The sequence below is a fragment of the Haliotis rufescens genome, unplaced genomic scaffold, assembly GCF_023055435.1.
Source record: "Haliotis rufescens isolate VD_foot unplaced genomic scaffold, xgHalRufe1.0.p SCAF_17, whole genome shotgun sequence".
Classification (NCBI taxonomy): domain Eukaryota; kingdom Metazoa; phylum Mollusca; class Gastropoda; order Lepetellida; family Haliotidae; genus Haliotis; species Haliotis rufescens.
In genome coordinates this window covers 28,980,167-29,047,145 of record NW_025963857.1, presented here as the reverse complement: position 1 = coordinate 29,047,145, position 66,979 = coordinate 28,980,167, and the positions used below count along the sequence as shown (strand labels likewise).

The 66,979-nt window shown below is 39.5% G+C and overlaps 5 protein-coding genes across 7 annotated transcripts; 4 read left to right on the top strand and 1 right to left on the bottom strand.

Annotated features, from left to right (window-relative positions):
* Nucleotides 1-4,844: 4,844 nt before the first annotated feature.
* Nucleotides 4,845-7,328, top strand: LOC124119670. Its single transcript, XM_046482261.2, has 2 exons — nucleotides 4,845-4,934; nucleotides 5,164-7,328. Exon 2 carries the CDS (start codon nucleotides 5,742-5,744, stop codon nucleotides 6,777-6,779), a length of 1,038 nt encoding a protein of 345 aa, XP_046338217.2. The 5' UTR covers nucleotides 4,845-4,934; nucleotides 5,164-5,741; the 3' UTR covers nucleotides 6,780-7,328.
* Nucleotides 7,329-19,575: 12,247 nt separating this feature from the next.
* LOC124119653 lies at nucleotides 19,576-21,752 on the top strand. Its single transcript, XM_046482247.2, has 2 exons — nucleotides 19,576-19,864; nucleotides 20,086-21,752. Exons 1-2 carry the CDS (start codon nucleotides 19,576-19,578, stop codon nucleotides 21,750-21,752), a joined length of 1,956 nt encoding a protein of 651 aa, XP_046338203.2.
* A 5,159-nt stretch (nucleotides 21,753-26,911) lies between these two features.
* Nucleotides 26,912-27,898, bottom strand: LOC125381070 (histone-lysine N-methyltransferase SETMAR-like). Its single transcript, XM_048397259.1, has one exon. The coding sequence runs from the start codon at nucleotides 27,896-27,898 to the stop codon at nucleotides 26,912-26,914; it is 987 nt and encodes a 328-aa protein (XP_048253216.1).
* A 2,697-nt stretch (nucleotides 27,899-30,595) lies between these two features.
* LOC124119661 (transcription intermediary factor 1-beta-like) lies at nucleotides 30,596-33,577 on the top strand. 3 transcript variants are annotated; one of them, XR_007221763.1, is made up of 3 exons: nucleotides 30,596-30,679; nucleotides 31,883-32,081; nucleotides 32,270-32,402. XR_007221763.1 is itself a non-coding variant. In XM_048397849.1 (2 exons), exons 1-2 carry the CDS (start codon nucleotides 32,018-32,020, stop codon nucleotides 32,647-32,649), a joined length of 444 nt encoding a protein of 147 aa, XP_048253806.1. In that variant the 5' UTR covers nucleotides 31,713-32,017; the 3' UTR covers nucleotides 32,650-33,577. The 3 variants fall into 3 exon arrangements, 1 of the variants encoding a protein (XP_048253806.1); XR_007221762.1 differs by lacking the exon at nucleotides 30,596-30,679 and adding an exon at nucleotides 31,423-31,598; XM_048397849.1 differs by lacking the exon at nucleotides 30,596-30,679 and having other exon boundaries at nucleotides 31,713-32,081; nucleotides 32,270-33,577.
* An 11,988-nt stretch (nucleotides 33,578-45,565) lies between these two features.
* Nucleotides 45,566-47,609, top strand: LOC125381209 (transcription intermediary factor 1-beta-like). Its single transcript, XM_048397848.1, has one exon. The coding sequence runs from the start codon at nucleotides 45,719-45,721 to the stop codon at nucleotides 46,550-46,552; it is 834 nt and encodes a 277-aa protein (XP_048253805.1). The 5' UTR covers nucleotides 45,566-45,718; the 3' UTR covers nucleotides 46,553-47,609.
* Nucleotides 47,610-66,979: the final 19,370 nt, after the last annotated feature.

Genomic DNA, 66,979 nt, shown 5'->3' with positions numbered 1-66,979 from the left:
CATGTAAAGAACTGTTGTTAATTTTGATCATTTCTATTTAACCATCACTCATTCCTGCAAAAGTATGTGAAACGTCATCTGTGTCTGGGTCAATGTGTGTAAATAAATTCAGTGAAGAGTTCTCTAAGAAATGAATTTGCAACCACCTGGCCCCATGTTTGAAATGTTGTAAACAAATTTGTTGTTTTTCAAAGATGAGATGTCCGAGATACTCATTACCTCTTGTGTATTATGCGATTTCATTTTTATTTTTTTTATTTCATTTTAAAAGTTTTAAATCAAATTATATTTAACACCAAAAAAACATGTAGAATTATATACTAGGTTTCTATTGCTCCTCAGTTCAGATGGCTTCTGCATGTATCGCACCCACTATAAGTTGTAAGAAGCTTCCTTTAATGCCAGTGCTAAAAGTTAAAATAGAAATTTATCAACATTTACATGAATTTCGAATGGCATGGCCATGACTTATAATACATGAACTATGTTGTTTGCATTTGTAACTTTCGGTATTAATGACAATTAATCAATCAATTTAGAGACATATGAGTATGATGGGACTACTTGTAAATAAACAAACCATTTATAAGTATTTTAAAATGATTAAAATGAATTTTTTCAATCCTGTCTTTCCTTGTTATTTAAAATGTCTGAGATATAAGTTTATCAATTTATTGCGACGCCTGTGTTTATTTAGGTGGACTCAGAAAGATATATTTCTGCATTTGATTAACAACATCCACGTATTTGTCCTTTTCGTGTGTTTAGTTTACTCATGTAACACTTGATCTATTCCCGTGTGGTTACTAGTTACCACTGAAAACAGGAAGACGTCGTTTGTGGTGGTCATTGGACGAAATATGAAAATCAATTCAATAAAAAATGCAATAAGCATCTTCAAATGAATCCATTATCTGTCATCAGTAGTGTTCTGTTGAGCAACAGAGTTAGTGAGTGAATTGATTTTAACGCCTCTTTGAACATTATGTCAGTTATATCATGGTGAGTCAGCTTGATGTGGGAGGAAAGCACGAGGTTAATATAGCGACGCGCATGCACGTGTGTGTGTGTTTGTGTGTGTGTGTGCGTGCGTGCGTGCGTGCGTGCGTGCGTGCGTGCGTGTGGGTGTGTGTGTTTTCTTGTACTAGTCCGGACTTATGCCGATTTATAGTCCTAGCTCACTGAGATGCAATGCCACAGTGAGGAAATCACGAAATGAGACTGGAGCACAGATATCGTGCTGACAAACCAAGACAAGATATCAGGGCGAACCGGGATTAGGGATGTGGCCTGTATAAGGGACGTAACTATGGAAGAACTAGTAAATGTGTTGGTGTTGACTTGAGAAATATGGTTGAGTTTAAAAATGATTATTCCATATAACAGCGTAGTTTCTTTGTTCTATAATTCCAAGCTGTCTTCCTTCTTTCTAAGCAAATTTTACGCATACACATTCATGATGTAACCATAACGGCACTGTGTTTGTCTGGTCAGTATTAATTCAACGTCCGTGCATTAACAGCTGATATGTCGGTGTCGGTGTCATTCAGTGTGAAAGTGTTTATGAGTTGCGGTCAGGTGAAATGGGGTTCAACGTCGAGTTCAAGATTATTGCACGTGCATGCAACTCTCTCTCCCCTGCCCCCTCTCTCCATCTCTCTCTCTGTCTCACACAGTATACCGACTCCGAGCCAACCAGTCCTAATTGTAGCCTCTCAATGCAGAGCGCCAGGCAGGGCAACAAGTAGTACCATCTTTTGACGTCTTTTAGTATGACACATCCGGAGGTCGTATCCCTACCTCTCTCCGGGCGGACACTCTACCACTAGACCATGGAGGCGTTCGAAAGTGTTTCCGAACAGTGGACTGATCATTACGATTATGAATTGGTTTTGTCGCTTTCATTTACAGAGGGTTAATGCAGTGTTTACAAATGATGCCTAAACGCTATGTCTATTTCTACACACTACTTTGATCTGTAACAGACGTCGCTGCTTAAGGTGTAGCGTCTTCATTCATGCCGGATACCTACACAGGTATATTGTGTGGGGAGAAACTATGTGCTGAAGGAGTATAATGGACGTTTACCTTGATCACTGAATATATTTGTTCCTTGTCATTCTGGAAACAAATAATTAGCTTTGATTCTTTTGGTATCATGTGGGTATGTACATTATATACTTGTTGGCAGATTGTAACAGAAAATGGTATAACCTCTCTGGCCAATATACATATGGTCACGATAAAACTGATTTCGTGTAACAATGCATCTTCATTATATTGAACAGTTATGCATTTGTAATTTGCATCCGTTTACATAATGTCAAGGTAAGGCGTAATATTAGGTAGAAACCGTTGGCATGGTTACAGAACACAAAAATTGCCCGCCCACTGGGTGATAGTAATCTAAATTAGAAAGACATGTTTGTTAAATGATATTCAATATATTGAATGCCGATTCTTGGCCAGATTTAATTAACAAAACGGTATATATATTGGGGAATTTAATGGTTTTCAAGAAAAGTTCATTGTTCCCTTCCATTTAATGTATCTCTGTTATCAAAGAGTGAGCGTGGTTTTACGGCGTTTTTAGCAATATTCCAGCAATGTCACGGCTGGGGACAACAGAAATGGGCTAAACACAGTGTACCAATGTGGGGAATCGAACCCGGGAACCACTACATATATAAGATGACGAACCAAAGAAACACTGTGACTGGCCAATCACAAATGAAGTATTTATGCAATCGAAAGGTGACCATGAAAAAATATGTTTCAATGTCAGTTGGCACTTGATGATTTCTCAATTTTCCTGTGTGAATGTCGGAATGCTATACAAAGTGTGCATTATGTCAGAGTACTTCTCTGAGAATATTAACAGAATAGTTGGAAAACTACCCTCCCAGTTAATATCAGAAGTTCAAGGGTCTTATGCAAAACTTGGGGGAGAGGGAGACAGCTGTGAATTTTGACAGTCTACTTGACTTTGTGGAGAAAGAGACCAGAAAAGCGCATGCCCCCATGTTTGGACAAGAAGCTCTCAGAAAAGAGGAGAACACGGGAAAGTGCACTATCTGCGAACAAGACTAAGTTTACCTTTGCTGCTTATTGGTTAATACACTTGAAACAGAGGATCAGACAGAGTGGCAGGTTGGAGTTCTTACCTCTATTATACCAGATCATTGCGAACACCTTGTTTGTATTTGTGATCCCATGTGCATAATGACAAATGTCTTCTGACTTGGAGCAATATGTGAAGGTATAATTTCTACAGTTTTCTTGTTGTTAGAATTGACATTTTCTCTGCTAAGAACAACACAACAGCTTGTTTATTTTGTTTATTTCAACATAAAACGAATATATTTATAAAATGATTCATTGCAAATATAATTTGAATGATTCATGATTTACTGTACTGTGTACTGTGTATTTTATATATTATAGTATTTGAACATGGCGCACGGTACTTCACATATGATGTTGAATTGGGAGCATTGTATTTATTATTCCAATAATCATTCGTCACGATAAACTCTCACAACATGATACATCTGCCGACTGCCACAATAGATCTGAGAAACTGTGTCACAGTGTACGAGAATCGCGTGTAACGTGATCACATACATTCTCCCCGATGGCTTGAACATGTCACGTGATCATCAGTGTAGCTGAGGCAACAACCAGGAAGTGAAAAACAGTCTACTGCGGGTGCTCGTCGAAGTTGCGGTATCTGTGAAGATAACACGATAGATGTCTGTTAAAATGTAACTGGAATATGTTGCTTTCGGATTCAATGCACACAGACTCGTGTTAAAACCACTCATATATTTTAATACAGTGGACATCAAGGTAAATTGAAGTTCAATAACGAAAGTAGCTTGAAAATTCCTCGAGTTGAAATAAGTGTAACATGTTAACATATGTTGAATGTACTGTTAGGTCTCTTCAAAACGACGTAACCATATATCGTACGTCTTTGTTTCTAGAATCCAAGTGTGAACAGATGTATGCAGTGGTGGCAGTGTTTATACAAGCGTCGCAAATTTGTATATGAGTATTAGGGTCCCTTTATCAGTATACCATTGTTCTGGACACAGGACCAGTAGCTGAACATAGAATCAAATGGTATGTGTGTCTGTGTGTGTGTGTGTGTGTGTGTGTGTGTGTGTGTGTGTGTGTGTATCTGCGTATGAATAAGATTGTATATGTATGTATGTATGTATGTATGTATATGTATGTATGTATGTATGTATGTATGTATGTATGTATGTATGTATGTATATATGTATGTATGTGTGTGTGTGAATAAGATTGTATATGTGTGTATCTGTTTGTGTATGTATGTATGTATGTTCGTTTGTGTGTATGAGAGTATGTACGTGTGTGTGTATGTGTAATTATGCATGTATGTGTGTGTGTGTGTGTGTATGTATGTATGTATGTATGTATGTATGTATGTATGTATGTATGTATGTATGTATGTATGTATGTATGTATGTATGCGTGTGTGTGTTTGTGTGTGTGTGTGTGTTTTATTATGATCACTGCAAGAATAGATCATTGGAGATACTTAGCACCATGAAATATATTTTCATAAACTCGTACTGAAGACATAGCTAAGTCGGACTATTTCTTTTCATCAGAAATGGCCACCGCAAAGAAATTGACGGACAACCATCTGACCTGTGTCATCTGTACAGAAGTGTTCACAGACCCTGCCACACTTCAGTGTAATCACACTTTCTGTAAGTCCTGTTTGCTGAAATACACCAAAACACAGCCTAGAGCAATTCAAGCCAAGTCTATTCCATGTCCCTCCTTTAGACATCTGACGAAGGTGGCCAACCCTGACAGTCCAGTAGAGAAGTGGGTCAGTCAACTGAAACCAAGTCACGTGATACAGGGGCTGATGGACGATTTGGGGGAATCGTCAGGTAGGGAAATTTGAAACGTTTTCATGTCTTGCACACAAAGGTATTGGAAATGCAGTTTTTAAATTTATTAAAGTGAGAAGGATTGAGTTCGAAGTGAGCTGGTTTATATTGACATTTATACACCTAACACGTATGGCCCTTAAATATACAGTATGTATTAAAAGTTGTGGTATGTAAGTGTGTTTTCTAGAAATTGTATTTTTTGTAACATGCTGTGCTTTATGTTTAGATACATGTAGCGTGTGCAAAGAAGATGGGGAGACAACTCCAGGTAAAACGTGGTGCACCATTTGTGACGATGTCTTTTGTGATGGGTGTCTCCAGTTACACAAGAAGATGCCACGGTTACGTGAAGTGATTGACTTACGTATCCATAGTAACGAGAAACCAAAGGTACAGCGCTTTATGTGCAGAATGCACAAGGATGAGAAGATAAAACTGTTTTGTAAAGATTGCAGGATGGCAATTTGTACTGTATACTGCAGTATCAAACACAGGAAGTGTGATGATGTTGAAACCATAGATGCCATGAAGCCTCTTGTAACAGAAACATTGATCAATGAAACTAGAAACCAAGAGAAGAAGATTAAAACTTACAATGATAACATTTCATCAACAAACTCGGAAATTAAAAACCTATTGATAAACGCACAAGTGATGAAAGACCAAGTTCAGAAAGAACGTATGGTAGCTGTAGACGTTCTCCTGAGAAAAAAAAGAAACTGCTGAGATCGTATCGACCAACTCACTGAGACACGTGTACAAGAATTGAAAGCCCACAGAAAGTCCCAGGAGATTGACCTCCAGATGCATCAGCAGCGGCATGGGTTCATACACAAAGCCGTGACGTCACACTGTGTAGCAGACATGTATGATATATATGAGACTGTGGCTGTAGCATCCAGAGATAAGGACACAAGTGAGGACAAGAGACCAATACCATCCACTATCGTCTTCACACATGACACAGATAAACTGAGGAGATCTGTGGATGAGGTGCAGCTGGGGGAGGTCAATACTGTTGGAGGTCTAAGTGACCGGACGTCTTCTCCTGTTCTCATGCACGAAATTGACTGTAGATCTGGAGACATGTTTTATGATTTGCGTGATGTTGTTGTGTTGACAGTTCATGGTATCAAGGTAATTACTGTGATAGATTATTTACATTGTCAACTCAGCACATGTTACGTTCCAAACAAAACATCCTTCAATACATGTCTCCAGCTTCCTTCTCAGCCAATGCGAATAGCTAAGGTGGGTGGAGCTCGGGCAGCTGTTACTCTGCCAGACACACAACAAATAGCTTTCATCAACTTTGACCCAGAACCTACATTACACTCAACTGTTAGAACAAGGAGGAAATATGGTGGTTTAGCCTTCCTGAACCCTTCACAACTCCTGGCAGGTGGTTACGATGGTCGTGCCTCTGTTGACGTGCTGGATATGAAAGGGAATATACTTAAATCTATCTCGACAGGTGTGATAAGGAACCCACATGAAATACATGTTTCTGGAGAAAACAAGTTAGTAGTTAGTGAAGCAACAGTAAAATCAATTGTATCAGTGACCAGTGAAGGCAAAACTGTTTTCACCTACACTCCCACAGGAGACAGAGCTCTAACATGCCCGCAAGGTATCACAACAATCAGGACAGGAGACATCCTTCCTGTGGACAGAGACACGCACAGGTTGATTCAACTGACAAAGTCGGGGCAGTTTGTCAGAGATGTCCTCACACAAAAGGATGGCATGCATTATCCCCACAGTATCTGTCTGGATGATGACAGTGTGTTGTATGTAAATAACAGTCGCTACGTAAGAGTATACGGTTTTGAAAAACATTGAATTCATCAATATGAAAATTACTTTGATGAACAGTCTGTGTGTGGATCATGTGTACAAGACTGAAATAATGAGAACTGATCTCATAACCGCTACATGTGAAATGTAACGAGAATAGGGTCTTCATAACTATTCAGCTTAATTTTCCCATTAGCAACGATGGAAATGCACATATGTTATACACAGTTTCCTGAAATTACGATCATCAAGTTAGCACAAAGCGCTTAATAATCCATCATTGCATTTGTAAAATTAGTCTGTTGTGAATCATAGTTTATGTCTTTCGTCTGATCAGTCAACAATTATTTTCACAACAAAATGGTATTATCGATGACTTTAGCCTGGCTTTGTTGTGAACTATAGTGTGTGATTGTCAGCATATCTATTTGCACATGGAGTCAAGTATGTTTCTACAATTTCTACATTGTTGTGTAATGTACATGTAATAAAAATAGTAATGCGCGGCGCAAAGGGTCACAACATGAGATACAATTGTTATTCGTTATATTATATAGTCTTATCGTCCTTAGTCTGCAGGCAGACTAAAATGTAGTTTCGGCATAAAGTGTTATTTAACTCAAATGAAACATAGATTTCACTAGATATATAACAAATATATGAATTAATATGACAATATAATTGTCAGGCCATTTACTAGGCGACTGTATCTGTTGGGTACACAACCTTACATAACAACATCTCATCGAGTTTCTGTATGTTGTATACCCTATATCTTTTGTATGAATAGTGTATGTGTAACCTTTTCAGTTGGTACCACTGAATGCGAATCATATCTGATCACACATGGTTAAACAGTAATGTAACAAATGTGTGTACAAAATCATTTCACGTAGCTGGAGGACCCGTGCAGATCCGGGTAAGAATAAGTCTTCAGCAGCCCATGCTTGCCATAAAATTCGACTATGCTTGTCGTAACTGGCCACTAACGGGATCGGGTGGTCAGGCTCGCTGACTTGGTTGATTCATGTCATCAAATCCCAATTGCGTGTATCGATGCTCATGATGTCAATCACTGGATTGTCTGGTCCTGAATCGATTATTTAGAGACCGCCTCCGCTATAACGTACATGTAGTTGGCGTGGATGGTGTAAAGACACTTGGAAAAGTATTTCAGTTACATGTGTATCATGTATCTACTATCTAACTGAAACAAAAATGCGAAGAGGTGATGACACGTTGTTGCTGCATTATGTGATTTAGTGTCCCCTATGACATTACATTGTCCGGACATGGACATCAAACGGCACATTTTACTTTCTAAAACCGGCGTTTCGTCCAAGTCACTCAGTCACAGACAATTAAAAAAAGGTTACTTCTCTCAGGCATTAGACAATGTTTTTTATCCGTAATAAATGATGAACGTTTCATCCCCTTTCTTGTTCATTAACTGAGCTTATGGTATAAAGCTTTGATATCGAAGATTCATTCTGATGTTATTTGAAACGAAACAAATATTCTACATCCATTCACTGGACCAGTTTGATATTCGCAATATCAAATACAGAAATGGCAAGTGCTACTTGTTATACAACTACAAAGATAATTTCGATTTGAGTTGCAAAAACTGAGAAATCAATAAAGTGCTGATTGCATGTAACAATATATACAATGTCATACATAGAATCGTACCAAACTCGGACACACATTTGCATGCTATTGAGCTTTTTCCTTCTCTCATACTAACGAATAATCTCATTGCATTTATAGCATAAACCATTCCATTATGAGTCGTCAATAGCAAGAGTCGCATTGAATGAATGGTAGATATATACAAGAACATTGCAGTGTGACGTCATGTGTTGTGACGATGACTTAAGAGTACCCTGGAGCCTTCTGGTTAGCCACACACAGTGATACCATAAACTACGCAATCATGCATGTGTACATGTAGCTGCAATGATGGTAATCCAAATGCTGGACATCTTGATGTTGCTAACACACTGGATCAGTCAGTGATGGTTTTGTCGTTCAGTTTCTGTATTTTGTAAACAATTTGTCGGATGCCTCTGGTGGAGCAGGATTTGCTGTACTTTTCGCGGACACCTAGGATCATCACTATTTGATGGAGATTCATAAACGTATGGTTATGGTATAGTGGATATGATACCAGCTGTCTGTCACGATAATGACAGACAGGGCCGACAGACCAAGGACAGACCGACCACGTGTCACTACACCAAATGACCTAGCCCTGTTAGCCTATGTTTCATTTGAGGAATCAACGTTTGGCTGTGACGTCATCAGCATGAACTGCCCGACGACATATCAGCTGTTTCACGGTATCCAGGCGTCCGCGTCACTGTGGCTTATCGACTTTAATGGTGGTCATTGTTGACACGTAATAATCGACGTCAAAGACGTGTGTGCGCTCTGCACAACGATGACAGAGCAGGAAGTAATTTTGTGTCTGGGCAGAGCTGGTTCCAGATTTTCAGAGCAGAATGGTAGAGCACATCTGTATCTTCATCGGGAAGAATTCATGGCTCAGTGTAGTGGCAGCGGCAAGATTTTTAGCTTGGATTTGTGTGAAAAAGTCTCAATTTGCTGTGTTCAATGCTAATCTCACAGCACAACATTACATGAAGCGTGAGACATTGGGTCCCTTCCTACAACTAATATAAACACACGGATATTGTTCAACATGGCAGCACAAGATCACAAACACCACCATCTGCTATTCAATAACGTCAATTCAACGTTTTGCCTTGGTCAGCTCGCGTCCTTGACGTGTCGCCACTTGAACACCGCTGGGACTACCTTGACCATTAGATTAGAACACGACCTATCCTCCTGCAAACTGACGAAGCTTAACACGGATGAAGTACTGGTAACCGACGTCTGAAGAGCTCTGCATGACGTCGTGTGCGGACGTGTCTTGAAGCCAACGGAGACACACGATATTGATAAATACAGATAACGAATTACTGTTAGGTGAGTAACTACAATTATATCTCATATGATTGTCATTGTTATACGACTGTCACTAATGAGGAGGCATTATCTAGTCCTTCTGCTTGCTATTTTAATATATAGGTCATATAGTAGAACGTAAGTAAAAGGTAGTTAGAATCATGTATATTCCACACCAACTGAATAAATAGGTACAAAAGCCAGGATTCACAGTAGGTTTGTAGCCATTTTTGTTTAATTTGTTTGTTGTTTAACGCCGCACGCAAAATTCCAGCTATATATGACGTCGGTCTGTACATAATCGAACCCGGACCAGAAAATCCAGTGATTAACATCATGAGCATCACTCTACGCAGTTCGGATACGATGATATGCATCAAACAAGTCAGCGAGCCTGACGTCGTCGCCTTTAACAGCAAGCACGGCTTGCTGAAGACATATTCTCTACCCGGGTGGATTGCAGACAGTACTCCTACTATCTCACTCAGAGCAGGACAGTAGACTTATCACTTTAGGGTGGCTTTAAAACATGTATGATATTTGATGTAAGTTTTATCATGGGCTTAAAATTCGCCTTTCGCCTTTCTGGACATTAATTATTTTCATTTTGCTGCATTAACATGAACGTAACATGTATCCCAGTATATGTATAGTTATTATTAATCACATCCATTGTGTTAAACAAAGACCAGCAACACATATACTTGAATCTCAATTACCTGCATTGTCAGCTAGCACAGGGTCATCAGCGTCAAGTAAATATCCTCTACTTGAGCAAAAGGAGTATTCTGAAAATTCCATCTAAAAAAATATTTTCAGCAAAATGTCATGTAAGTCAATTCCATTATCGAATCCCTTCACTGTTATGGAACTTAGTTTGAACATAAAGGTGTGATCGAGTTTCACAAAGCAACTATAACAAAGTCTGTAGAAATTCGAATCTGAACCAAGCAAACGTGGGGTTAATATCATGAGCTACGATATACGTAGTCGGTGAAACGTTGCACAAAATTATCAACAACCAATCACCATTTAATCAGTTACGAGTACACCTGGGACCTATTTTACGTTGGAATTTCCACGGGTGTGTCAGACATGATTATCACTAACACGGGTCTCCCCGTAAACCCCCATGTATGTATCAATTTTAGTTCACGGCTATTGTTGCAGTGCTTGTGTGATTACTTTTCAAAATAACTTTATGAAACGTCAACCTAACTAAGGCATAAAAAAGTCATTCAAATGATCCTCTGTCTCTGTCGATGTTGATATCCACATGACAGTTGACAGTAGACAGGCGGCATTATAATCAGGCGTTGTAATAAGAACGGCAAAATTGTATCCATTGTACGATAAGTATGTGTTTATTAATCACTATTAAATAGTGCTGATACCAGGTGTTTGTGAAAAGGTGAGCGTATCCTGCCCCACCGGTGTCACCCGTCACAAACACATACGAAGACATGTCAATTATTCACCTGATAACATATGTCAAAATCGGGAATTGCATCAGGCATTTTTTTGTCACTGAAATAGCATCCACATGTCGATAGTGAAACATTTTGAAACTTTACTAAGGCCTTGAATGTTGCGTCATTCGATCAGTGACAGTTCAACAACATGCCAATATTAACAAGAAGTGCAAAAAACAACGTCATCGGCCGCTTTCAGGCAGGGGAATCCCGATCAACGACTGCAGTGGAGTCGTCAACACAGGGTATGTCCTCACCTGCGATGGGGAGATGTCTGGTTCAGGGACGAATCAAGATTTCTCCTCCATCGAAGGTATGGAAGAGCACTGGTCTACAGACGTCGGGGAGAACGTTACACTGGAAATTGCGTACAGGAATTGGACAGGTTTTGTGGGGTTAGCGTTATGATGTGGGCGGATATCTCTCATCATCGCCGGACAGGTTTGATCCATATTACGGTTCAACGATACATCAACGAATTTCTCCTACCACACGTCTTCCCAAAGGCAACGGTGTATTCCAGAAGGACAACGCTCGATCGCATACAGCACGGACTACAAGAGCTTGTCTACACATCAAGAACCTTGATGTTCTCCCTTGGACACCCAGATCCCCGGATTTGAACCCGACAGAGCACCTGTGGGATAAATTGGATAGACGGCTACGCCGACGTCAGCCACAACCCCTAGACGTTGCAGCAGTTGGCTTTTGCGTTGCAGGCCGAGTGGGCTACCATTCCAAAGGACGTGATTCGCATACTCGTCTCTTCCATGGGCAGGAGATGTCAGGCCGCTATCGATTCCAACGGGGAACATACGCTTTATTGATGGGAGCTGACCTTCACCTTTCACTTTTCCTATGTACCGATAACTGTGATGACTACATTCACCAAGTGTTCCACGGTTCCTCGTATAAATGTATTTTCCTACCTAACACAAATCTGCCAAGCGACAGACAAGTACCATATTTTGACATGTTTTAGTATGACGCGGCCGTGGATCGAACCCCCGACCATCCGCTCTCAGAGCGGACGCTCTACCACTAGACTGCTAGACTACGGAGACGGTCCCATACATTTTGTCAATGATTCACATGCTTATGTAAAGGGTTTCAAATATATGAAAAAGACCAACTTAACCTCGATGCACAAGCTTATGGGTCAAGTTTGAATTAGGCATCATGCACCGTTGTTTGCAATGGAATCTACTTTTCGTTATATTATTGGTATGTGAACTAAGCGGCAAAAGAAAGTATAGGTTGGCAATTTGTAATTTTCCTAAAAACAGCGATAACTAGTGAAAAGTGGGTATTGGGAAAATGACTGCCAAGGAACAGGTACCCAAAAACACCTCACCCGAACGCGCCACCTTTGACGGGGCTCGTGCGCTGACACAAAAATGGTGAAACAGGTTTCTCGCCTATGGCATAAACTGCACGTGCATGTTAGCTGTATAAATGCGTGGGTATAACCACACGTGGTGAAAGCACACAAAAGAAATGTCACGACTGTCAGAGAGAGAGAGCGAGAGAGAGAGAGAGAGAGAGAGAGAGAGAGAGAGAGAGAGAGAGAGAGAGAGAGAGAGCCATGGCCGAAATGGGGTCAACACACGTCCAATTTGCCAGAAGGTTTGGTTGTACACCATTGACAGTAGCCAGGTTAATTCAACGGTACAGGCAGACAGAAAAGAACATAGGACAGGCCTAGAACCGAACGACCCCGAGTGACAACACCACTGGAAGACGGTCAGATACGGCTCATTCACCTGCGAAACAGATTCGTAACGGCGACGGCGATGGCAGCAACAGTGTTGGGACATCCCATCAGCCAACGTACAGTACTACGACGACTTCGTGCTGCTGGAATGGTACTGACTGCTCAACATCGACGCCTGAGACTGCGATGGGCGAGGCAGGTTCGACGCTGGTAATTGAGAAATTGGCGTCGAGTGCTGTTTAGTGATGAAAGTCGGTTTAAGACAGAGAACGAGTTTATCGACGAAGAGGGGAACGTTTGGCTTCGGCGTGTATTCGAGAGGTCCATCCATTCGGCGGGGGAGGTGTCATGGTGTGGGGCGGTATTTGTGGAGACCAGAAGACTGATTTTTGTGATTATACAGGGAAACCTGAACGCTGTGCAGTGTAGAGAGACCAAATGTTGCAGCCTGTTGTGCATTTCGTTCTGACAAAACCAACAGCAGGGTGCATTGTTTCAACACGACAATGCCAGGCCCAATACTGCAAAGACTGACTCGGAACTCCCCAAACCAACAGAACGTTGACGTTTTGCCCTGGCCTGCCCATTCACCCGATATGAATCCCATTGAACAACTGTGGGACCATCTTGACAGACAGAGTTGAGCACGCCATCAGCCTCCCGTCAACAGACAAGAATTGGAGCAGGCCCTGAGAGACGAGTGTCAACGGATTCCAGTCCACGTCATCAGAAGACTGACGTCATCGATGAGGCGGCGTATCACAGCATGCCTTGAGGCAGCTGGAGGTCATACACGCTATTGAAGGCAACTGTGTCGAAAATGAACTTGTAGTGTGTCTGACAATTTTTTTGTGATATTTCAGACAACTTTGGAAAATGAAATTTCTTACCCCACCATTGTTTACCTTGAGCTTACATTACCTTTGATTGCACAATTTCATTCAAACTGTGGTTGATCAATCATTTGTTACCCCTCCCTAGGTTACATTATAATTAACAAAAAAAACCTCTTCTTGTTATTTTTGTTATCGATCATGGAACTCGACCTATATTTCCTTTTGCAGCCCAGTTTATTTAAATTTACAATAACTTTAATTATAATTGTTCCTTTGTTCGCGGTTTAGCTTAGATTTCCATGTATCGCGAGTCGATCGTGATTTTTTATTGGTCTTGCTCATAACAATATGGTTTAGAATTGACCTTTGCATAACATTTACCACCACCAACACACTATATCACTCGTGGCTATGGAGAATCAGCTTCTACAGATGTAATCTGAAGTGCGCCAGTCCATAATATCCAGCTGTGTTCATATCATGTGAACTGTAATCTTTGAGTCTTGATTGTCCGACTGTTGTGGTGAAGGTGGCCTTCTCTAGATCTAAGTAAGTAGAACATAGTTTGAATCATGCGTATGCCCCATCCAAATTCACAGATAGTTCAACATGTAGGACTCACAGTGAGGATGGAGTTAGTTCCTGACTGAGCGATACTCCCATGGTCTCTCTTCAACATCAACACTGGCGTTTAAAACATGTATAGTATTTATATGATTGTATAATTTTAAATAACATCAACTGATATATTGGTCATATAAACAGCCTGTTTTAGCTGTGGTATGGGCCATCTGGTGAAAAGGAATTGGGGGTTGTAGCCTGACGAGTCGTTTGGATGAAATTTTGATGACAATGCCCTTATTTGATTTAGTGCGACAATACCTACATTGTGATATGAATGATAACTGATCTCCCTTCATGTCTTGTTGTTATGCATAGAGGCAACATGACGAAACCTGTGCACAATCTAACTATTTTTATCCATAAAAAATGCTGACTGCTTATCAGTAACATTTATACAGACTCTTGTATCTATGTATATATACATGCTGCTAGCGCTTTGAGCATATATCTAAGTTCTATGAGTTTCAGTGCTGTAAAAATGTCATTGTTATTGTTATTATTATTTACAGATTAAAATAAAAAATGCAGCAAAAAGTTTTTGGGTGATGTTGGCACAGTCAGACTGGTTAGGCTCAACATCAGCCCAGGGCCCTTGCCCCCTCTACACGCAGCCCAGACAGCGAATGGGACTTCTCCCAGGAAGACTCCCTAACACTGCAGCCTTCTGCATTACCCAGATTATCAGAAGGGCTGTATTCCTGGTAGCGAATCCGTGTACTCTCCCAATGTCAGTCAACAGATTGGGAGGTACCAAACCTAACTCACCGAGAACAATGGGGAGTCGGACAACATGGTACTTGGGAAGCGTGACATTTCGAAAGCATATTTGCCATGTTTTTCCTCAATCTTGTCAATCACATTAGTGTCAAAGGGGACAGAAAATTCAAAGATATAAATGATTTCATTGGATTTATTTAAAAAAAAGACAAGATCAGGTTTTTTGTTGGCCTGGATACGTCTGAGGCTATATACAGGCATATTCCAAAGAATTTTGTATTTATCATTTTCCATGACGCCCTCTACATATTCCGGATCGTACCATGGGTGGACCTCAATACCCTGAATTCCTTGTTTCGTCCAATCAACAACACCAAAAGAATACGAAAGGACGGGCACAGCAGTCTGCATTTGTACTCTGCCCGAAGTTTTTCCTTGACATGGGCATTCTGGAGTTTTTCCCTAATCTGGATCCCTAACTACGTATAGGTCTCACCTTCCACGAGATGGTCAATAACTCCTTCCCCAAGTAAACTGACTGCAATAATAATAGTAATAATAATAATCATAATAGTAATAATAATATTATAATTATTATTATTAGTAGTAGTAGTAGCAGTAGTAGTAGTAGTAGTAGCACTAGTAGTAGTACAAGTAGTAGTTGTTGTAATAACCACCTGTACCGAAATACCAACTGGAATATGGGGTATTAAAATAGTAATGGTAATTGTGGTCAACATAATATGGTCTTTTATTATGCTCACATATGGAATGGAATATGAATAGTTTGACTGTCAGAGTTACAGTTAACAGATCCTTTACATTAAAAGTAACAGAAATACATAATCGGCATACCATGTCCGAATAAAGGTTCCTTTGGAGAATATCGTATTGAACCGATAATTTAATCAGACGATTTGCCATCACAAATGGACACCACTAAGAAGTTAACAGACAACCATCTGACTTAAGAAACGTGTGAACGTTAAGAAATATCCCATGTATTGTTTGTGATTGTTGGCACAATTGTATTTCAAGTTCGATTTGTATTTTTCATGTTCAGATATTTTTACCATAACGTTATTCCAAAGACATACATCGGAGTATATGGTTAATGTTAACAGTCGTCTAAATTAACACTTATAACTGAAAAGGTAGTTTTCAGGGAAGCGCGCGCGTGTTGTGTTCATATGAGAAGTTTTAAAAGCTAAAAGTTTTGTTTGCCAATTATTGTGTTCTTTGACACATGTTTGAATTGCAGATGTTTGGTCACAAGTCCTTTCAAAGTTGTACAGTAGTATATATATTTCAGCAGGAAATGAATATCTGGTGGTAAAAAACGGGACATTGCTAATGTGTCTGATGACATCTCACAGCTTATCTGAATATCGTGTCACGTGATCATCAGTGTGGGAGGCGTCAACCAGACAGACAGACGTTGTTTGACCCGGTGGTCGTGCATGAAGCTGTATGTAAAGGTAAAACGCTAATTCTCTGTTGAAAAATAACCTGAATCTTTTGTTTTCGTAATCATTCTTCCAAACACCGAATCATTCTTGAAAAACACTCATAGATTTGCGAGATTGAAATGATAGTCGACATGACGTCAATTGTACTTCATGTTCAAGTCGTGGCTTTGTTGAAATACATGTAAATGTTGAAATAAGTGTGAATGTTGAAATAAGTGTGCTGTGTGAAATGTACAAGTTTCTCTTTGGAAAACATCGTAACGCTACTGTTGAATATCTTCCGTGCTAGTGACGCCTTAAATCCGCATGTGAACAGTGTCTGCAGTGGTGCTGGTGTTTATATTGGGGTTGTAGAGTATTTAATCTGTATCTTAGTATTTAGTCTGTATTTTACATGGTTTTCTCAGCTGTTTGATGCATTCAAAATTCGCTCGCTTTGCGCGAGGTCTAAAAGCAGATGTCGCAACACGTTCTTTGTGAGGGCTTTTCAAACTTATTTACTTAACAATTAAAGGTTTTTTAATCGAAATCTTAGTTATGTGAGTTGATTGACATGTTTCAGGTCGATTGTATCTAACAAAGGTAGGCTTTGTCAAAAAATGTATATTTTTGGTGAAGTTTAATACATTAATATTGTGATAGTATTACATCATAATATAATTTACTGCAGTCAATCTATAACAAGTATGACTCTTACAACTGTAACATAGACTCTGAACTGAACTTTGATCTCATGTGCATAATGACAAATGTATGATGATTTAGGGTATGATGAGAAGATACAATTACAGTCTACAGTTTGCTTGTTGATGGAGCTGGCTATTTTATCTGCTAAGAAGAACACATATAGCAATTGTACCCAAACATGAGTAATGATGAAAGAAAACCTAGGAGAGATGATGATGATTTCACGAGTACTGATGGTCGAGCAGAGGCTAGGATAAGAAAGGGGGCAGAGAAAGGCCTTCAGTACGGCACGGATGCGAAAGAAGACAATCTATATGTACATGGTTGTAGTTCAAGCTGGTAGAAGAACATAAAGATTCTCTGTGTGGTGAAGATGATTACACTTAGGTAGAAAGTTTACACAGAGTCTGGCCATTCACAAATGAAGTATTTATGCAATCGAAAGGTGACCATGAAGACATATGTTTCAGTGTGAGTTGGCACTTGATGATTTCTCAATTTTCCTGTGTGAATGTCGGAATGCTATACAAAGAATGCCTTAAGTTAGAGAACTTCTCTGAGAATATTAACAGAATAGTTGGAAAACTACCCTCCAAGTCAATATCAGAAGTTCAGGGGTCTTATACAGACCTTGGGGGAGAGGGAGACAGGTGTGAATTTTGACAGTCTAGTGGACGTTGTGAATAAAGAGACCAGAAAAGCGCGTGCCCCCTTGTTTGGACAAGAAGCTCTCAGAAAAGACGAGAACACAGGAAAGTGCACTATCTGCAAACAAGACTAATTTTACCTTTGCTGCTAATTAGGTTAATACACTTGAAACAGGGGATCAAACAGAGTGGCAGGTTGGAGTTTTTACCTCTATTATACCAGATCATTGCCAAAATCTTGTTTGTATTTGTGATCCCATGTGCATTATGACAAATGTCTTCTGACTTGGAGCGCGCATTATAAGAAGGTATAATTTCTACAGTTTACTTGTTGTTAGAATTGACATTTTCTATGCTAAGAACAAAGCAACAGCTTGTTTATTCTTTTTATTTCAACAGAAAACAATTATTTATAAAGTGATTCATTGCAAATATAATTTGAATGATTGATTGTACTGTGTATTTTATATATTATAGTATTTGAACATGGCGCACAGTACTTCACATATGACATTGTATTGGGACCATTGTATTTGTTATTCCAAAATGTGTCGTCACAATAAACACTCACAACATGATATATCTGCTGACTGCTCACAACAGATCTGAGAAACCGTATCACAGTTTACGGGTATCGCGTGTAACGTGATCACATACATTCTCCCCGATGGCTTGAACTTGTCACGTGATCATCAGTGTGGTCTGAGGCAACAACCAGGAAGTGAAAAACAGTCTAACCCGGGTGCTCGTCCAAGTTGCGTATCTGTGAAGATAACACGATAGATGTCTGTTAAAATGTAACTGGAATATGTTGCTTTCGGATTCATTGCACACAGGCTCCTGTTAAAACCACCCATATATTTGAAATATAGTCGACATCATGGTAAATTGAAGTTCAATAACGAAAGTAGCCTGACTTGCAGGTTGAAATAAGTGTAACATGTTAACAGATGTTGAATGTACAGTTAGGTCTCTTCAAAACGACGTAACCATATGTCGCACGTGTTTGTTTCTAGAATCCAAATGTGAACAGATTAATGCAGTGGTGGCTGTGTTTATACAAGCGTCGCAAATTTGTATATGAATATAAGAGTTATGTCCCTTTATCAATATACCATTGTACTGGACACAGGACCTGCAGCTGAACATGGAATCAAAATGATGTGTATGTGTGTGTCTGTGTGTGTCTGTGTGTGTCTGTGTGTGTGTATGTATGTATGTATGTATGTATGTATGTATGTATGTATGTATGTATGTATGTATGTATGTATGTATGTATGTATGTATGTATGTATGTGTGTGCGTGTGTGCGCATGAATAAGATTGTATATGTGTGTATGTGGGTATGTATGAATGTATGTATGTATGTATGTATGTATGTATGTATGTATGTATGTATGTATGTATGTATGTATGTATGTATGTATGTATGTGTGTGTATGAGAGTATGTACGTGTGTGTGTGTGTGTGTGTGTGTGTGTGTGTGTGTGTGTGTGTGTGTGTGTGTGTGTGTGTGTGTGTGTGTGTGTGTGTGTGTGTGTGTGTGTGTGTGTGTGTGTGTAATTATGCATGTATGTGTGTGTGTATTTGTGTGTGTGTTTTATTATGATCACTGCAAGAATAGATCATTGGAGATACTTAGCACCATGAAATATATTTTTATAAACTCATAGCTAGGTCGGACTATTTCTTTCCATCAGAAATGGCTACCGCAAAGAAATTGACGGACAACCATCTGACCTGTGTCATCTGTACAGAAGTGTTCACAGACCCTGCCACACTTCAGTGTAGTCACACTTTCTGTAAGTCCTGTTTGCTGAAATACACCAAAACACAGCCTCAAGCAATTCAAGCCAAGTCTATTCCATGTCCCTCCTGTAGACAGCTGACGAAGGTGGCCAACCCTGCTAGACCAGTAGAGGAGTGGGTCAGACAGCTGAAACCAAACCACATTATACAGAGTCTGATGGACGATTTGGAGGAATCGTCAGGTAGAGAATTTTGAAACGTTTTCATGTCTTGCACCCCAAGGTATTGGAAATGCAGTTTTTATATTTATTAAAGTGAGAAGGATTGAGTTCGAAGTTTATATTGACATTTATACACCTAACAACTATGGCCCGTAAACATACAGTATGTATTAAAAGTTGTAGTATGTGAGTATGTTTTCTAGAAATTGCATTATTTGTAACACGCTGTGCTTTATGTTTAGGTACCTGTAGCATGTGCAAAGATGATGGGGAGACAACTCAAGGTACAATGTGGTGCACCATTTGTGACGATGTCTTCTGTGATGGGTGTCTCCAGTTACACAAGAAGATACCACGGTTACGTGACCATAAAGTGATTGACTTACGTATCCATAGAAACGAGAAACCAATGGCATCAAGCTTTATGTGCAGAATTCACAAGGATGAGAAGATAAAACTGTTTTGTAAAGATTGCAGGATGGCAATTTGTACTGTATGTTGCAGTATCAAACACAGGAAGTGTGATGATGTTGAAACCATAGATACAATAACGCCTCTTGTAAAAGAAAGTCTGATAACTGAAACTAGAAACCAAGAGAAAAAAATTGACACTTACACTGATAATATTTCTTCAACAAATTCGAAAATTGAAAGGCTATCGACGAACGCACGGGAGATGAAAGACCAAGTTCAGAAAGTACGTATGGCAGCTGTAGACGTTCTTCTGAAAAAAGAAAAGAAACTGCTGGATCGTATCGACCAACTCACTAAGATACGTATTGAAGAATGGAAAGCCCACCGAAAGTTCCAGGAGATTGAGCTCCAGATGCATCAGCAGCGGTATGAGTTCATAGACAAAGCCGTGACGTCACACTGTGTAGCAGACATGTATGATATATATGAGACTGTGGCTGTAGCATCCAGAGATGAGGACACAAGTGAGGACAAGAGACCAATACCATCCACCATTTTCTTCACACATGACACAGATAAACTGAGGAGATATGTGGATGAGGTGCAGCTGGGGGAGGTCAAGGTTGTTGGAGGTCTGTGTGACCGGACGTCTTCTCCTGTTCTCCTGAAAACAATAGACTATAGCAGACAGGGGGGCATTCAGCCTTTTTCAAAGGTTTTGTTTGATGTTGCAGTATTAGTTGTTGATGGTATTAAGGTAACTGTTGTGATAGACAGTTTTTATAGGAGACTTCGTGCATATTATACTTCAAACAAAAGACTCTTCGAGAAATGTCTCGATCTTCCCACTGGTCCAAAGCAAGTAGCTAAGGTTGGTGGAGCTCGGGTAGCTGTTACTCTGCCAGACACAAAACAAATAGCTTTCATCAGCTTTAACACTAAGCCCACACAAGTGTCAACTGTGAAGACAAAGAGGAAGTATTATGGGTTAGCCTGTCTGAACTCTTCACAACTGGTAGCAGGTGGTATCGGCAGTCGTGCCTCTGTTGACGTGCTGGATATGAAAGGGAATGTTCTTAAATCTATCAACACAGGTGTGATAAAGAACCCATCCTATATTCATGTCACCAGAAATAACAACTTGATATTCAGTGATGCTGCAGTAAAATCCCTGGTATCTGCGACCTGTGATGGTGAAGTTGTTTTCACCTACACCCCTTCAGGAGACAAAGCTCTGAAATGTCCTTGGGGGGTCACAACAAGCAGCACAGGAGATATCCTGCTTGTAGACAGAGACACCAAAAGGGTGATTCAGTTGACAGAGTCGGGGCAGTTTGTCAGAGATGTTCTCACACAACATGATCGCCTTGAGTGTCCTCTTGGTATCTGTCTGGATGATGATGGCTTGCTTTACGTTACCAGCGATGATCATGTGAAAGTATTCACCTTTTGTGAAGGATTGACTGAAATAGATACACATTACTCTGTCGTGTAGAAGCTAGCTGTGAGCCATACATACGCTGTATACAAGACCTAATTGATTGCAAATAGCCAAACTGCTTGTAAAACTGTGCTGAATGAACCGGACATGGGAGGGAATTACTTTTGGGGACAACGACTGTTGTGTTTGACGTGCGTTTAGATGGGTTGAGAACACACTGTGAGTGAGGGACAGGTACACTTGCAACTGATTGTTTCAACATCACTTCACCCGATCCCTACATATGACTCCTGCGATAGGACCGCATCCGTGGTCTAGTGGTAGATTGTCCGCCCGGAGAGCGGAAGGTCCGGGGTTCGATCCTCGGCCGCGTTATACCAAACGACGTCAAAAGATAGTACTTCTTGTTACCCTGTCTGGCGCTCGACATTAAGGGGCGAATTATACAACAAGGACTGATCGGCTCTGAGTCAGTATACTGTTTGTGTGTGGAGTCTTCATGTTAAACTGCGGCATGGTATCTCAGCGAGCTATCACTATAAATCGGCATCAGTCCAGACAAGTAAAATCAGACACACACATACGTGCATGCACGTCGCTATATTGCAATAATCTTGGACGCGACGTTAAACCCGGGCGGTCGGGTAGCCTAGTGGTTAAAGCGTTAAAGCGTTCGCTCGTCACGCCGAAGACCCGGGTTCGATTCCCGACATGGGTACAATGTGTGAAGCCCATTTCTGGTGACCCCCGCCGTGATATTGCTGGAATATTGCTAAAAGCGGCGTAAAACCATACTCACTCACTCACCAAACCCAATTTCACCTCACCTTACTCCTGCGATAGTTATTCAATCAGTCCAGTGGTTCGCATTTGGAAGACAAAATCACACATGAAAGAGGTGAAATGGTTGTAATGATGGCGGAAAATATGTTATTTTGTAGAATTGAGAGCAAAAAGCGTCAACGCGGTATACTTTGTTACAGAGACGAATAGTTATATTTACACTGTGATCTCGGAAAAGTGGGTTGTCTTTTAATCTTGCATGATAAACATATATGTATGTCCAAGAGCGTGAGTATAAAGTCATTACATACACTACACAGGAAACACTTTTGGGTTTATTACTAAAAACTGAGGGGCAGTATCGTGTTCCCTTGTTTATCAGGAAAGATTACAAAAGGGGGATCGAATGGCAAAATGTCTCGATCGCGGTCAAGAATAACTCTACCCTGATTCTTTAGAGTTGAACGTTTCGTTACTCGTCGTAGAATCCAAGAGGTAAATATTCATCCACTGTGATTATCAATAACATTATGTCTCGATTTATCACCTTATTTTATAGAATGAATTAAGGGTGTATAACATTATTCGCATTGATTATCTGTCAAAAGCCCAGTTAATTGATTATAAACGGAAATACTTTACGTATAGACATTGCGCAACATAAAGTGAAATAACTTTGGTGTACGCTTAGCTGGGATGAATAATAATCAGAGGGACAAAGGAAGGTATACCGATCGGGTTTTTTTGTAATTGAAAATGTAAAGAACTGTTGTTAAGTTTGAGCATTGCTCTTCAGCCATCACTCATTCCTGCAAAAGTGTGTAAAACGTCATCTGTTGCTGGGTAAATTTGTGTAAACAAATTCAGTGAAGACTGACGCAAGAAATGAATTTGCAACCACATGGCCCCTATCATGTTTGAAATGTTGTAAACAAATTTATTGTTTTTCAAAGATGAGATGTTCGAGATACTCATAACCTCTTGTGTATTATGCGATTTCATTTTTCAATTTTTAATTTTATTTTAAAAGTTTTAAATCAAATTATATCTAACACCAAAAAAACATGTAGAAGTATATACTAGGTTTCTATTGCTCGTCAGTTCAGATGGCTTCTGCATGTATCGCTCCCACTATAAGTTGTCAGAAATTACCTTTAATGCCAGTGCTTATAGTTCAAATAGAAATTTATCAACATTTACATGAATTTCGAATGACATGGCCATGACTTGGAATACATGAACTTTGTTGTTTGCATTTGTAACTTTCGGTATTAATGACAATTAATCAATCAATTCAGTGACATGTGAGTATGATGGAACTACTTGTAAATAAACAAACCATTTATACCTAATTTAAAATGTTTAATGGTTTTTTTTCAATCCTGTCTTTCCTTGTTATTTAAAATGTCTGAGATATAAGTTTATAAATTTATTGCGACGCCTGTGTTTATTTAGGTGGACTCAGAAAGATATATTTCTGCATTTGATTAACAACATGCACGTATTTGTCCTTTTCGTGTGTTTAGTTTACTCATTTACACTTGATCAATTCCCGTGTGACTACTAACTACCACTGCAAACAGGAAGTCGTCGTTTGTGGTGGTCATTGGACGAAGCGTGAAAATCAATTCAATAAAAAATGCAATAAGCATCTTCAAATGTATACATTATCTGTAATCAGTAGTGGCAGAGATTACTGTCCAGTTGAGGAACAGAGTTAGTGAGTGAATTGATTTTAACGCCTCTTTGAACATTATATCAGTTATATCATGGTGAATCAGTTTGATGCCGGAGGAAAGCACGAGGTGAGGTGAAATTGGGTTTAGCGTCGCGTCCAAGATTATTGCACTGATAAAGCGACGTCCATATAACAGCGTAGTTTCTTTGTTCTATTATTCCAAGCTGTCTTCCTTCTTCCTAAGCATATTTTACGCACACACATTCATGATGTAACCATATCGGCACTGTGTTGGTCTAGTCAGTATTAATTCAACGTCTGTGCATTAACAGCTGATATGTCAGTATCAGTGTCAATCAGTGTGAAAGTGTTTATGAGTTGCGGCCAGGTGAAATGGGGTTCAACGTCGAGTTCAAGATTATTGCACTTAAATAGCGACGTGCATGCAACACACTCTCTCTCTCTCTCTCTCTCTCTCTCTCTCTCTCTCTCTCTCTCTCTCTCTCTCTCTCTCTCTCTCCCTCTCTCTGTGTGTCTCTCTCTGTGTGCTTGTACTAGTCTGAATTCACGCCGAGTTTATAGGTTCACATGAATGCCCCACTCAGACACAGTATGCTGACTCCGAGCCAACCAGTCCTTATTGTAGCCTCTCAATGTAGAGCGCCAGGCAGGGCAACAAGAAGTACCATCTTTTGACGTCTTTTGGTATGACACATCCGGAGGTCGTACCCCGAACCTTCCTCTCTCCGGGCGGACACTCTTCTACTAGACCACGGAGGCGGTCGAAAGTGTTTCCGAACCGTGGACTGATCATTATGAGTATGAATTAATTTTGTCGCTTTTATATACAAAGGGTTAATGAAGTGTTTACAAATGATACGTTAAACGCTGTGTCTATTTCTACACACTACTTTGATATATAACAGCTGACATCAGACATCGCTGCTTAAGGTGTAGCGTCTTCATTCATGTCGGATACATACACAGGTATATTGTGTGGGGAGAAACTATGTGCTAAAGGAGTATAATGGACGTTTACCTTGATGGCTGAATTTATTTGTTCCTTGTCATTCTGGAAACAAATAATTGGCTTTGATTCTTTTGGTATCATGTGGGTATTAACCTTGAATACTTGTTTGCATATTGTAACAGAAAATGTCATAACCTCTCTGGCCAATATACACATGGTCACGATAAAACCGATTTCGTTTTACAATCCATCTTTATTATTTGAAATTTGCACCCGTTTACATAATGTCAAAGTAGTGAGTGAGTGAGTATAGTTTTACGCCGATTTTAGCAATATTCCAGCAATATCACGGCGGGAGACACCAGAAATGGGCTTCACACATTGTACCCATGTCGGGAATCGAACCCGGGTCTTCGGCGTGGCGAGCGAACACTATAACCACGTGGCTACCCGACCGCCCAAACGTCAAAGTAAGGCGTAATACTAGGTAGAAACCGTTGTCATAATCTAGAAATATGTCAACATAATTTCATTCTCTGAACAAATTTACAAACAATATTTGGGATAAATCAAAGCTTAAAAATAGGTTACATGAAGTTGAACAAAAATATAAACATGACCTCGATGCACCGATCAACCGGATTTATATATGACGTCACATAAGTTTGTAAAGAGGTGCATTTCGAGTCGAACGGGAACATGAGGATGAAATTTATACTTTCTGCTGTTGAAAATGACGTTGATGGAGCAGTTATGGAAAACACCGCGACCAGTGAACCCTCTAATGGCACGAGCAAATTGGGAATATCCCCGATTATTAATGTGTGGCTTGTGTTTGGATAATCGCAAACCGATTCGGACGATGCGGAATGGACTGGTGGGGATTGAACCGAGTGCTCTGAAACGTGTGTTTTGTGTTAATTTTCAACGTCAGGGTGTGTTATATTTGGAGTTTGGGATTTGTCGTGTGTGATGTAACACTTTGCTTAGCTGGTGTTTCTTGTCACCTGAGATGGACCTACTGTATGACCTGATGCCAGCTTCATTACTGCGCCCCGTCACTCCTCATGTGCCGCTGCTTCTCGGCCGAGAATGCACGGAGAAGGTCGGCCAACTCAGAAACCGGAATAGTAGATTTCTAATTGCGTCTACGGATATTTTCTCATCTCCGATGACCAATCGATAAAACAGGTAGGCAAGTTTGTTTTTGTTTTAAATTTGAGTTCCTTTCCTTACCTTTTTTATGTTTTATGGTTTCTCAAAATCTTAGATCTCTTTCCGCGATACGATAGTAAATCGGATTTTAGTTTGGGATTGATCAGGAGCAATCGCGTTTGCTCTGTGTCAGCGGCCACATCTGAGCAGGGAACGACATTGTTTTCATTTGTGCTAGATTTCTGCCATTTCCGAAAACAAGGCATCAAAGTCAATATCGCTCAATAAATCAATTTCGTTCACCTCAGTAATTTTACAGAATTAATTTTCTTCACTTGCGTAATTAGTATTGAAAGATAGCCATTCCATATCCAAATCACCGCAAGGACAATCCATTTTGTTTCATCAACCAGCTAGACGACATCAATCACCAGAACCAAAGCATTTATTTATTTATAAGTCAAATGAAATGTTGCAAGACCAGGCAAAAATACTAAATTAATCATATTGCTGATAAATGCAGGTATTAAAAAGAAAATAGAAAAACGAGTTGATCGTAAACACAGATCGAGAATTCGGGGAACCCCCGGAAAGTACGAGGGCCATTCAATATATAACCAGCAAAACCTATTTGCTACTGCTCCTCACTTCTTCTTTTTCCACATAATCACCATTGAGGTCTATGCACTTTGTCCAGCGATTTGTGAGAGCTAAAAGCCCGTTGTGACAGAAACCATGGGGTTGTTCGTGTAACCACCCCTCCACTGCTGTCGTGAGTTCATCCACGGACCGGAAATGACGTCCACGCAGTTCTTTCTTCTTCTTGGCATTATCATGTTGGAGCAGCACACCTTTTGTGATCTTTCCACGACGTTTGGCAAGAATAACAGTCCGCAAACGGTCCAGGAGATCGGAGTAGTACTCTCCAGTAATAGTCTGGCCACGTGGCAAGTAGTCAATGAGCAAGACCCCTTTGGTATCCCAAAAGATGGTTGCCATGACTTTGCCAGCCGATGGTTGAGTCTTAAACTTTTTGGGACGGGGTGAAGCAAAGCCAGTCCACTGCTTACTCTGTTCTTTGGTTTCTAGGTCATAGTGGTGTACCCAGGTTTCATCACCAGTAACAATTCTCTCCATAAAGTTGTCTGCATCCCGACTGTATTGCGTCAAAAGTGCCTGACACATTGACGCACGTACAGCCTTCTGATCATCACTCAGACATTTCGGGACCCATCGGGCAGACAGCTTCCTCATACCCAGACGATCATGCAAAATGGTATGGACACTTCCCTCTGAAATGTCCAAGGCCTTGGCCATTTCTGACCCCTTCATTCGCCTGTCTTTGACAACCAGTTGTCTCACAGCTTCACTGGTTTGGTCATTGGTCACCTCTACAGGCCTGCCAGGGCGTGGCTCATCTTCCAGGTTCACCCGACTCCTCTTAAAGTCTGCAACCCAGAATTTGACCTGTGCATACGAAGGTGCACCGTCACCATAAACATCTGACAATTCATCATGTATCTCCTTTCCCGGTTTCCCTTTTAAGTAGAGGCACCTAATAACAGCCCTGTATTCAACCGTTGACGAAAATTTGGCAGAATCTACCCTTGCCATCTTTATAGATCACGTGTGTGACTTCAAATACAATTTCCTCAGTGAAACATTGTCTATGCACGTGACATACATTGGTGCACAGCACGTGACAAACATGCAACCGTTAAGATCTGATAAATAGCTTAGGCTGGTTATAGATTGAATGGCCCTCGTAGTTCCGGCAAAAGTTCACACGATCAATTTCACACAAAAATGTTCACATCGTGTGAACTTTTTTTTTGTCCTTTCACAGATGTGTGAACTCCAAATATCAGATCACGTGACTACCCCTTCAGCCAGTCAGCATGAAAGAAACAGTGTTAACGTCAAAGTATGAAATTATAATATATTGAATGCCGATTCTTGGCCAGATTTAAGTATCAAAACGGTATATATTGGGGAATTTATTTTTCAAGAAAAGTTCATTGTTCCCTTCCATTTAATGTATCTCTGTTATCAAAGAGTGAGTGTGGTTTTACGGCGTTTTTAGCAATATTCCAGCAATGTCACGGGTAGGGACAACAGAAATGGGCTAAACACAGTGTACCAATTTGGGGGATCAAACCCGGGAACCACTACATATATAAAATGACGAACAAAAGAAACCAAGTATCATCTAAAATGGTAAGAAAATGAATCAAAACACGTATGGTAACAATGTACAATATATTTGAACAATAATCTAAATATTGTGTGAGAACGTGATAAAGAAAACAACCAAGATGACGTTACATACAGAAACGTCCAAGGCATGTAAACAACTGAGGGGTCATAAAGTGAATTTACATGTGAAATAATCTAGCGAGTTCATTAATCCAAGAGTGGATAGGCAAACATCCACCGTCTCATTGCTGACATTTGTCATTTTGGATCTGGCTTCTATTTACCACTGGGACACGTTCAAGCTCAATCAGAGCTGTGGGATGCTGGAGCTATTCTCCGACCTGCCTGTCAAAGGGATCCAAGTGGTGTTCAGTTGACGATGGATCCGGCGAGTGGGCTGGCCAAGGCAAAACCGGTCAGGATCCAAGATCGTGATTACCAGGAATCTTGCGTCAGAAGGGCAGTATGGTCTTAGCATGATATTGCTGGAACAAACACCCTGAAACTGCTGGCGGAGAAGGGGGGTGAGAACAGGTTGAAGGATTTCATCCCTGTAGCTCTGGGCATTTGGGTTTCCATGGATAACAAGACATGTTTTCATATCACTGCATATCTCCCCAGACCATAATGCTTCCCCTACTAAAGGACTGTTCCTCCTGGACGTATCCTGTAGCTTATCTCTCTCCTCTTCGTCGGTTCGCCCGGATTCTTCCATCTGCATTGAACAGGTGGATCTAACTCATCATTGACGAGCATCGTCTGCCAATCACGTCGCTGCCATCGACTGGGTCGGGGTCATGCCACCGTAAGGTCTGTAGGCCCGAATCCCAGCAGCACGTTGTCTTCTTGTCACAGTGTATTGGCTGATGCTGCGACCTAAAACTCACCGTCATGAAAACGGTTGCGAAGATACAAAGGTCACAGATAGCGGTCATCTCGGGGGATCATGACACATGGTCTACCACTCCTTGGCCTGTCCCCGGTGTGTCCTCCCTGGTTGTACCGATGCATGAGTCCTGCCACTGTCATCGGATGGACGTGAAATGTTGGCCCTGCGAAGCGCCCATATTCGCCATACCAATATCTCTCGGCATTTGCGTCTCTTCGGGACCGAAATATTCCTGGGTTGATCTTACGCTATGCACTTCCTTTAAAATATTCCCTGAAAACAGTTTGTTAACACATTTAGAATGGGTGATCAGGTTTATGTATCATGTGGCTTAACATGAGTGGAAGTTGTTCAAGGATCCGGTCTATCTTGCTCTTTTTAGAAAATTAATAATTTTACTGTATCCTCTTGTCAATAAAGTGGTTCCTTGATACTACTGGTGACTTACAAGTTAATTGAACTTAGCATACCCACTCAGTACTCATTTCCCGTATCGCGAGATGCTGATCACTCCACCATTTACATCTGTTTGACAGAGAAACTCGAGCGAGTGAGTGATTGGGTTTACAATAAGGATATTAGGGCTATATCATAGCAACAACAACATACTCAAATAATAATCCATTTGTATGCAGTTTGACTACCCCCAGACCACCCCATCCAACCCACCCCTTCCTCTGGAGCATCCACATAATCTACACCTTTCGTCTGTTTTACTTTAAAGGCCCCCTATCAAAGTATCTACAATTTTTATAGCATTGATTTACTTTATATCTGGGCTCACATGAGATCATTTGTGTCAACTTTCGCATTTGTTATCCTATGTTTAACTGTCATTTAGATACAGCTTAAACGCACATTGTAGATCATAGTTTTAAACTCCTACATTCAACGTTTTAGCATCTATGCATTCACAATCGCTTAGTCGTTCTTAAGGCGGAGATGTTCATTAAAGATTTATGTTTATCTAGACACTTGTTTTAGTTTTGACATACATTTCAATTACAGGTTACAATAGTGAGTGACTGAGTTAAAGTTTAACGTCACATCGGCAATATTTCAGCCATATCAGGCCGAGGTCACAGCAATAAATCTTTGTGGAATTTCAATATAAATAATCTACCGTAGGGTGACAACGCTATTGACAGCTCTAAACTGATAACGTCAGGTTACATGTGTCACGTGATCACATACCTCTTCCCCTACAGCAACTCCGTGTTGCGTGATCATGATCAGTGTTGGGTGGGCTCAACCAGGAAGTGAGTCCCTGTATACCCCGTGTGCTCACCAAGGTTGCAGTATCTGTAAAGGTAAAACGCGAGATCACTGTCGAAAAATATCTTAAATATTTTTTATTTCGCATTCAATCTACCCTACAATGAATCGTGATGAGAATTTTATAGATTTGTGATATAGTCCACATCAAGGCAAATTGCACTTCATAAGCCGTGACTTGAATGTTGAAGTAAGTGTGACATGTGAAATATATTAAACTGCAGGGCAAGCATGCACTAATGTTTGATGACGGCTAAACGGGAAACAAACAAGAAAGAATTATTCGATGGTGATTTGTTTGATACGGGTGTCACAGTTGTGTTTTCGACCTTAAGTTTGCAGTGTTTAGTCGTCTGTTTTCAGCCTATTAACATTCTTATAATCCATTGTTTTTCATATGTAAATTTTCTTTTGCCTGGCCGTTTATCAGGTCTTGTCAAAACATATAAACAACATTGTTGTATGTTTGGCATTGCTGTGTACCCTAAAACCACTTGAACAGAGATACAATGTATGCAGTGGCGGTGCATGTAGTGTTATTACTGGGGTCGCGGACTTAGCAGATCAATATTAGAGTTATGTCCCTTTATTTGTTCCACATAACATCACATAGGACACAAGAACTCGTATATGTATTTAAATGTAAAATGCTCTACGTATAAGCATGTCTGAAAATATAATCAGGTGCTTTCTTTCAGTTGATATATTAAATCCAGCATTTCAGCAACACAATTATTTAGTACCAATGACAGCAAGAGGCAATGATATATTGCACAAAATACACTGACATATTGTAACTGACGTATTGTGTTCTGCAAGAGACAAAAATGAAACTGTGTTTTTTTATGTATTCACAGAAAGACAGATAGATAGACAGACAGACAGACGCTTTAAGCAGCATGCAAAATTAGATTGGGTTGTTAATACAGACGAGGAACGGTGTCACTCACTGAGGTAAGGTCACACGTTGACAACATGATGTGATGTTCTTTTGGTATGATCACAGCAAGCATGAAACTTTAAACATGGTGGTTCCTAAGTATCAAAAGTCAGAATTAACAGATACTTAAGTAGAGCATAGAAAAGAGAATAAATAAGGGTTTATTTTCTCATCAACAAAGTTTAATGTGACAAACTCGTATTGAAACCAAAACTTAATCATATGATGTCTTTTCATTAGAAATTACCACCACTAAGAAGTTAACAGACAACCACCTGACCTGTGTTTTTGTCCGCAGAGATGTTCAATGGTCCATCCTACCACATACATTCTGTAAGGCCTCTGGGGAGCAATTCAAACCAAGTTCGTCCCATGTCCCCCCTGTGGACATCTGACGAAGGTTACCATCCCTGACAGTCCAGTAGAGGAGTGGATGAGCCAGCTCAAACCACGCCGAGTAATACAGGGGCTGATGGACATTTTAGAGGCATCGCCAGGTAGGAAATAATGAAACGGTTTAATGTCCTGTCACTGATATAAAATGCAATTTTCTATATAAGTGTTGGATTGAATAATCTTGCAACTATACATAGTATATATACAAAATGAATGTCTAATAGTAATAGTAAGTGAGTATGTTTTCTGGCAATTGCATTATTTGTAAGACTCCGTGCTTTATGTTCAGATCTTGAGGCTTGTAGCGTTTGCAAAGAAGATGGGGAGAAAACTCCAGGAACAATGTACTGCACCATTTGTGATGATGTCTTCTGTGATGGATGTCTCAAGATGCACAAGAAGATGCCGCTGTTGCGTGATCATGAAGTGATCGATGTACGTACCCATAGTAACAGGAAACCAAAGGCATCAAGCTTTATGTGCAGAATTCACAAAGACGAAAAAGTAAAACTGTTTTGTAAAGATTGCAGGATGGCAATTTGTACTGTATGCTGCAGTATCAAACATAGGAAGTGTGATGATGTTGAAACCATAGATGTCATGACGCCTCTTGTAACAGAAACTCTGATCAATGAAGGAGTTGAGTTTAGGACAATCACCTGCAGGTGATTAAGTGGTGAAAAGTTGGCAATCGTGTTTGCAAGCTACAGGATGAAAACGTCATCGGACAGTGATTAGCATCAAGATAACTGCAGATGACAAACATTTAATGTTGCGGTCAGCAAGTGATTCCAGCTATATGATGGCTGTCCTTTGTAAATACCAGTAATCAAGTCTGAACCAGACGAGTATTCAACGATTTACATAATGTGTATTGATCCACGCAGTTCGGAACCATGAGAAGCAGTCCACCATGTCACCGAGCCTGACCACCCGATCCAATATGTCGCTTCTCACAACAATCATAGGTTGGTGGGGATTAATTCTTACCCCAAAATGCCTACGTTGAAGAACATAGTGGGTACGGCTTCATGTGCATTGGCGAATCGGGATGATTCTCGATTTTACAAATTGCTGAGTCAAACCAGCAATGTAGCATAGACAGTGAAACCTTTATGCTGGTGGATTAGTATGGATGGCACCACCTACAGCCACAGGACAGACCTCATCCGTTGTGTGGCAAGGGGTTCTTTATCGTACCTGGGTACTGCCTTAGCCAACTAAAAGTTCGGATCTCAGCTTCATGGATCATATGTAGGATGAATTTGAACGTCGTGCCCACCACAACCCCGCAGCACCTCATATACTAGATGCATAGGATTAGTCGTTGGTTTGAATTCCATCAGGCCCACGCACAGCTGGTGTACCAGTGGTTGCTTTAAGGAATGGGAGCACGCTGGTGCTGACTTGGCCAGCCGAGAATCCGGAACTCAGTGCTCAGGAATACGTAAGGGATAACATTCGTGTGCACCAACGTCCTATAGCGCCTCAAAGTCTGGTGACACCACTCATGTCACTTCCTTGTCACAAAGTCATAGCTGTTGAACATAAATCATTGCTATTATTTTGTCCTTAGGTCATGTGATCTTATGGGCTTATTATTCTACGTAAGTACGAGCTGACACGTATATATATATATATATATATATATATATATATATATATATATATATATATATATATATATATCCAGTCAGTGAGAAGGTATAGCCGGTTAGTTAGGGGACGTGGGCCTAGTCGTCAAAGGCGCCGTAATTCGTAGTTGCGTCCCTTGGGCACGCCTGAAACCTTTGATCTCGGTTTGTCTCGATTATGTTTCTTGGTTTGTCAGCACCAGGTACCCGTGCTCGTTGTTTTCAGCGAGTAAAACCCAACTCACTCACTCATTCATAATTTATTTTAATATTGTTATACAGTTATGATATTGGGCCGTTTTTGCAAGTGTTTGGGGCCGTTTTGTCTTGAGTCCGTTTGTTAGACTGAGTTTTGCGCATTCCAACAGTGTTACAAGTAAGATCTCCTCGACAAATCAGAGAGCACTTTGAACCCGCAGTTCAACGACGGCGACAGGGGACACTCTGAAGCCAGCAAATAAGAAACGGACCATCTGCAGTCGACACGTAAGACAATACAGACAAATACAGGTTTGGTTTTCCAAACTTTGCAGCACAAACATATTATGAAGTTATGGCACCACCTGTATCTACATACACATTTATTCAGGTTCTGGGGGGCACGGGTGGCCCAGTCGTTTAAGGCGCCGCGATTCGCTCTACCGAGTTGTGTCCCTTTAGGGCGCCAGAAACTTATGATTGTGGGTTCGAATCCCGGTTCGTCCCGATTATGTTTCTAGGTTTGTCAGCACCATATCCCTGCTCGTGGGTTTCTCTGAGACCTGCATCACTTCGGGCTTTCCTCCCACATTAAGCTGACACGCCGTGATATAACTGGAATACTGTTAAAAAACGGCGTTAAACCCAACTCACTCACTCACTATTCAGTTTCAAGTGACAGGAATCAGGCCTAGCTGCGAAATCGTAAACTAGGTATTCGATCGATAATGTCCGACATCACTACTGCCTCTGGGCGGTCTGGTAGCCTAGTGGTTAAAGCGTTTGCTCGTCACACCGAGGACCCGGGTTCGAATCCCGACATAGGTACAATGTGTGAAGCCCATTTCTGGTGTCCCCCGCCGTGATATCGCTGGAATATTGCTAAAAGCGGCGTAAATCCAAACTCACTCACTCACTCACTACTGCCTCTGCTTACATAGTGTATTGTCACAAATACATCGTATCGAAAAAGTAACGTTCTTATAAAGTATGATGCTAATTAGCACTGGATACTATAAGCTCAGCCGGAGCGAACACTGAAGAGGTGAAACTGGGTTTTACATCAGACCAGACCTTGTGTTATCCCCTGAATGCCGAGTGCCAGATGATCGAACCACCCTACTCGGGGCAGACGCTCCATCCTCTTGTCAACAGAGGCGGTTATTTGTACCCCACAACTTGTGAAATGAAGAAACCTAACATAAGTCATATCAAACATGGTCATCATTGTACAATGTTATCTTCACTTAGAGCTACTGCTTGTCACACAAAAGACCGACTTCCATTCCCCAAATGTGTGCTTTCTGTTATTGAAATAAACTAACAAGCAGTGAATAACATGGATAATGATGATGAATCCCAATCAGATTCCATGCGTCAAGTGATCACACCCACACCCACACCCACACCCACACCCACACCCACACCCACTCCCACTCCCACTCCCACACCCATAAATAATTTCAAATAACCTCATGTAGATCAGTTTAGTTGTACAACTATGTATAATTTCAATATAGATACGGGGCGGTCGGGTAGCCTAGTGGTTAAAAAGCGTTCGCTCGTCACGCCGAAGACCCGGGTTCGATTCCCGACATGGGTACAATGTGTGAAGCCCATTTCTGGTGTCCCCCGCCGTGATATTGCTGGAATATTGCTAAAAGCGGCGTAAAACCATACTCACTCACTCACTCAATATAGATACAGTTATGCTGGGTGAGAACACTGTTGACAGATCCCAGCTGTTAACGTCAGATTTCATGCGTTACGTGAGCACACAGACACACCCCAAACAACACCAAATAACCTCATATAGATATGTTTAGTTGTATAACTATGTATATATTCAATATAGATGCAGTATCGATGGGTGACAACACTGTTGACAGATCCCAGCTGTTAACGTCAGATTTCATGCGTCAGGTGATCACACACCACCTCCTCCTCGCATAGCAACTTTGTATCACGTGATCATCAGGGACAGGTGACCACAACCAGGAGGTCACTGTCTACCCAAGGGGTCACTGGCGGAAATAATCATCATTTGTGACATTGTCATCTACAGTTGAAGCACGTATTTAGTTATTCTTAAAAAGGCGATGTTCCTTAATTAAAGATCAGTGTTTATTTGTCAGTTATGTATTTAGTTCAACATAGGTTAAACTTATACAGAGCTATGGTCACAAGTCCTGTCTAAACCGTGTTATGTAAAGTTTGTAGTCAATCATTACTAAATGTGGAATCATATATTACTTGTTATGTCTTCTTACCACGGTAGACTTATAGCCATGTTCCGATGTAATAATTTCAGACTTGCTTTCGAACTGGGGCTTCACAACAACATCCCATATAATGAACGTGTCTGCACTTTCTGTTTTTCAAAGGGACATAACCATGTAGAAGATGAATTCCATGTTCTTATGATTTGTGACCAGTATTCTAGAGCAAGAAGAACCTCTTTTCCCTAGCGTCTCGTTACCCCTCCCTCTATTGAGAATTTTATAAGACTTATGTCAGCTGAAAACGAACAAACTAAAAAAGGCTTAGGTAAATTTCTCTCCCAAGTCATGAACATCGAAAGGAAACACAGTGTGGAACGGTAAATCATTATTAAATCTACTCAGCATGCAAATATATATACAGTATATTTCCATTGTATTATGGGCCGGTGGCCTGAAGTACCGAATACATTTGCCTGCCTGCCTGTAGTCAATGTATTTCAGCAGGAAACGAGTATTTTGCATGTGTTATAAAATTGAGCATTGCAAATAGAATTCGAATTTGGCATGATTTATTGTACTGTGTAATGTGTAGTTCATACGAAGTGGGAAATGTATTGTTTACAGTGCTGCAAACATTGGCATAGTGTTATCAGAGTTATGTCCCTTTATCGGTATTTCACCATGTCATATTGCATAACTCCAAGCAGTTACACTGCTGTTTTGTTTGTTTGTTGTCGTTGTTGTTTAACGTGGCGCCCAGCACCCAGCAATATTACGTCGGTTTATAAATAATCGCGTCTGGACCAGACAATACAGCGATTGACATCATAAGCATCGATCTACGCAATTGGGATACGATGGCATCTAATTACCCACCTCTTTCAAACAACCTTTGAGGCTGCTGGGGACCCATTTTAACTCAGAATGTCCGCGGGTTACGTGATGATTGTGAGACTCACATTCAAATGGTGATATGTATAATGTGAGGAAAAGGGGTATCAAATGTTAAAAGTTTGTTTCATATTCAGGTTAGTGTTAATATATTTTAGTGATATGAGTGAGTGAGTATGGTTTTTACGCCGCTTTTAGCAATATTCCAGCAATATCAGGGCGGGGGACACCAGAAATGGGCTTCACACATTGTACCCATGTCGGGAATCGAACCCGGGTCTTCGGCGTGACGAGCGAACGCTTTAACCACTAGGCTACCCGACCGCCCTTTAGTGATATGAGGGGCGGTCGGGTAGCCTAGTGGTTAAAGCGTTCGCTCGTCACGCCGAAGACCCGGGTTCGATTCCCGACATGGGTACAATGTGTGAAGCCATTTTCTGGTGTCCCCCGCCGTGATATTGCTGGAATATTGCTAAAAGCGGCGTAAAAAATACTCACGCACTCACTCACAATTAATATTTACTGTAACGTTTATTAACCTTTATCGGTCCATACTATCTGCAAAATGTTATCTGTTTGTATGCCATTGAAACTACAAGTCACTGTGAGGAACAATGATGATACAATGAACACAGTCTTCTACTTACACGAGTAATGACAGGCAACACCGGGCCATTAGATACAATTAAATCTCCCGTGTTGCCATTCTTACTACTTCATTATGTAGGGCGGTCGGGTAACCTAGTGGTTAAAGCGTTCGCTCCTCACGCCGAAGACCCGGGTTCGATTCCCGACATGGGTACAATGTGTGAAGCCCATTTCTTGTGTCCCCCGCCGTGATATTGCTGGAATATTGCTAAAAAAGCGGCGTAAAACCATACTCACTCACTCACTTCATTATGTAAAGGGAACAGTAGAGTTGAACACGTACATGTCCCGGAATCTTTCTTCCCTCCACGCCCCTCACTCTCTCACTGAAGCCAAAGCTTGATGTTATGATTTCTTCTCGTTAGACATGGCGGCTGCTGAGAAGTTGGAAGACATTAACCTCACCTCATTTGTACAGAGATATTCACAGACCCTGCCACACGTCAGTTTAATCACACATTCTGCAAGTCCTGTCTGGTGAAGTACACTGAAGCACAACCTGGAGCACTACAAGACAAGTCCATCCCATGTCCCTCCTGTAGACAGCTGAAAGTCCAGTAGAGAAGGTGGTCAGTCAGCTGAAACCAAGTCACGTGATATTTGGGCTGATTTGGGGGGTATTTGAAAATACACTGGGGAAAGTATGTGATTTTAATGCTTACAGTTATTTTACCACATGGTGTATCACTGGAGGTAATAGTAATTATTTGTGAGAGTGTGATCAGCTTCAGTAATAGTAAAACTCCAGGGATGATGTGTATGAGATGAGAGAGTGACAGTTACATTAGATACAGTGAATCACTTGGTAAATATATGAGATGGAGACCGTGACAGTTGCATTCTCATATTATCATAGAGCGAATCACTGTGGAGATCAGGTGATATCTGCCAGGAAATATGGCTACAGTGAAATTGCAGCTTTTGATATCTTGCAGACCACTGAGGCGTCATTGGTTACCATGACATCACACTCATATGACACTCTAATCTCTCTGTCACTATAACTGATTAGCTGTACCGTTTAACCAAACATACTAAATATTACTGTTGATCGCATGACAGCCTTTAAAAGACAAGAGGAAAGGATTGTCTAGTTTTTAGACATTGCATTCATAAGTTCTGTTTTACGAACACGGCAGTATCAGTTAATTAGTTTCAGTGTCGGCTCCACTCACAGACAGATATATCAACACCTACCGTCGGTCTCACTTTAAAGGGCCCCGTTAAAGTTTGTCTATTACTTAAATTTATGTCTTTTCTCTCAGCTCAAGTGTCAGCTTTTGCATTTGTTGTTCTGTGTTTGACTGTGATTTAGATACCACTAAAACGTAGGAGGAAGATTTGTTTCATTTACAATTAATTCAACGTTCAAGCACTATTCTTAAAAAGGCGATGTTCCTAAATATTAGAAGTTAAGTAAAGATCAGTGTCTATTTGTCAATTATATATTTAGTTCAACATAGGTTAAACATATACAGAGCTATGGTCACAAGTCCTATCTAAACCGTGTTATGTAAAGTTTGTAGTCTATGTATTTCAGCAGGGAACGAGTACTTTGCATGTGTAATGAAATGGAGCATTGCAAATAGAATTTGAATTTGACATGATTTATTGTACTGTGTAATGTGTTGTTCATACATATCATCTGAACATGGCGCATAATGTACTTTACGTGTGAGGTGCAGAGAAAGCATTGGACGTCTTATTCCAGTTTTGTTTCTTCAAAATAAACCCTAACAATTATATATATCTGCACACGTGAGTATCGTGCGTCACGTGATCGGTTACATTTACACCGAGCAACTTTGTGTCACGTGATCATCAGTGTAGGGAGGCAACAACCAGGAAGTGAATGCCTGTCTACCCCCGGTGCTCGTCCATTTGTAAAGGCAAAATACCAGATCATTGATGAAATATAACTTGACTCTTTTCTTTTCGCATATATTCTACCCAACACCGAATCGTGTTGAAACAACTCATGGGTTTAAGATATCGTCGACATCAATGTAAATTGCACTACGATAACGATAACCGGGGACTTATTGTTGATCTGTCTCGGGATAACCACTGGATATGGTAGACCAAAATAGTATAGTGATCGTTGAAAACATCTATTAAGATCACAGCAAGCCTAAAACGTAAGTCAGTGAGTATCATGACTTTTTACGTCACAGTTAACTTGAAAACAGCGTGTGAAATAGAGAATAGAGCATGGGAGATACCAAGTCCCATCACATTTGTTTTCATTTTAAACACTCGTATTGAAGCCATATCTTAGTCAGACGATTTGGGGGGATTGCCAGGTGGAAAATTATGAAACATTTATACATTCAGCAACTATGGTTAGTATACATACAAAATATATACTCAGCAACAAAGGTTCCTGTGAATCCAGTGTTGAAAAAAAGTTCCCGTTGATCCAGTGTTGAAAACAACTTAATATACAATTTGACATGACATACGACATTTGAACAACAGGCAGACTTCAGTGAAATTAATCTTTGTTTGGGGTTAATATTTCATATGTTTCCCTTCATTTTGCTGTATTAAAATTACAATGGGTAATATATATAAAATACAGCACTCATCGAGTGTTGAACTATTTGATATCAAAAGACTGGAGGATAACATTCTGTATTGTATGTACATTGCATTTTGAGGTTCTTTTAAGCAAAAACGACCACGCTGTATCACTAGCGATTTCCAGTTTCACTCTGACCATACAAAACACACAGATATATCAACACCTGATGTCGGTCTGTCGGTTTATGTATTTCAGCAGGAAACGATTTCATTGTGTGATACAATGGGGCACTGCAAAATAAATTTGACTTTACATGATTCGTTCTACTGTGTACTGTATATTTCCTACATACTATCTGAACATGGCTCAGAACGAACTTCACATATGAGCTGCAGTGGGAGCACTGTACTAGTTATAATTCAAAACTTGTTTCACTACATATCCTCTGTCAATGTGATAGCTTACAATCGATCTGAGAAACTGCGTCACAGTGTACGCGTATCACGTGATCACATGCATTCTCCCCGACGGCTTGATCATGTCACGTGACCATCAATACAGGGAGGCGACAACAGGGAAGTAAGGCGTTGTCTACCCCGGGTGCTCGTCCATGTTGCAGTATTTGTAAAGGTAAAACACTAGGTCACTGTTGAAAAATAACTTGATTCTTCTGTTTTCGCAATCAGTCTACCCAACACTTAAAGGTGATGACACGACTCATAGATTTGAGATATGGTCGACTTGAGGTAAATTGCCCTTTGATAACGAAAGTAACTGCAAAAACGCCGTCCAGCAGGTTGAAGCAGAGACCATAAAGAAGCAGTTTATCATAAACCATCAGCTACGGTCTGGTATGTAACACCCCGACACCCTACTGTTACACCCCCCCCCCCCCCCCCCCTCCCCCCCCCCCCCTCTGTACCGCTGCAGATGGAAGCACAGACATTCGCAACTAACCATTCTGGTAGCCAAGTAAACAATATAACATCATATCCGGGGCTAGAGTTAATTCCCTTAGCCGATATTGCTTCAATCACCACCAGCGAAATCCAAAAAACTGACGACTCCTAGCAGATTACAATGATTTTTGTCTCATCTCTCATTCGCACATGTCAGTTGGCTGCAAATTCTTCGCTGAACATGTGTGTCTTCCGCGCAGCACATGTCCTTTTGAGCCCAGGATATTTATTTCAATTTCTATTCGGCACAGTCATGGACGACTTCATTCAATCGGGACGATTTCGTCTTGTACCTAGATGTTTTACTTGGAGAATTCCCACACTACTACCAGGTGTTGGTTTCGGATGACTCTTGGTCTGAAAAGAATAACAGCGATGTTATCGCTAACAAGTCGTCGGTAATATCTCCAAAAAAGGTTCAATCAAAGGAAAAGATCGGAAAAGAAAACACGACGACTGTCTACCAGTAACGGTTTTCGAGGACATGTTTAGAAAAAAGCATAACCGATCCAATATCAAAAGAATTATACAATTTATTCTATTTTAAAGAATATCAGAAATATATATCATTTTATGCTACAATTGTATAACTATTATTAAATAAACAAAGTTACAAAATCTGCAATGAACCCCACATAAAAATACGATTCGGCAAACTCAGGAATTGTACATAAAACTCAAGCAAGACAGTTGTTACAGTTAACCATATTCCCGATGTTCACAAAAAATATCTCCAGATAATTTTGATATCATATAATAAATCCAGGCTAGGTTTACTTGCAGATATGCATGTCCACTGGCTGGTGAACATGCTTTACTGTTAGCCAAAAAAACCATTTGCCTTTATATCATGTAAATTCTGTACTAGTAAATAATGCTAATAGTTGCTATGAATCAAAATCTAACATTTACTAAAAGCGTTGTTAAATGAACTTCTGATGTGACCGAGAATGCCCTTCGCAAGTAATCAAATGTTTTCAGTTAATGCCAGTTTGGGGCTTGCGCTTTTCATGTGATTTCCCGGAGGAAATAATCTTTTAAAGGGAGGCTACTCATAAATTCCATAGCAGACGACGGTTGTAATCGTCGTTATTTAATAATAGCCGAATAGTTTGAATAGTTCAGCAATACGAATAATTAGGTCTTTCGGGTATAACAGTATAGCTTCAACAAGCATGGCACCAGATAATTTCAATGGATTTTTTTTATCTGTATGATGATTTCATTGTTGTCTAAATACACAAAGTCAGTAGTACTTTGATCATGATTGTGTTTAGACCCACATCATATAGCTTATAATTTATATTAACACGGTATAAAAAGATAAATTAATTGTAGCCATGATTAATAAAGAAAAAATCTACAGAAAATAACATATATAGTGGACGTCTAAATATGTACAGTTTTCTTCAGTGCGCCATGTGATAGAAACCTTGCTGAAACAAAGTTGATAGGTATGTTAAACTAACAAAGAGATGATGAATACAATGGTAAAAATAAAATAAAAACAGATCTTCAAAACTGTAATTCCGATATCACTAAAAATTTGAAACTTTGTAGAATGTTTCAAAAGACATATTTGGATCACAATCACAGACAAAATGCATGTTATGTCGTCTTCGATATGGTAATTTAACTATAGATATATGAGTGAGTGAGTGAGTATGGTTTTACGCCTCTTTTAGCAATATTCCAGCAATATCACGGCGGGGGACACCAGAAATGGGCTTCACACATTGTACCCATGTCGGGAATCGAACCCGGGTCCTCGGCGTGACGAGCTAACGCTTTAACCACTAGGCTACCCGATATAGATATATGACTGAAATCATAAATAATAACACCTAAATATTTTTGGTACCAAGCAAAAGGGTAAATCTGACTGAATGTAAAAATATTTATTTCAGGGCCGATAATAGAAAAACATTCGCCTTAATGCATGGGGAAATAATTTCAGAAACCTTCAGATTTAGTTGCATTTCTGGAGTCAAAATCAGAAATTTCGCGACCGCCCCATTTGTTAATGGCACTAAACTAATTATTAACACATCTTCTTTTTATACACCTCGGTAACCAAGGACGTTCACTGAGAATTAGTGGCAGTTATAGAAAAGCACAGTCTGCACTTTTGACGATTTTACATGTGCGCCATTATTGCTCACTCAGACTAAGACAAAGCGTAAACACATTCATCGAATACAATGACAACGATATGCTTCAGAGCACCAACAAGTATCAGTTGTCATGTTGACAATGTTTAGAAATACATGAGCGTATATATATATATTTTAAAATATATCCTTTAGCATAGAAAAAAATGACGATAACGATGACGGCAGTGAACGCGTTTCCGCTGTGATGCGCAGTACAAGCCGTAGCGCTGACGGTTTCGCGGCTGGAGGGATGTCCCTCTGTTTTATGGTCTCTGGCTGAACTATGTGTGATATGTGAATTGTCTTTCTAAAACAACGTATCAATAAGTTTGTATATATCACGTATTTGTGAGTTATGCATATGCATATTAGAGTTATGCCGAATATAGAATCGTGCCCCTCTCGAAGGTTCATATTGGCGTATGAACACGAGAACTGTTTCAAACAAGAAGGATAACTCTACCCGCGTCATCGAGGTGGAATATTGCTTAGTGTCGCGTTATACAACTAACAAGCTTTAATATTCAAAGCTCGTTCAGAAAAAAAAGAAGATATACAATCTCATCAACTACTGTAAAAAGATGTTGCTGAGTACAAAGTATGCGCTGGAATAACATAAATGTAATTGTGTGGGAGTGACATTCCTATAAACCTGAATATATGTACCTCATTAGGGTAATTTACCACCCAAAATATTTATTACATTACAATTTCCAATCAGTAAACGATAGCTTTCATCGAGAGATTTCCTTTACAAATTTCGACATACAATGTTATTCGTTCGAATCTTATAAATATTTTCGTTGATGATTTGTGGTATACCGTCATCATCTCAATGTTGTGAATACATTTTGAGGAATCGATTTTTTTTCTAGCAACCTATGTTTTCTTGTTCAGTTATCAATTGTTAATGTAATAAAGGTATGTGGTACGGAACTGAAATGACACGGAGGTGTGTATAGGGGTATGTAAGAGAACCAGATAATCACCAAAATATGTATTTATAGCAAATAAATCCCCTTAAAATATGTTTCTACTACCAAGCAAAAGGTTTTGATATTTATAATCCATTTACATGCAAAAGACATTCTTTAAAAGCATTGTGATTTATCGGCGCGTCTGTAGCCTAGTGGTACACTCAGAGGATACTTAAAACTAAAATGTCACAGAATATTACAACAGCTATCTGATATGCCCAGGTTAACATTATTTACCAGAAACAAAACAGGAAGACAATTTGCTCCCAGATACATTCCGGAAACCTTTCGGGATTCAAATATTATTTAATATGTTTCATACTTATTTGAACAAGATGCACCCCACAAATTTTGACAATTTTGGGGAAGGTTTCCGGAAGGTATCCGGAAAACGGAACCTACTCTTTTGTTGCTGTGTTTGAAAATTACAACTATGGTAGACCTACCCGTTCCTTGAGTATAAAGTAGCATTATGCAGTGAATACCAGTTTTCATCACTGGCCTCGAAGGATCCTTTGGCAACGAAATTGATATTTAATGTACAGCCAAGATCATAGGATCACTTCACGAAACGTTCATTAATGATTCTGTGAAATGTGTAGATGAGCGTTAATAATGATATGTAACATGTTATATTATTAGACAGTGATATTCAAGGAGAAAACTAACATAGTCATACCGTCCAAATATGTCAGTATAACTGTAACCGGCTGCTAGCTTTCTTTTGCAATAAGAACAAAGCTGATACAATGGCCAAGACAAAGTAAACCATTGCATACAACACAAATCTGTGAGATGCCATTGTAATAACACATTAAGTTCATCGATCAAGATTAAAATAGGAATAAAATTGATTTGATTTATTTGCTGTAATGTTTAAGGTAATTATGATGTCAGCAAGCATTACCTTTTGGAAGGGGTGACTATTAAATTAATAAATGATGGAGACAATATTTAAAATAACAGAACTAGGGCTTATGCCACAACAAAAATGTTTTTTGAACAAACTTGTATTGAAGTTATAGCCTAATCAGTTAATTTCTTTCCATCAGAAATGGCCACAGCTAAGAAGTTGACAGACAACCACCTCACCTGTGGCATTTGCACGGAGGTGTTCAGAGACCCTGCCACACTTCAGTGTAATCATACATTCTGTAAGTGCTGTCTTCTGAAATACACCAAAACACAGGCTGAAGCAACGCAAGCTAAGTCCATCCGATGTCCCTCCTGTAGACAACTGACGAAGGTTGCCATCCCTGATAGTCCAGTAGAGGAATGGATCAGTCAGCTGAAACCAAGCCACGTCATACAGGGGCTAATGGACGACTTTGGAGAAGAAGCCCGAGGTATGGTACCGTAGGATTCTTTATATCCTTTTCATTGCAATTATCTCTAATATACCTACATTGTAACGTTTGACCTAATGAAGGAAAGGGTTTGAAAAGCATTGGTATATATTCCTCTTTCTCTCGTAGACGTTATTACAGTACTTTCAGATATTCATTTTGTGCTATATAGGTATTGATTGCTGCATGGTTTGCAAAAGAGAAGGGGAGATTACTCCTGCTACGTCCTGGTGTGCCACTTGTTCTGACAGCTTCTGTGATAGATGCCTCAAGGTACACAGGAATATGTCATTGTCTAGTGATCACGAAGTGGTAGATTTATCTAAGAAGGGCCAAGGACAATGCAAACGACATTTCATGTGTAAAATCCACAGAGACAAACAGATAGAGCTCTTTTGTAAAGACTGTACTATTCCAATTTGTACTTTATGCTGCAGCATAAACCACAGGAAATGTGATGATGTTGTTACCATAGATAGTATGGCCACACTAGTGAAAGAACACATGACCAAAGAAACAATGAAGCTGAAGGACAAAATGAAACTCAAAACTGACAATATTTCATCTGCAGTATCTTCAATAAAAAGGATAACGGAAAATGCCAGTTCTGTTAGATGTGAAATACAAAAAGTTCGCAGGGAAGCTGTGGATTATCTTATGAGGAAAGAACAACTCCTACTCGACAAGGTTGACAGATTCGAGGAGGACAATGTTCAAAACTGGAACAGGTTCATCCAATCAGAGGAGATTGACCTTCAGATGTACCAACAACAGATACAGATCACAACCAATGCTGTTACATCAGACTGCGATGAAGATATGTATGCCCTATATAAGCAAGCAGATATTACATCTACAGATCAAATTAAAATATTGAAAAAGGATGTAAAGAGACCGACCCGACACAGGATCTCATTCAGAAAGAATGAGGAAATATTTTTGACACTGAATAACCTAAACCTTGCTGATGTTAAGAATCGTTCGGGCATATTTAATTTTTCAATTTTCTTTAAAAGGTGATCACCTGCTTGACAGAGCTGTTAGAATCTACATCGCAACTTCACTACGTTAGGCATCTGCTAAACTGGTGCCTTTTACTATTCTACTTTTTACTTCTCTGGAGTATAACGAATAAGACGTTAAATATTTAATTGAGTCACTTTCTGTGCACATCAGATTTCATGAAGATGAGAAGATCAGACTATTTTGTAAAGATTGCAAGATGGGAATTTACACTGTGTGTCGTAGTATCAAAACGTGCTAACCATTGACACCATGACGCGTCATAGCAGACTTAATGTCACATTGTGATACTTCGACCTTTTTCTTAAAATGTTCTATACGTTTAAGTTATTTGTGTTGAAAACCGGAAGACGTGTCAACTGTAGTTTGTTTTGTGGCTGTGCTTCTTTGTCAATCAGCCAAATGTTACCCAACCATTTATTCCCTTTCCATAACTTCCCGTCGTGTATTTATCGTTTTATTGTATATATGTTGTGTACTAAATGTTCTGGTACAGTGTCGTGGTACAGGTATTATCCTCATTGTGTATTTGTCGTTTACTGTGTATATGTTGTGTATTAATGTTCGGGCACTGTGTTACATGTTAGGTATGTAATGAGTTTATGGATGTGGCGTCCACAGATGAAGACAGTGAGGACAAGAGACCAGTATCATCCAGCGCTCTCTTGACACGTGACAGACAAATTGAAGAGCTAAGTTATAGGAGGTCTCCTCCCTTGCAAAAAGTTTACTGTGTCAGAGTTATTAAGTCACGTGTGTGATGTTGCAAGATAGACTGTGACAGACCATGTTGACTCCTGTTGACATAATGGAGATAAAAGTGACACTACTTACACAGGTGTGGCAAGGAAGCAATTTTACATTCATGTTACGAGAAGTACCAATGTGATAGTCAGGGAAGGGCAGTAACATTGTTCATGTGACCAGTTAAGACAAAACTCCTACGCTCCCACAGGAGACAAAACTCAGCTCAGGAGAAATCATGTATGTTGACAGCAGCGCCCACAAGGTGATTCAAGAATCGGGGCAGTTTGTCAGAGATGTTTTCACAAATGATGGCACCGAGAATCCTCGCGGTATCTCCCTAGATGAACAAGATCTGCTGTATACCATCAGCAATCAGTGTCTGAAGGTATTTAGAGTTGAATAGTAGATTAATGAATCATATAATTGACTGGTGGAAGATGAAAACTACTGTATGCAAAACCTGCTTGTGAACCATACAGATTGTATACAAGACTTTGTGACAGATTAAGCGCAAGTATCTATGAGAAATCACAGGAGGTATACAACTGTGTAAAAATAAAAATTACGAAAATAGTTGCAGATCTAGAGCGTATCAGTAAGGGATTGTAATATAAAGTTGATCGTAACAGCTATGATTGACGCGGTCGAAGCACGCTCGCAACCTGATATCGATATATTTATGTAATTGTTGCAATTTGGCTGTCATCGATGTAGTTCCATGTACGCGAGTGAAGGAGTGAGTTTGGTATAACGCTTCTTTGAGTAGTATTACCGCAATGTCACAGCATATCAGCTTTATATAGGAGGAACGCCCTAAGCGATACAGGTCGTTTGGCAGTTTGTTGCCCATGAACGTGTTCAGCGCTGACGAAACAAAAATCATAACTAGTACTAATCGGGGATTTGATCTGACTTAACACGGGGTTGTGGCACGCCTAATGGACATAATCGCATAAGCTTATGAATAAATAAATTACGAATGGTACGAACCCCTTTCTCTTTTGCATTATTTAATTGTTGTTTTGAGCGACATGGCTCACTGGCGTTGATAGAACTACTATACTGTTCATGATCAAAGAACCATTAAACCCAAGTCATTTACACATATCCTTAAAAGGATTTTGAAGAGGTATTCCCCTCAGACTTCGATTTTGTTATCTAACGAATACATAAATGATGCCAGTACCTCACATTGTCTATATTTGTTTTATTATTAGACTAAACTGTAAGTCTAAAACTAGGATGTGAAAGATCTATCTCGAGTTTGTTTTTTATTTAAAAGAACAACCGAAAATATTATCAGGACAGATCAATTAACGAGGGAGTTGTTTGTTTTGTTATTTTTAACGCTGCATTCAGCAATATTTCAGCTGTATACACATATCATAGTTCAAAAATGCGTCATATGACATGTGACTTGATATACGCCGGCTTTCATTCACAAGTTTTAGTTGATAAACATTATGTATTAAGCGCTAAGACTACGTTCGTGTTCCACCCGAAGTCTATAATCAGTCGGTGTTGCCTTTATTCCCAAGATCCATTTTTTAAGCGTTATGTGCTAATCGTTAAGACTAAATGTCTGGCGAGAGAAATAAACATTACTCCATGATAACAAGCTCTCCGAGAAACCTTATTTATGTGATTTTAGTCATTTCTGCATACTCATGTCTTTCAAAACTGCGAGGTAATCTCTAAATTCAGATAGGTATTGTGTAGGTATTGTTTAACTTAGTTATAATTGAACATGCGACCATATCATGACCTCTAAAAACATCAGTACGATGGTATAAATAACGGCCTTTATTCGTGGTACCTCACTGATCAGTTACACCGAAGAAAGACTGGCCACTAATAGATGCTCCTTTTGGTTGTTTTAAGATAAGACATGTTCACTTCATATATATTGTATGTTCTTTCACTATATTCCTTTTTTTTCTGTTTTCTATTGCATTCTATGTGCTTAGGTCCTTTGAATTTAATCAACATTTTAAATTAGGCATTATTGATTAAGGTAACCAGTGAAGTTATTATTATAGTTAGGTTAGATCATGTAGCACTAAACATAATAAAACAATATGGTGTATATTAAAATAGTGTAAAATATTATATAATAACGTTAATACATTGGTTCAGCAAATTAAAGTTACACATAATCGGGCTCGTGAAAGCAAAGTAATTCTTGTGCACCTGTTGTCAATCTTATATTTTTTTGAATTTTTGCAATCAAATGTAAATGAATGTATCCTTTCAAAAAATACTGTGTGTGTTCAAATCATATGATTCAAACTACCATGGATGTAATTAATGTTTAAACAGTCTACTTGTGCAGCGAGGTAACCATGCTGTACACGCAAAACCCGTGAGCGCACATAACACTTGTTCTTTTATTCATTTGCTCATGTATTGCTATATTTTCAGTATTCTTAAGGTCTTTATACGTATACATTGTACAAATTCAATGACATGCCGTTCGGCATATGACTTTTGGTTTTTAACGGTAGTTTGATATAAAAAGAACGTGTGGTCATATTATGTAACTAGAAGATTGAAATTTTATATTAATATTTGTGTATTCTTATTATTCGGTTTAAATTTATATTCTGTAAGGTTGGATTAAAGTAAAGCTTATCATTACGTTCTTCATAAATATCAAAGATCATGTATAATTATGTTAGTAATTGGTAAGATATTTATTAATATATGTGTATTCTTATTATTCGGTTTAAGTTATCTTCTGCTGGATGTATTAAAGTGAAGCTTATCATTACGTTATTCATAAATATCTAAGATAATGTGAGATTAATTTAGTAATTGGTTACACATGTAGTACGTGTCTTTCCGAAGAGTTATCTTATTTACTTACAATACAGAATCCTTAATTGCGCTAGATGACATGTTTTTTATTTTCAACCAAATGTAAATTGTCTTCGTTTCATTTGTTTAAAAATGCAATTGTTTATTGTACGATACATTGTCAGTAAGATTTATACCGTAACTGTTTCATTCATAATTTTAATATTTTAATTGTTTTAGGTTGTACTTTGCTTATGTTTTATTGTGACATGTAAATGATTGATGATATACACCGAATAAAGACTGGCCACTTAAGGATGCTTCTGTTGGTTGTTTTAAGGTGTGCAGTCCCTCGCTAATTCCCTGACAACAAATTCTAGGTATTATAATCAGCCTAGACCAAACATAAACCTTTAAAGGTTATTATATAGTTCATATCGTTTATTACCTCTTCTTTATGTCCATATATCTCTTGAACCTCGGTGCATAGTTTGAAATGAAATGTCTACCGATACCACCTATGCCTCGTGGACAGTTGGTACCAGAACAATATATGTGGTCGCAAGTACTGGGCCATATATAAAGCATATAAAGCAGCAGATGAGGCAATTTAAGGGGTAACCTAATAACAACATATGTCATTGTATGTCTGATTTCGTTTTCTATCATTCTATGTATGTCACTTTGTATTAAAAAAATAATTGTTTTGTTGTAAAAATGAATATAATATAAAATAAGTATATATATAAATACACATATTGATAACCATGTTTATGTCAGATGACAATATCAATATTACCCTTAACGCCTTACCTTACACCGTTTGTACGTGGTATACATCTGAAACACGTAATAGCCATAATTCTGCATATATATATAGGTAAGGTGTAGGTAAGACGTTGCGGGATAGATTGAGATTGTCATCTAACATAACAGAGGGCTATCATCCACAGATGATTAAGTGAATGGGCAGAGTGCAATCGGGGTTGAGAACTGCAGGATTAAAATGTTGTCCAGTGATTGGAATCACAAACATGACAAACATTTAACAACGTATTGGGTACGTCGTCATGGCGTTAGGCATGCGTCTTTGGCGTCATTGGCGTCATTGGCGTCATTGGCGTCACACCGTGTTCAATAATGAATGGAGGTTCATTGCCAACTTTGCAAATGTCCGAGCCATGCTTGAGCAGAGCTAGCAGTAAACCACAACCATTTAAACCGATATATTGTGGTTTAGAGATGATGTGAGCACAGGCCGTTGCTTAAATATCTCTAATTCTATCATATCACACAAGCGGCAGAAATACACTATCCTATATATATACAAGGTTTGGCTGATAGGTTCTGAGCCTCACATAGAATGAATTGTGTATTAGTTAATCTTTTGTTGAGGACATTATATGATGTCATAGAGGTATATCCACAAAAATAACCACGAGTCCGTTAAACACATTGTTTTGCTATGCCATTTCAGTAAAATAAGCTGGGAACTGTGGCCTTTGGAAAATGGACAAACTTGAGGAATGTGCAGTTATCCTGATCAAGTAGATAATGATTACAGGGGAAGAATGCCCATTCCCCCTCTGCTGCCGTAAATAGGTGGGCAGCAGACTATCTAGTGCGTCCAGGTTAGTACTGCCCCAAAATGAGTTCGTAGGTGTTCCTAAATCCATGAGTACTATTTAAAAAAGAAAAGAAACGTCATATAAAGTATTGAGATAGTTCTTGCGACGGTATGGTACACTACAAAACATGATGATGTGTACACAAACTATACAACTCATGTCTCATTAACAAAAGATCACACACCTAAAGGACTGATGAAGCAACAGCGAACCAATGGCAGATTGGAGTAGTACACGTTCTATACTGGGCATTATTTTTTGCTTATGGATGCCTTTCCGTGGATGTAATGAGAGCCTGGACACCGTTCAGTGAGATGTTCTGGAAAAGAGATGTCCCACGAATGTTCAATTCTAAGACATCTGGTGACCTTGCTGTCCATGGCAGCATTCGAACATTTAACGCAGGGAAACCCTTGCACACTTGGGCAATATGGGGTCTAGAGTTAGCATGTTGGAACGTTTCACATAGCATTTTTAGATCGGCTCATAATGTTGCAATATTTCATCTCTGTACAAGGCACCCAGTCAATGCACCAGCTCCCCCCGCGAGAACCGTCAGTCTTCTGTACACAGGCATATACTAATGTAAGAATATTGTATAATTGTGTGCAAGTGAAGGTCTATATCACCGCATCCAGCAACAGCAAAACGGCCAGTCCACAATTTGAAATATGCATTTACCATCACAACCAAGGTTCATTCGTAATCTTAAGAATGACGTATGTTAAGAATGGTTCAAATCCCTTTCCCTTATTTTGCATTCTTTTATTGTTGCTTCTTGGCTTACTGATACAAGGAGGGTTATTTCCCTCTCACCTCTTTGTGTAATCTTAAGAATAAATACATGACGACAGTGCACGAAGCCCCTTGTCTATATTTAATTATTTGATTAAGCTACTCGTCTAAGACTAAGATATGGATACTCGATCTCAAGTGTTGCGTTTCAGGAACAGGAAATATTAATGAGAGGGATATGAATTAGCGGGAGGAGGTTGATATTTTCAATTTCAAAACTTAACTGGATATTCGTTCGTTTATTGTTTAACGAGCCCGGCCAATCCAGTATTATGACCAACGACCCAAAGCCAAAGCACCAACTCGGACCATCCAATCCATTACATCACCTTGAATCCAATAAGGGTTCGCATTAGGAGTGATTTGGAACAGTCCATGTTGAATCTACTCAACTACTTAAGTATCTATTTTTTTATATTATTGCTTTAATTTATACCTATGTTCACAGCACATCATTTATGTCAGCCTTTGCAGTTTCTCCTATATTTAACTGTCGCTTAGATACCACTTAAAAGCTGATTGTAGATAATGAGTTTCAAGTCACTTACAGTTAACTCAAGGTTTAAGCACTTTGTGCATTAACGATCGTGTAGTTGTTCCTTACGCCACGGGGGCGGTCGGGTAGCCTAGTGGTTAAAGCGTTCGCTTATTACGCTGAAGACTCGGGTTCGATTCCCGACATGGGTGTGAAGCCCATTTCTGGTGTCCCCCGCCGTGATATTACTGGAATATTGCTTACAACGGCGTAAAACCATACTCACTCACTCCTTACGCCACGACGTTCATTAAAGATTGGATTTATTTGTAAATTGTTTTAGTTTTGACATAGGTTTCAATTACAGGTTGGTCGCAAATCTTCTCTGTGTAATTGCAATATAAATACTCTATCGCAGGGTGACAACACTATTGACAGGTCACAACTGATAACCTCAGCTACAGAGTGTCACGTGATCACATACCTCCTTCCCTCATAGCAACTTCGTATCCTAGATCATCAGTGTTGGGTGGACTCAACCAGGAAGTGAATCCCTCTCTACCCCGGGTGCTCGTCCATGTTGCAGTATCTGAAAAGGTAAAACACGAGATCACTGTTGAAAAATATCTTAAATCTTTTGTTTTTGCATTCAATAACCAAACAATGAATCGTGTCAAAACCTCCAGATTAGAAAACAGTCGACATCAAGGCAAGTTGCACGTCATAAGCCGTGACTTGAAAGTTGAAGTAAGTGTGCCATCTGAAATGTTCTAAACTGCAGGGCAAGTATACACGAATTCTGGCGGCTAAAATGGAAAAAACAAGTAATGGTTATGCGATGGTGATGTATTTGACACAGGTATCGCATTTGTATATTGGACCTTACGTTTGCAATGTTTCGTCACCTGTTTTCAGCATATAATTTAAACGATTTGATAATGTTTGTAAATTTGGGGCAAAATCCAATTTTCATGTGTATATTTTCTTTTGCCAAACAGTTTATTAGGTATGTTGAAAACAACTTAATCACATTGTTGTTTATGTGGCATTATTGTGGTACCTAAAAACCACGAGTTATTCAGTGATGGTACATGTCGTGTTATTACTCGGGTCACGGACTTAGCATATGAATATTAGAGTTATGTCCCTTTATTAGTGCGTCAAAACTCGTATATGTAGGTGCTATCGTTCATTTGCAATGACAAACAATGATGATATATTATATCCAGCAATTCAGCTACACAATAATGTAGTACAAATGAGAGCAAGAGAAATGATATATTGCACACAATCAATTACACCTATATATTGTAACTGACATATTGTGTTCGACAAGAGACAAGATTAAAACAGTGGGTATTTTATGTATTCTATTAGTATCACACACACACACACACACTGGCTTGTAGATACAGAGATACACTAATGCATGTTCACATGCTGAACCACCCGATCCGGGTTCAAGTCGTCTTATAATTTGCCTCGAAAAACCCACTTGAATATAGTTGACTAAAATGGTAATGTAATTGTTGACAACATGATGTATTGATTTTTTTAGCATGATAACAGCAAGCATAAAACTTACAACTTACGTCATGGGGTTTCATGAGTATCACATGATAGAGAATACATCAGGGGAAATAGAACCTAGAGCATGAGAAATAGAGTTACATTATTGGAAATAGGGAATACGCCATGGGAAATAGAGTTAAATTATTGGAAATAGGGAATACGCCATGGGAAATAGAGAATACATCATGGGTAATAGACAATACATCGTGGGAAATATCGTGAGAATATTTCATGGGAAATAGAGAATGTATATTATGTAAATAGAGAATATGTCATGGGAAATAGAGAATACATCATTGGAAATAGAGAATACATCATAGGAAATAGAGAATACATCATGGGAAATAGAGAATACATCATGGAAATAGAGATTATATCAGGGAACTAGAGAATACGTCATGGGAAATACAGAATACATCATGAACATAGAGAATACATCATGGGAAATAGAGAATACATCATGGGAAATAGAGAATACATCATGGGACATAGAGAATACATCATGGAAATAGAGATTATATCATGGAACTAGAGAATACGTCATAGTAAAAAATACAGAATACATAATTAACATAGAGATTACATCATGGGAAATAGAGAATACATCATGGGAAGTTTCCGCATACCATGCCCCATCAACTAACTTGACAAAATCGTGTTGAAAACATGACTTAATCATATCATTCATTTCCATCAGAAATAGGCCAAGACAACAACTTGGTAAATATGTTTTGAGCGGCAAGTTTAGCTTACCTAACTATAAATCAAGTGAGCTTATGTCATTGCTCTTTCGCCAAACGTCAGTCGTCTGTCGTGCATCGTCTGTCGTGAGTCGATTTTCAAATTGTTAATGGTTACTATATTAGGTAATTTTCAGGTAAACGCGCGCGCGCGCGGGTGTGTGGTGTGTGTGTGTATGTGTGTGTGTGCGTGTGTGTGTGTGTGTGTGTGTGTGCGTGCGTGTGCGTCTCTGTGTGTGGATGTGTGTTTGTGTGTCTATGTGTCTGTGTGAGTGTGTATGTGTATGTGCGTGCGTTCGAGTGAGTTTTTGTGCGTGCGTGTGTGAGAGTGTGTATGTATGTGCGTGTGTATGTTGTGTGTGTGCGTGCGTGTGTGCGTGTGTGTTGTGTGTCTGTATGTGTTAGTTGTTTAATGCCGCACTAAGCAATATTCCAGCTCCAGCGCACTGGACAGTCGGTCCAATCGTCTATAGCTCTGCAATTCACTGTGCCGACCTGCGTCCCGTGAACACTCCACAACCTTATGACCGTTGATTCCAATTCCGGTTCGCCAACATCATGTTTCTAGTTTTGTCAGCACCATGTGTTTCAGCAATGTGGTAAACGTCTGAGGCATGAATCACTTTGTGTTGCCCTCCCAAATTAAGCTTACACACCGTAGTATAAGTGGAATAATAATGATACAAACGAACAAACCATACAGTTAGAAACACAAGTATGCGTATTAGAATGTTTCATATTCCATGAATCCAATAAAACGAAAACATCACAACATTAAAACAACCACGGCATCAGTATCATCTGTCATCTTAGTTGCCCTATCGTCAAGTGTTGTGCTGTTACTACTTAAATGAAGAACGCAGATATTTTATAAACTCATTCACTATTCAAGCTTTGGCCATTTGTGCCTTTATGGTCGTGTAGTTATTGTTAAAACTAAAATTTAGTTATATGAAGGTCTTTAAAGATCAATGTTTCTTTGCCAATTATTGTTTAGTTTCTCAAAGGTTTCACTTACAGATTACAGAAAGATAGTAGCCTATTTATTTCAGCAGGAAACGAATATATTGTATTATGAAATTAGAAGTTGCAAATATAATTTGAATTATACATGATTTAGTGTACTGTGTCTTTCATACATTGTATCTGAACATTGCAGTATCTGTTAAGGTAAAACACTAAAATAACTGTGGGAATCTGTTGTTTTCGCATTCATTCTGTGCAACACTGACTCGTGCTAAAAGCACTCACAGGTATGCGATGTAGTCGACAATAAGGTAAATTGAACTTCGATAACAAAAGTAGCTTGAAAAGTCCTCGAGTCCTGACTTGAAGGTTGAAATAAGTTCAACAAGTTAAACGATGTTGAATGTACTATCAGGTCGTTTCTAAACGGCATAACCATATATCGCACGTGTTTGTGACACCTGAATTATGCAGTGGTGACAGTGTTTATATTATGGTCGCGGAGTGCATATGGATATTAGAGTCATGTCCCCTTATCAGTAGTTCAGAACATCGCAATGGACACAGGGACTCGTAGCTGTACATGGAGTCAAACTGCTGTATGTTTCAGTATGGCTGAACAGGTTCTACTAATGTAATCAAGTTTGCAGTGATAAACAGTGGTGATAAAGTGAATCCAGCATTTGAACTTCGCAATAATTTAGTACCAATGACACCAAGCGACAATGAATTATTGCACAGGATGAATTATCCTGATATAATCTGATTGATATTAAATACATCGAGATAAAATTTGAAAACAGTAGGAACAAAATTTTTAAATGTATTCGATGTATTTTATGTATGTGTGTGTATATGTATGTATGTATGTAACCACTCATAGATTTGCGATGTAGACATAATGGTCGGCATCAGGTAATGTACACTTCCTTAATGTGTGTGTATGTGTGTGTGTGTATGTATATGTATATATATATATATATATATATATATATATATATATATATATATATATGTGTGTGTGTGTGTGTGTGTGTGTGTGTGTGTGTGTGTGTGTGTGTGTGTGTGTGTGTGTGTGTCTGAGTGTGTGTGTGTGTGTCTGAGTGTGTCTGAGTGTGTCTCTATGTGTGTGTGTGTGTGTGTGTGTGTGTGTGTGTGTGTGTGTGTGTGTGTCTGAGTGTGTGTGTGTGTGTCTGAGTGTGTTCTATGTGTGTGTCGGCATATGTCCTCGTTTAAGACGTATCTTTTGACAAGCATTGAGCATTGGGTACCTATTGTAGATCTGCCTCGAAATACCCAATAGAATATAATAGATTAAAAGTAGTAATGTTAATTATTGATAACATTCTGGTTGACCCTCCTATATGATCACAGGAAGCAATAAAACTAAAGCCATAGAGTGTCATGTGTATCAAAGTCACTGTCAACAAATACTTTACGAGAGCCTGGAAAATGGAGAAAAGAGCATTGGATATACTCAACATACCACGTCTTATAAAATATGGTTTTACTCGTATTGAAGCCAAGGCTAAGTTGGAGGATTTCTTTCCTCCAGAACTGGCTACCGCTAAGAAGCTGACAGACAACCATCTGACCTGTGTCATCTGTACAGAAGTGTTCACAGACCCTGCCACACTTCAGTGTAATCACACATTCTGTAGGTCCGGTCTGCTAAAATATATTAAAACACAGCCTGGAGCTATACAAGACAAGTCCCGAGTTCGAAGTGAGCTGGTTTATATTGACATTTAAACATCTGGCAACTATGGCGCGTGTGCATGAATTTTGTATTCAAAGTTGTGGTATGTGGTTGTGTTTTCTAGAAATTGCATTATTTGTGACACGCTGTGCTTTATGTTCAGATACGTGTAGCGTGTGCAAAGAAGATTGGGAGACAACTCCAGGCACTGTGTGGTGCACCATTTGTGACGATGTCTTTTGTGATGGATGTCTCAAGTTACACAAGAAGATGCCGCTGTCACGTGACCATGAAGTGATTGACTTACGTATCCATAGCAACGAGAAACCAAAGGTACAGCGCTTTATGTGCAGAATTCACAAGGATGAGAAGATAAAACTGTTTTGTAAAGATTGCAGGATGGCAATTTGTACTGTATGCTGCAGTATCAAACACAGGAAGTGTGATGATGTTGAAACCATAGATACAATGACGCCTCTTGTAAAAGAAAGTCTGATAACTGAAACTAGAAACCAAGAGAAAAAAATTGAAACTTACACTGATAATATTTCTTCAACAAATTCGAAAATTGAAAAGCACAGGATATGAAAGACCAAGTTCAGAAAGTACGCATGGCAGCTAAAGACGTTCTTCTGAGAAAAGAAAAGAAACTGCTGGATCGTATCGACCAACTCACTGAGATACGTATAGATACGTAAAAGTCCCAAGAGTTTGATCTCCAGATGCATCAGCAGCGGCATGAGTTCACAGGCAAAGCTGTGACTTCACGTTGTTTAGCAGACATATATGATATATATCAGACTGTGGCTGTAGCATCCAGAGATGAGGACACAAGTGAGGACAAGAGACCAATACCATCCACCATTGTCTTCACACATGACACAGATAAACTGAGGAGATCTGTGGATGAGGTGCAGCTAGGGGAGGTCAAGGTTGTTTGAGGTCTGTGTGACCGAATGTCTTCTCCTGTTCTCCTGCAAACATTTGAGTATTGCAGAAAGGGATACATTATCCCGGGCTTGTTTGATGTTGCAGTATTGGCTGCAGATGGTATCAAGGTAACTGTTGTGGCGGATAGTTTTAATAGTAGACTTCATGCATGTTATACTTCAAACAATAGACTCATCTAGAAATGTCTCCGGCTTCCTACTGGTCCAAGGCGAGTGGCTAAGTTGGGTGGAGCTCGGGCAGCTGTTACTCTGCCAGACACACAACAAATAGCTTTCATCAACTTTAACCCTGAACCTTCTTTACTCTCAACTGTGAAGACAAATAGGAAGTATTATGGGTTAGCCTGTCTGAAGTCTTCACAACTAGTAGCAGGTGGTAAGGACAGACGTGCCTCTGTTGACGTGCTGGATATGAAAGGGAATGTTCTTAAATCTATCAACACAGGTGTGATAAAGAACCCACTTTATATTCATGTCACGAGAAATAACAACTTGATATTCAGTGATGAGGAAGTAAAATCCCTGGTATCTGTGACCAGTGATGGCGAAGTTGTTTTCACCTACACCCCTACAGTAGACTAAGCTCTGAAATGTCCTCGGGGTGTCACAACAGCCAGCACAGGAGACATCCTGCCTGTAGTCAAAGACTCACACAAGGTGATTCAGTGGCAGTTTGTCAGAGATGTTCTCACACAACATGATGGCCTTATGCGTCCTCGCGGTATCTGTGTGGATGATGATGGTTTGCTTTACGTTACCAGCGATGAACATGTCAAAGTATTCACCTTTGCATGGGATTGACTGAAATAGATAGACATGGCTCTGTCATGTAGAAGCTAGCTGTGAGCCACACATACGCTTTATACAAGACTTAATTGATTGCAAATCGCCAAACTGCTTGTAAAACTGTGCTGAATGAACCGGACATGGTAATGTATTACTTGTGGGGACAACGACTGTTGTGTTTGACGTGCGTTTAGAAAGGTTGAGAACACACAGGGAGTGGTGGACAGGTACACTTGCATCTGATTGTTTCAGCATCGCTTCACCCGATCCCCTCATATGACTCCTGCGATAGGACCGCATCCGTGGTAGAGCGTCCGCCCGATCCCCGGTCGCGTTATACCAAAAGACGTCAAAAGATAGTACTTGTTATTACCCTGTCTGGCGCTCGACATTAAGAGGCTAAATATAAAACAAGGACTGATCGGCTCGGAGTCAGTATACTTTGTCTGAGCGGAGTATTCATGTTAAACTCCGGCATGGTATCTCAGTGAGCTATCACTATAAATCGGCATCAGTTCGGACTAGTACAAGCAGACACACACATACGTGCATGTACGTTGCTATATTGCCTGCGATAGTTATTCAATCTGTCCAGAGGTTCGCATTTGGAAGACAAAATCACACTTGAAAGTGAAGAAATGGTTGTAATGATGGCGTCAAATATGTTGTTTTGAAGAATTGAGAGCAAAAAGCGTCAACGGAGTATACTTTATTAGAGAGACGAATAGTTATATTTACACGGTGACCTCGGAAAAATGGGTTGTCTTTTATACTTGTATGATAAAGATATATGTATGTCCAAGAGCGTGAGTATATAGTCATTACATGCACTACACAGGAAACACTATTGCGTTTATTACTAAAAACTGAATAAGGGACAGTATCGTGTTCCCTTGTTTATCAGGAAAGATTACATAAGAGGGGATGGATTGGCAAAAATGTCTGACTACCAATAGAAAATCCGTCTCGATCGCGGTCAAGAACAGCTCTACCCTGATTCTTTCAAGTTGAACGTTTCGTCACTCGTCGTAGAATCCAAGAGGTAAATATTCATCCACTGTGACATTATGTCTCGATTTATCACCAAATGTTAGTTCGTAAGGTTTTTTTTAAAGATTGAATTGAGGATGTATAACATTATTCGCATTGATTATCTGTCAAAAGCCCAGCTTGTTGATTATAAACGGAAACACTTTACGTAAAAAGACATTGCGAAACATAAAGTGAAATAACTTTGGTGTACGCTTAGCTGAGATGAATAATAATCAGAGGGACAAAACAAGATATACCGATCGGGGTTTTTTTTGTAATTGAAAATGTAAAGAACTGTTGTTAAGTTTGATCATTTCTATTAAACCATCACTCATTCCTGCAATAGTGTGTAAAACGTCAACTGTGGCTGGCTCAATTTTTGTAAACAAATTCAGTGAAGACTGCTGTAAGAAATGCATTTGCAGCAACATGGCCCCTACCATGTTTGAAATGTTGTAAACAAATTTATTGTTTTTCAAAGATGAGATGTCCGAGATACTCATTACCTCTCGTGTATTATGCGATTTCATTTTTCAAATTTTAAAAAGTTTTAAATCAAATTATTTTTCACAAAAAACAACATGTGGAAGTATAAACTAGGTTTCCATTGCTCCTCAGCATCTATCGCACCCACTTTAAGTTGTTAGAAATTTCCTTTTATGCCAGTACTTAGTACAAATAGAAATTTATCAACATTTACATGAATTTCGAATGACATGTTGTTTGTATTTGTAACTTTCGGTATTAATGGCAATTAATCAATCAATTTAGAGACATGTGAGTATGATGGAACTACTTGTAAATACACAAACCATTTTTAAGTTATTTAAAATGTTTAATGAGCTATTTCAATCCTGTCTTTCCTTATTATTTAAAATGTCTGAGATATAAGTTTATCAGTTTATTGCGACGCCTGTGTTTATTTAGGTGGACTCAGAAAGATATATTTCTGCATTTGATTAACAACATCCACGTATTTGTCCTTTTCATGTGTTTAGTTTACTCAGGTAACACTTGATCGATTCCCGTGTGGTTACTAACTACCACTGCAAACAGTAAGACGTCGTTTGTGGTGGTCATTGGACGAAATATGAAAATCAATTCATTAAAAAATGCAATTAGCACCTTCAAATGTATACATTATCTGTCATCAGTAGTGGCAGAAATTACTGTCCTGTTGAGGAACAGAGTTAGAGACTGAATTGATTTTAACGCCTCTTTGAACATTATGTCAGTTAATATCATGGTGGGACCGCCTCCGTGGTCTAGTGGTAGAGCGTCCGCCCGGAGAGCGGAAGGTCCGGGGTTCGATCCCCGGCCGCGTCATACCAAAAGACGTTAAAAGATGGTACTTGTTGTTACCCTATCTGGCGCTCGGCATAAAGGGACTAAAACAAGGACTGCGTGCGTGCGTGCGTGCGTGTGTGCGTGAGAGAGAGAGAGAGAGAGAGAGAGAGAGAGAGAGAGAGAGAGAGAGAGAGAGAGAGAGAGACTGCTTGTACTAGCCTAGACCGGGATTCGGGATGTGGTCTGCATAAGGGACGTAACTATGGAAGAACTAGTAAATGTGTTGGTGTTGACATGAGAAATATGATGGAGTTTAAAACTGATTATTCCATATAACAGCGTAGTTACTTTGTTCTATAATTACAAGCTGTCTTCCTTCTTTCTAAGCATATTTTACGCGACACACACACATTCATGATGTAACCATAACGACACTGTGTTCGTCTAGTCAGTATTGATTCAACGTCCGTGCATTAACAGCTGATATGTCGGTGTCGGTGTCATTCAGTGTAAAAGTGTTTACGAGTTGAGGTCAGGTGAAATTGGGTTCAACGTCGCGTTCAAGATTATTGCACTTATATTGCGACGTACGTGCAACTCTCTCCTCCCCCCCCCCCCCCCCCACCCCCCCCCCCCCTCTCTCTCTCTCTCTCTCCATCTCTCTCTCTGTGCTTGCACTAGTCTGAATTCAAGCCGAGTTTATAGTTTAAAATGAATATCCCACTTAGAGGTCGTATCCCGAACCTACCTCTCTAACCTATATAACAGCTGACATCAGACGTCGCTGCTTAAGGTGTAGCGTCTTCATTCATGTCGGATACATACACAGGTATATTGTGTGGGGAGAAACTATGTGCTGAAGGAGTATAATGGACGTTTACCTTGATCGCTGAATTTATTTGTTCCTTGTCATTCTGGAAACAAATAATTAGCTTTGATTCTTTTGGTATCATGTGGGTATTAACCTTGAATACTTGTTTGCATATTGTAACAGAAAATGTTATAACCTCTCTGGCCAATATACACATGGTCACGATAAAACTGATTTCGTGTAACACTGCATCTTTATTATTTGTAACAGTTATGCATTTGTAATTTGCATCCGTTTACATAATGTCAAGGTAAGGCGTGATGCTAGGTAGAAACCGTTGGCATGGTTACAGAACACAAAAATTGCACGCCCACTGGGTGATAGTAATCTAAATTAGAAAGACATGTTTGTTAAATGATATTCAATATATTGAATGCCGATTCTTGGCCAGATTTAATTAACAAAACGGTATATATGGGGGAATTTAGTGGTTTTCAAGAAAAGTTCATTGTTCCCTTCTATTTAATGTATCTCTGTTATCAAAGAGTGAGTGTTGTTTAACGCCGTTTTTAGCAATATTCCATCAATGTCACGGGTGGGGACAACAGAAATGGGCTAAACACAGTGTACCAATGTGGGGAATCGAACCCGGGAACCACTACATATATAAAATGACGAACAAAAGAATCACAGTGACTGGCCAATCACAAATGAAGTATTTATGCAATCGAAAGGTGACCATGAAGAAATATGTTTCAGTGTGAGTTGGCACTTGATGATTTCTCAATTTTCCTGTGTGAAAGTCGGAATGCTATACAAAGTGTGCCTTATGTAAGAGAACTTCTCTGAGAATATTAACAGAATAGTTAGAAAACTACCCTCCCAGTCAATATCAGAAGTTCAGGGGTCTTATACAGACCTTCGGGGAGAGGGAGACAGCTGTAAATTTTGACAGTCTCGTGGACTTTGTGAAGAAAGAGACCAGAAAAGCGCATGACCCCATGTTTGGACAAGAAGCTCTCAGAAAAGACGAGAACACGTGAAAGTGCACTATCTGCAAACAAGACTAAGTTTAGCTTTGCAGCTAAGTGGCAGGTTGGAGTTTTTACCTCTATTATACCAGATTATTGCGAAAACCTGGTTTGTATTTGTGATCCCATGTGCATAATGAAAAATGTCTTTTGACTTGCAGCATTATGAGAAGGTATAATTTCTACAGTTTTCTTGTGGTTAGAATTGACATTTTCTCTGCTAAGAACAACACAACAGCTTCTTTATTCTGTTTATTTCAACAGAAAACGAATAATTTATAAAGTGATTCATTTCAAATATAATTTGAATGATTCATGATTTACTGTACTGTGTTCTGTGTATTTCATATATTATAGTATTTGAACACGGCGCACAGTACTTCACATATGACGTTGAATTGGGAGCATTGTATTTGTTATTCCAATAGTGTTTCGTCACAATAAACTCTCACAACGTGATATATCTGCTGACTGCTCACAATAGATCTGAGAAACTGTGTCACAGTGTACGAGATTCGCGTGCCACGTGATCACATACATTCTCCCCGATGGCTTAAACATGTCACGTGATCATCAGTGTAGCTGAGGCAACAACCAGGAAGTGAAAAACAGTCTACCCGGGTGCTCGTCCAAGTTGCGTATCTGTAAAGGTAACACAATAGATGTCTGTTGAAATACAATTGGAATATGTTGTTTTCGGATTCATTGCACACAGACTGGTGTTAAAACCACTCATATATTTGAAATATAGTCGACATCAAGGTAAATTGAAGTTCAATAACGAAAGTAGCTTGAACATTCCTCGAGTCCTGACTTGCAGGTTGAAATAAGTGTAACATGTTAACATATGTTGAATGTACAGTTAGGTGTCTTCAAAACGACGTAACCATATATCGCAAGTGTTTGTGAGATCTAGGATCCAAGTGTGAACAGAGTCATGCAGTGGTGACAGTTTATACTAACGTCGCACATTTGTACATTGAATAGTAGAGTTATGTTCCTTTATCAGTAGACCATTGTACTGGACACAGGACCCGTAGCTGACATGGAATCAAATGGTGTGTGGTGTGTGTCTGTGTGTGTGTATATGTATATGTGTTTATAAATGTGTGTGTATACATGTATGTATGTATGTGTGTCTGTATATATATCTCTATATATGTATGTACATGTATGTATGTATGTATGTATGTATGTATGTATGTATGTATGTAATGTAAGTATGTATGTATGTATGTATGTATGTATGTATGTATGTATGTATGTATGTATGTAATTGAGTGAGTGAGTGAGTGAGTTAAGTTTAACGCCGTTTTAACAGTATTCCAGTTATATCACGGCGTGTCAGCTTAATGTGGGGAGGAAGCCCGAAGTGATCCAGGTCACAGACGTTTACCACTTCGGTGAAACCCACGAGCACGGGTATGGTGCTGACAAACCTAGAAACATAATCGGGGCGAACCCGGATTCGAACCCACAATCATAGGTTTCTGGCATGCCCAAGGGACGCAACATGTATGTATGTATGTATGTATGTATGTATGTATTGTATGTATGTATGTATGTATGTATGTATGTATGTATGTACGTGTGTGTATGAGAGTATGTACGTGTGTGTATGTTTGATTATGCATGTTTGTGTGTGTTTTATTATGATCACTGCAAGAATGGAACATTGGAGATACTTAGCACCATGAAATATATTTTCATAAACTCGTACTGAAGACATAGCTAAGTATGTCAGCTGCTCTGAATCCGTGAAAGTATTTACCTTTGAATAAAGTATAAATATATAAAGCACTTTAGTATAATATTGATTAATGGCAGGTGTAAATTACTGTAATGTATAACTTGCTTTTGAACCATACTGACCTTATGAATGACGTGAGAAATAGCCGAAGAGCTCCAAGAACCACTGGTAACAGTTTGTTAAATGAAAGGGATAGTTAACAACGCATCCGGAGAGAACTCCAAACAAGCAGTCATTGTCAGCCTTCATTCACCACCAATGCGTCACAGACGTAAATGTAAATTGAGGACCGTCAGATAATATTCGTTGCTTTAAGACACAGATTCAGTTCATAATTAAATGAATGTTGAGTTTAGTGACAATCGCTTGCAGGTGATTAAGTGGTGAAAAGTTGGCAATCGTGTTTGCAAGCTACAGGAAAAAAACGTCATCGGACAGTGAAGAGCATCAAGATAACTGCAGATGACAAACATTTAATGTGCGGTCAGCAAGTGATTTCCAGCTATATGATGGCTCTCCTTGGTATAAAGATCATGTGTATCGATCCATGGAGTTTGGAACCATGAGAAGCAGTCCACCAAGTCACCGAGCCTGACCACCCGATCCAATATGTCGCTTCTCACAACAATCATAGGTTGGTGGGGATGAATTCTTACCCCAAAATGCCTACGTTGAAGAACTTAGTGGGTACGGCTTCATGTGCATTAGCGAATCGGGGTGATTCTCGATTGTACAAATTGCTGAGTCAAACCAGCAGTGTAGCATAGACAGTGAAACCTGGTGGATTAGTATGGATGGCACCATCTACAGCCACAGGACAGACCCTCATCCGTTGTATGGCAAGGGGTTCTTTATCGTACCTGGGTACTGCTTTAGCCAACTAAAAGTTATGATCTCAGCTTCATGATCATATGTAGGATGAATTTGAACGTCGTGCCGACCGACAACCCCGCAGCACCTCATATACTAGATGCATACGGATTAGTCGTTGGTTTGAATTCCACCAGGCCCACGCACAGCTGGTGTACCAGTGGTTGCTTTAAGGAATGGGAGCACGCTGGTGCTGACTTGGCCAGCCGAGAATCCGGAACTCAGTGCTCAGGAACACGTAAGGGATACATTCGTGTGCACCAACGTCCTATAGCGCCTCAAAGTCTGGTGACACCACTCATGTCACTTCCTTGTCACAAAGTCATAGCTGTTGAACATAAATCATTGCTATTATTTTGTCCTTAGGTCATTGTGATCTTATGGGCTTATTATTCTCCGTAAGTACGAGCTGATTTGTCTCGATTATGTTTCTTGGTTTGTAAGCACCAGGTAACCGTGCTCGTTGTTTTCAGCGAGTTAAACCCAACT

Excerpts from the sequence above, each read along its gene's own strand:
- LOC124119670 (XM_046482261.2), top strand. The coding sequence starts at position 5,742 with ATGCATCAGCAGCGGCATGGGTTCATACACAAAGCCGTGACGTCACAC.
- LOC124119653 (XM_046482247.2), top strand. The coding sequence starts at position 19,576 with ATGGCTACCGCAAAGAAATTGACGGACAACCATCTGACCTGTGTCATC. Across the intron at positions 19,865-20,085 it reads CGATTTGGAGGAATCGTCAG|GTACCTGTAGCATGTGCAAA; the intron begins GTAGAGAATTTT and ends CTTTATGTTTAG.
- LOC125381070 (XM_048397259.1), bottom strand. The coding sequence starts at position 27,898 with ATGGCAAGGGTAGATTCTGCCAAATTTTCGTCAACGGTTGAATACAGG.
- LOC124119661 (XM_048397849.1), top strand. The coding sequence starts at position 32,018 with ATGAGCCAGCTCAAACCACGCCGAGTAATACAGGGGCTGATGGACATT. Across the intron at positions 32,082-32,269 it reads CATTTTAGAGGCATCGCCAG|ATCTTGAGGCTTGTAGCGTT; the intron begins GTAGGAAATAAT and ends CTTTATGTTCAG.
- LOC125381209 (XM_048397848.1), top strand. The coding sequence starts at position 45,719 with ATGGTTTGCAAAAGAGAAGGGGAGATTACTCCTGCTACGTCCTGGTGT.